General features: G+C 46.8%; 2 protein-coding genes across 3 annotated transcripts; one reads left to right on the forward strand and one right to left on the reverse strand.

Moving 5' to 3' along the window:
* Nucleotides 1–9,247: 9,247 nt before the first annotated feature.
* On the reverse strand, nt 9,248–11,923 carry LOC131922333 (carbonyl reductase [NADPH] 1). The gene is made up of 3 exons (XM_059277114.1): nt 11,488–11,923; nt 10,863–10,970; nt 9,248–9,922 (listed from the first exon to the last, which is right to left on the reverse strand). Exons 1-3 carry the CDS (start codon nt 11,774–11,776, stop codon nt 9,486–9,488), a joined length of 834 nt encoding a protein of 277 aa, XP_059133097.1. The 5' UTR covers nt 11,777–11,923; the 3' UTR covers nt 9,248–9,485.
* Nucleotides 11,924–16,618: 4,695 nt separating this feature from the next.
* Nucleotides 16,619–53,260, forward strand: Setd4 (SET domain containing 4). 2 transcript variants are annotated; one of them, XM_059277380.1, is made up of 10 exons: nt 16,619–16,719; nt 28,921–29,016; nt 31,966–32,003; nt 39,865–39,953; nt 41,541–41,970; nt 44,407–44,581; nt 45,930–46,011; nt 47,170–47,250; nt 51,714–51,837; nt 53,038–53,260. In XM_059277380.1, the coding sequence occupies exons 1-10, from the start codon at nt 16,653–16,655 to the stop codon at nt 53,170–53,172; spliced, it is 1,317 nt and encodes a 438-aa protein (XP_059133363.1). In that variant the 5' UTR covers nt 16,619–16,652; the 3' UTR covers nt 53,173–53,260. The 2 variants fall into 2 exon arrangements, with proteins under 2 accessions (XP_059133363.1, XP_059133364.1); XM_059277381.1 differs by lacking the exons at nt 16,619–16,719; nt 31,966–32,003 and having other exon boundaries at nt 28,918–29,016.
* Nucleotides 53,261–70,822: the final 17,562 nt, after the last annotated feature.

Here is a 70,822-nt window from a genome sequence, read left to right on the forward strand (position 1 = left end):
AAGAAAGTTGAGGTCATCAGTTATAGTGATTAGTTTAGGGAACTGAAGGAGTGACTTCATGAGGTAGTTAGCTCTGGAGACTGTGATTGTCAACCCATGTGATTCCTTCCTCTCTCTCTCTGTGCTTGGCGTGGCGGTTACTTATTAAGCTCATTCAAGAGAGATGACGGTTTTCCAGGACGATTTCTACCATTGGGCTTTGGCCTCATTCATTCTGTTTGCAACTGCTCTGAACTGTAAGGACTGACAGACATGTAAATGCTGTCCCTACTTAAGAAGGGGTTGAGTGACTCCTCTACACCATGGAGACACTGGCTTTTGTCTCCATTTATGCTTAATTCAGGGTGCCTTTATTCCACGTAAACCTGAACACTTTAATCTTTACTTTTGGACCCACTGCCACATTTACCAACTTGGCCTCTTCAGGAGGTAAACGTTCAACTGTTAGGAATTGGGACATTATCTCGAGTGAAACAAAGTGCAAGATGGCTTGAATGTATAGGTCCAGAAGGACAGAAAGGAAAATTAAAACCATATATGGCTAACATAGCTATGAACCTGTGGGGTCGAGATTTGTTACAACAATGGAATACTCAGATTAATATCCCTCCAATCTCAGAAACAAATCATAAATTAGTACATGTTTCTGAGAGAAATATTAAAAGATATTATTCTAATGAGTGCTCACCAGCCATCCATGTCATACAAGAACAGGGCACAACTGATAATTTTCCAAAAACACCAACAGCTCTACCTTTAAAATGGTCAACAGATAAGCCTGTATGGGTTCAGCAATGGCCTTTAACAACAGAGAAACTCCAGGCTTTACAAGAGCTGGTGGAAGAACAGTTAAATGCTCATCATATTGAAGAATCAACCAGCCCTTGGAATTCTCCTGTATTTGTTGTTAAAAAGAAATCTGGTAAATGGAGAATGGTAACAGACCTTAGAGCAATTAACAAAGTAATTCAGCCAATGGGCTCTTTACAATCTGGAATTCCTTTGCCTACTCTGTTACCAAAAGGATGGCCTCTCATAGTTATTGATTTAAAAGACTGTTTCTTTTCAATACCGTTACAAGAAAAAGACAGAGAAAGATTTGCTTTCACAGTGCCTACTTATAATAATTCTCAACCGGTTAAAAGATTTCAATGGAGGGTTCTCCCACAGGGAATGTTGAATAGCCCAACTTTGTGCCAATATTTTGTAAAACAGCCATTAGAAGTGATACGTAAAAAATTTCCTAAATCTATAATTTATCATTATATGGATGATATTTTATTAGCTGACTCAAATGCAGATACTTTAGAAAGAATGTTTGAAGAAGTAAAGAAAATTTTGCCTTGCTGGGGTTTACAAATTGCCCCCGAAAAGATACAAAGAGGAGATTCTATTAATTATTTAGGATATAAAATAGAACTTCAAAAAATTAGACCTCAAAAAGTGCAAATTAGGAGAGATAGACTACAGACTCTTAATGACTTTCAAAGATTATTTGGAGACATTTCTCATCTACGAACTACTGTTGGGGTAAAAAATGATGAACTGAATAATTTGTTTAAAACCTTAGAAGGTGATAAGGACTTGAACAGTCCAAGAGAATTATCACCTGAAGCTGAAAAAGAATTGGCCTTGGTAGAAAAGAAAGTACATGAAGGGCACGTAGATCGTATTGATCCAAAGCTGGATTGCATTTTGGTTATTTTACCTTCTAGGCATTCTCCAACAGGAATATTAATGCAAAGGGAAGATATTATATTAGAATGGATATTTTTACCAAATAAACCAAATAAAAAATTAAAAACTTATGTAGAAAAAATCTCTGACTTGATTTGGAAAGGAAAATTGAGACTTCGTCAGTTAGCAGGAATAGACCCAGCAGAAATTGTTGTACCTTTAACTAAGGAGGATATTGAAAAATTATGGATAGAAAATGAAGCTTGGCAAAAAGCTTGTAGTAATTTTTTGGGAGAAATTAACAGCAAATATCCCAAAAGCAATAGAATTGATCTTATAAAGAGAGCTGATTGGATCTTGCCTCGAATTGTGAGGAAAAAACCCATATCTGGAGTTCGTACATTTTATACAGATGCCAACAAACAAGGAAAGGCAGGTTACAAATCAGAAAATTTAAGTAAAGTGGTTCAAAGTCCTTATAATTCAGTTCAAAAATCAGAATTGTATGCTATTCTGTTGGTATTAATGGATTTTTCAGAACCTCTCAATGTAGTAACTGACTCTCAGTATGCTGAAAGAGTAGTATTACATATTGAGACTGCAGAATTTATCCCTGATGCTTCAGAATTAACTACATTATTTATTCAACTACAAGATACAATCAGAAAAAGGAGTCATCCTTTATATATAACTCACATTCGATCCCATACTGGTCTGCCAGGCCCTCTAGCACAAGGCAATGATGAGATTGATAAATTATTGATAGGAAATGTGTTGGAGGCCTCAGAATTTCATAAAAAACATCATGTAAATAGTAAAGGTTTAAAAAAGGATTTTTCCATAACCTGGCAACAAGCCAAAGAAATAGTAAAGAAATGTCCTACTTGTTCCTTCTACAATCAAACGCCATTACCAGCAGGATGTAACCCAAAGGGTACTCAGAGGAATGAAATCTGGCAGATGGATGTGTTTCACTTTGCAGAATTTGGAAAATTGAAATATGTACACCACACTATTGATACTTATTCAGGATTTCAATGGGCAACTGCTTTGAGTTCTGAAAAAGCTGATTCTGTAATCACTCATTTGCTAGAAGTTATGGCCATTATGGGTATACCTGCACAAATCAAAACTGATAATGCTCCATCATATGTCTCTGTTAAAATGAAACAGTTTTTTGCTTATTATAATATAAACCATATTACAGGCATACCACATAATCCTACAGGTCAAGCAGTTACAGAAAGATCAAACAGAACTCTAAAGGATATGCTAAATAAACAGAAAGGAGTAACAAAAACCCCCAGAAATAGACTACATAATGCTCTATTAACTTTGAATTTTCTCAGTGCCAATGAGAAAGGAACAACAGCTGCAGAGAGACATTGGATAATAGAAAAAACTACAGAATTAAATCAACCTATATACTTTAAGGATGTGCTGACCTCAGAATGGAAACCAGGATATGTATTACATTGGGGACGAGGTTTTGCTTTTATTTCTACAGGAGAAGATAAGCTGTGGGTACCATCAAAATTGATAAAGGTTTGATTTGAACAAGAGAGACCTCTTAATTAGAGGAGGTGATAGTTCATCAACTATCATGAACATCCAATTTAAACTAACTTACACCAGTAACATATATCTTTTCATTTAATCAGATAGTAACTTGCCAAAAAGGAACATCCCCAAAATTAGTCTTGGGGAAAGGTTTTTGTTTTTGTCTTTTAGGAGAATGAAGGTTAAGGAACAGAACACTGGACAAATGAGACAACTGAAGAAAAGGGACAAATTGTCTATCTTAAGAAACAGAGTGAAATGGCGTATGGGTATGTTATCTAAAAAATTTTATGTCTTCCTAAATGTTTGTTTCTGCTTTTCTTTAAAGATTTAACACTATTTAACTTCTAATAGTCCCAGTTCAATTAAAATTTAAAGCTGACTTTGGAGTTGGAGAATGGCTCGTTCCTTCTTTAAACTCAAGCATGTTGTTAAAAGGAAAATACAGACTCTCTGTATCATGCCAGAGGAAAAGAGCCATCTTCTGCTATGGGACAGGAGAAAAGCCAAATTAATTAAGGGACTATTCTATTACTAATCTCAACTCTTTGATTCTATTCTGATTCTTTAAACTTTTCTTAAATGTGAAATTTATATCAAAATTTACAAGATTAATATATATAGATATATACATTTTAAACTTTGTTAAGATATAAATGGTCATATAGAGTACTAACTAATTCTCAAAAGCCGCATATATAGTCTTTGTGTTCGAGTCTCTTATCAGTTTTTTGCAGGAAATCACGGTCAGGCCTAACATCAACTGAAGTCTCCAGGAAGAAGATGGGGCCCCACAACAACAACAATTACACATGGACAATAATAACATCACTAAGTTGACAAACATCATCTACAGATCAGCTTTGAACTACAAAGTGCTCAGAGCAATTTTGAGAGCGCTAGCTGAGATGATCCAGTCTCAAAGACTACTTGAATAAGGATTTGAGATAAACCCTGAACTTTGGCATTATACACAGACTGGATAACGAAGGATATAGTTACCTTTCCTAGAATTTGACAATTAACCTAAAATTTTTCTTTCAGGATAAAGATAACTTCGCCCATACCCAGCAGGAAGCAATTTCAAGAATACGACGCCCACATTCCTAAAGAGGTGGTGTGGGGTGGTTGGTTTTTTTGGTCTTTTAGGTCTTTTAATGGGTTTTGGGTCTGGGATAATTTTCATTGATTAGGGGGGTTGGTTATAAGTTGTTGTAAAGGGTGAGGAAAAGGGCTAAGCAAAGGAGATTAGATTTAAGGTTCTTATTAAAAAAAAAAGAGAGAAAGAAAGAAAGAAAAAAAATGTAAATACTTTACATTGGATTGGATTGTTTTATAGTGTATATAAATTATATATATTGAAATTGATATTATTAGAAAATGCTATATGTATATTTCTAATTGTACCATTCATTTAACAATGTAATGCAATTTTCTAATCCTTGAATGTTGTTATTACCAACTATTAGGATATAAAGAAATGAAAGTTAGTAGTTAGACATTATAATAGAACTTGTAGTTATATTAGGTATGTTTTTAAGATTGAGTAGATATATTTTAGATAGACAGGTTATCTTCAAACCCTTCAGAGATCTACAGAATATGGCATTTAAAATGTTTTAATAACTTAGAAAAATTTTCTTTTTTGTTATGACTATGAGACATGTCGGCTCCTGACAGTACCAATCTACTTCAGAGAAAATATGGGCATTGAAAAAACTGTAATTGGAGTTAACTTTCATTGTAGCAAAAGTTAGCCACTGGACAACAAAGTATCCTCGAATCAACTGCTGACGAACAGGACAGACAAGACACGAAACAAAGGACTACTGATTCTTGTCAAAACAAGTGTGGTTATGGCTTTATTAAAAGGCATCTTCTGAGGCCAGGACAATATGGCACCATCCCTGAAGTGGCCTTCGTAATCTGGGAAAGGTACAGTGCCCTTTTCTTCGAAGGCAGCTGAACAGGCAGTGGGCCGATGGCTTCTGATGTGTAATGGGGAGGTAGCTGAAACAGTTATTCTTGAAGAGTAATTAAGCTCACACCTCTCAACAGAAGAATGGCATTTAATAGAGGGATGTGGAGAAGAACGGGATGCTGAAATGAAGCCACATACACACATAGCCAAGAAGAATGGACAGCTGAATTCAAAAAACATCAACAATTTCCAGAATTTAAAATCCTGAATCATGACATGAAACTAGTGGAATTCAGGTATTTCTGGTATATAGACTGCTCTCACCCAATGTGAGGTTGAACTGTTGACCTTGTGTACATTCTACTTCACAAATGAGTCTGTCAGATACGTTAAGCCTATAGGCTGAAGATGATGCCCCAAAACTGCGGAGAAACCTCAGATGATTGTCCAGGCAGCTGGCTGTTTCTGTCAACTCACAAGTTTTTGGAAGTTGCTTGCATATACTTCCTGTTTTTATTTTTTTGTTAGCTAATACTATTTCCTTCTTGGGTCTCTGAGGGAGTTGAAGATTAGTTAGTTATAGTTGACGATTAATTAGGATAGAAAGTGAATTAGATACAATAGAATAGATAATGGAATTATTTTCTCTGAATTTGTCAAATACAAATGAACTAGACATTGTTTAGGTATTTATTACTTGTATATATTGTATATAGTTATTGTACTTTTGTATATAGTTTTTCTTATGTTAGTTATAAGCTTTTTCTTTTTTCCTTTTTATTAAAATAGAAAAGGGGAAATATGGTGATATTTTATTTGTATTAAAATGTTATTTGTATGTTAATAAATAAAGTTGCCCGGGGGTCAGAGCTATTAGCAAGCCATAGGAAAGCAGGGCAGTGGTGGTGTATACTTGTAATCCTAGCACTTGGTATGCAGAGCTGGGTAAGTCTCTGTGTGTTCAGGGATACAGCCATTATTGGACACACATGCCTTTAATCTCAATACCAAGCAAGGAAAACCTGGAGGCCTATACAGACAGGCCGTGACGAGGCAGTCATGTGGTTGGGTTTACAACCAATGAGAAGGCAGAACAGGAACACTATATAAAGACATTAACACAGGGGTAGTGAGTTCTGAGAGGTAGGACCACTGCAGGAGGAAGGGTAAGGTTTTAGCTCTTAGCTCTGACCTCTTGGCTTTCTTCTTTGCATTGGTTCTGTGTTTCTTATTTAATAAGAAGGTTGGTTACATCTACAAGGAAGGACATAATTGGCACAAGAGCAAGAAGGAGAAAGAACAGGAGAGGGGGAAGGGATGTTTGCCTTGAGGGGCAAAGGACGAGAGAGCAGACAGACGTGGCCCACAGGCACGTGACAGTTTATAAAGGAAAAAGGAGAAACCTGTGTTAAAATGAGTTGATTTGTTTGATTGGGCGTGTTAATTAGGTGAGCCAAAAGGGGCCTTTGATTGGTGGACTTCAATACTTCGATAGCTGGACCTTGGTCGTCAGCCTCAGGAGGAAGAAGTGGCCAAATAAGAGAACAGAACTTGGGGGCTAGCTTCAGGAATGTAATCTAACAGTTTAGCAAGGCAGCAGGAATGGGGGAAGGGCCAGGCCTGCCAGAGCCATGCTTGCCATGCTCAGGCCTAACAGAGCCCTCTACCTGGATCCCTCTTAGCACACGAACACTCATATTTGTATTTAGTAGAAGCTTAATCTCATATCTATGAGAGTCACAATTCAGCCTTTTCTGAAACTTCCACTTTAGTGTTGTGTGCCTTATCCTTCAGCCTAGGAAACAAATTTTTAGAAATAGTGAATAAGTGTGCTCCCAGATGCCATGGTTAATCAAGGATTTCCACTTGGGGTACACTCTTTAAAGCCCTTCCAATGCTAGCTGTTGTTACGGTATTGAGGAAAAACACCTCTGGATTCGAGTACACATTTCCACTCTAGCACTTGGAACACTATAGCCATGATTTTTGATCTTGATCTTCTGGCTTCTGTTTAAAAAAACAAAATGAGTAGGAGGAAGTGAACAGCCCTGTTGGAAGGTGATACTTGTAAAGTGAACCCTAAGAGACCTCGCTTTGTCTCCAGGGGTGCCCACTCCTTCTGCCAGCCTGGGAATCACGGGTCCATGGTGAGATTATGATAGAGGCCTTGAGCAGTATGTAGTGTTCCTGAGGGAAAGAGGGTCATGGGTGGTTCTTGATGCTCCCTGGAGCTCCCTGGGGCAATGGACAATGAACATGTGCTTCCCTTAATTTCTGGGATGTGCAGTGTGGGTGGATGTGTATACTATGTATGTCCATACACCTGGCATGGTTTCTGCACCTAAATGACAACTTGTATTCGATTATCATCCTCACCTGACAGCTAATGGGATCAAGGCACAGCAAGACATAGTCGTCCTGTTTCAGTTCAAGTACTAAGTAGGTAAAGCCCTGACTTCCTTCATGTTCCTCTTTGTTCCAGGGAATCAAACTCAGGGCCTCAGGCATGTTGGCATGCACTTTATGGCTGAGCTACTCCCTAGCCTCTCCCTGCGGCTGGAAATCTTTCAACAGATAAAAAAGGTGAAAGAAAAAAAAAAATGTCTAGAACACATCATTCAGACCGAGGAGTGAGCGGGCTCAGTCAGTGAAGTGTTTGTTTACAAGCTTGAGGCCTGGAGTCAGAGCCCCAGGATCCAAGGCACACACACACTGAGGAGACAGAGATGGCAGATCCTGGAGCTCCTTGGCCAGCTAATCTAGCAAGCGCTTCATCTTCAAAACAAAATGAAAAATCTACAATCAACCAAGACAGTGACAGCACCTGAGGAATGACCCCTGAGGCTGTCATACATGTGCCCACGAAAATGCACATACGCCGGGCAGTGGTGGCACACGCCTTTAATCCCAGCACTCGGGAGGCAGAGGTTTGAGGCCAGCCTGGTCTACATAGCGAGTACCAGGAAAGGCGCAAAGCTGCACAGAGAGACCCTGTCTCGAAACCCCCCTCCCCCAAAAAAAAGAAAAGAGAATGCACATACATCACACAAAAGAAGTTACCCCCTCAACCCCCGCCTCCACACACTGTGTGTGTTTTCTTTAAGGGCCCATTTGTGAATACTCATTGTGTGGCTGTTTGTTGTGAACCAAAGTTCCTGAAGAGAAGCTGTGTCTGCTATGAACAGAACTCCAGGGAGGAGTCTCTGTCTGCAGAGACTGGTGGACTGATGGGAGTTTCAGTGGAGACACTACAATTGTGCAGGTTCAAAGGCTAATTACTTTATCTTGGGCTGGTTTTAGCTTCCAAAATGGACTTGCTCCACTATGATCTAACACCTCATGATGATGATGACTCTCAGAAGCTTTTAATTCAGCAGAACACTAGCTTCCACTAATCCAAGAGCTGAGAATGTCTTCAGACATCATCCTGGGATTATAAAATGCTCCCCCATCTCATTGTACCCGTTTCTCTGGTCTACCTACCAATGTATTTTAAAGTTGCCTTGATTTATGACTTTCTTTATAGAACAAAGAAAGATATAAAACCTTTATGAAACTGCTTTTACGTTTGGGGTAACCTAACTCTGTGTTCCTAGGACAGGGTCACTCAATGGCTCCAGAATAAATGATCTATTCCTTTTGAGAGCTGAGGGTTTTGGTTTGAACCGTAGACACTGTCCTTGACTCAGGCTTCTCAGTGTGTCCTGCTTGTCACCCAAGGACACACCTGTAAGGACCAGAGAGGACTGCAGGGTCCACGGAGCCACCTGTAATCTGCCCCGGCTCTTTAGATGCTCACTGTCTGGGGCTGCACCGTGCCTTCCCTTGGTCTGACTTTGGCTTTAATTAAACTCTTATGGAGCCGAAGCCAGTTTTGCACGGGAAGAAGCTGCAGAGGGCAGGAGTGAGGGCTCCGCAGTGAGGAGCACTTGCTGCTCCTGTGGAGACCTCACAACCGTCTTTAACTCCAGCTCTAGGGGAGCCAGTCCCTCTTCTGGTCCCCACAGGCACTTTAGGTGTGTAGTACGCTTCCATATACCTAGGCAAGACACTCATAAAGGAAAACCCCACAAGAATTAACAGAAAACATTATGCTGAAAGAACTAGTTATTTTTATTTTTTTTTCTTCTCCAGAATTTACTCTTTCTCACCCTGCATCACAGAGGGGATCATAAAGAACGTCATGGAATACAAGGCCACACCATGAGTCAACTAGTTAATGAGTGTCAAGTTACTGTGTTAGCACTGTTAAGAATGTACCCTGGCCCTCACCATGACAGGATACAAAGCAGGGAGGGGATGCTGTGGGAAGAGGTGAGAGTTGAGTTCACCACGGCTCAACTTTTTTCTCCTGAACAAACTGTCCGTGGGGTCCCTCTGCATCTGGCGGCAAAAGGGCCAAGTACACGGGAGTCTCTGCTCCTTCTTCGGGGCTCTTGGTGGCTTTTGGTCCCGCCATGTCGGTTCTCACCCACCCGGGGCAACAGGCATTGAGGAGGATCTTGTCCCCTCTCCTCTGCTCGCTGAGTTTCCGGGCGTGGATTCTGGACAGGACTGTCACCCCGATCTTGGTCACTCCATAAGCACTGTTCGGCCAGCCTTCTTTATTATGCACTCCTTTCTTCGTGTCTTCCACAAACTTGTTCATGAGCCCCACCAGCTCCTCCTCTGTGATGGTGTCACTGCGAAACTTCTGCTGCAGCTCTGGGCTGCAGTTTTTCAGGGCCCTGAGGCTCACCATGCTCGACACGTTCACCACTCTGCCTAAAACACACCACAAATTGCTATGTAGAGAGGCGTATGCAAGAACGGCATTTTACATCTGGTGAGATTTTACATCAGAAAGTTTCCATCTGAGAAAAGGATTCACAGAACAGGACTGAGGAAGCGTAAGAAACTGCATTCTTTCCTTCAAGGTTTGGTTGGGTAGAGAAGCCAGGTGACCATGGAAACAGCTCCCCTTTGAGGTTCTAGAGATCCAGAGGACCGGAAGGGAGAGAGAGAGGACATTAGTTTAGAGTGAGCTATACTTACTGAACTCTAAACTAGAACCTCAAATTCCTAAAGTGGTTCACTTGTCATTGCTGGTATGTATTGAATGAGCAGTGGCCCCCAGGCTATCCAAATGACACGGGTATTAGTAGTTTATGATAAAAGGATTGTAATAGTTTGTTTTGCAGAACATGGAACATGTTGATGGAGAGCTAACAGCCTGGAGGAAAGATGGGTCAGATTATAGAGTCCTGTGAACCATGCCAAAGGCTTGGGCCCTCTCCTGAAGGACCTTTGGGAGGGGAGGAGCTGGGCAGACAGGGTGTAGAAACCCAGGAAAGGAGCATGCTCAAGAAAGGAGGCCTCCTGGGTGGGTTGGCAGCAGTGCGGTTTGACAGCTGAGACCTGCTGTGGAGGTGAGCTGAGGGAGGCACTCAGTGGGCATAATCTGAGGTTTTGTGGGGACAGGGCATTGTGACCTGCAGGGGGCCAGTTGGCCTGCCAAATGTTTGAGAGAGGAATGGAAATCTAAAAGCCCCTAGAGTGTGAGGATGTGGACATTTAAAGAGGAGTCAGACATGCAAAGAGAGAATCTGCGGATACAGAAGAATTGAGACCAAAAGCACAGCCACACCTCCTGTGGCAGAGAGGCGGGCGCCAGTCCGGGCACAGAGCGGGAGAAGCAGGCCTGGGGACCTCCCACCAGACTCACCTTGGGGTTTTATTAGAGGCAGGAGTTCAGTGCAGACATCTCGGGTACCAAAAAAGTTCGTTTTCATGGTCACTTCGGCTTGAACGTGGAAGGGAGTTGGGTCAGCAACTTTCGGGGGGAGAAAGAGAATGGAATTGACTGGATGAAGCTGTATAGAACCTGACCCAGAGCGTTAGAAATCCACTTCCAAGTGTTTAGTCGGAGCCCACTGTCAATCTGAGAATGTTCTATTGTTTGTGAAAGACAGCAGCACCCCCGGGGGGAGGCTGGGGGAGGGCTGTGTATCAGGATCTTAATGTAACACCTCTCCTCCGCTCTCCTCTTTCTCTCCCCTCAATTTCCTGTTTATTTCACAATCAGATGAGAAGTTCCACTCAAGCATCCCCAAGCCCAATTACTCAACAACTGGGAACGATGTCGACTAGTCCTAGTTAGATAAACACAAGGGCCACGGAGCTCTCTCTGCCTGCAGCCCTCACCCTGCCCGGTTTCTCCCAGGGGACCTGATCTAGACTCCCACGCCAGAGCGCCCCTGCCCGAGCAGTGCTCCCCAGAGAGGCAGAACCCACCCTGGCACCAGGCTCTGGGGAAGCCGCCTCCCCTCTCTCCGCACCCCACGGCTTACCCTTGAAGGCGATGCCCGCGTTGTTGACCAGCACGTCCAGTCCCCCATACTCCTTGCGCAGAAAGTCGCGCAGGGCGCGGATGCTCTGCGGGTCATCGATGTCCAGTTGGTGGAAGCGCGGGCTCAGGCCCTCCGCCTGCAGCTGCTGCACCGCAGCCTTGCCCCGCGCCTCGTCCCGCGCCGTGAGCACCACGTCCCCCGAGAACTTCCGACAGAGGTCACGCGTGATGGCGAAGCCGATGCCCTTGTTACCCCCGGTCACCAGCGCCACGCGGCTGCAGGACGACATGCTGCGTGGGCGTAGGGAGGCGGTCGGGGCGAAGCGATCCTGGGACAAACGGCAGCGGGAGGTAGCCTTACAGTCACTTGGAACTGTATTTCTAGAGGCCTCGGGCTGGAGAGGCCTTTGATGGGCCCACTGCGCAGGCCCACTTCAGGCCCCGCCCCCAGGAGGGCGTGGCGTGGCGGGAGCCTGGTGATTGTTCTGGGATGGTTTATACGTTTTGACTTCTTGGTTGTGTGTTTACAGGGTGGTGGCTCAATTTCGCAGCATCGGGTTAAGTTGTATAAAAGTTTACAACGAAAGGAACGTGCCAGGTCCTTTGCTAGCTCAGAGCATGTAGGGTGTTGTTGGGGAGGTGAAAACCAGCCAGAAAATCGACTGGGTCAACTCTTGGGCATCTCAGGCTTTTTTCTTAAGGCCTTTTGGAAGCCAGCAGCCAGGAAAGACTGACTGCAGGAGAAGGCCAGAGAGTTGCGGCTGTAGCTGTCCACCTGGCAGTCAGACATTTGGCTTGCCCATGCGACTGAATCTTCCTCCGTGCTTGTATGAATTTTGCACTGTATTCCACAACTTGCAAACTGGACCTCTGTACACAGTCTCAATGGTGTTTAGAAAAATAACGCCCTGCCCCTTAAGTCGCAGAACTAGAGTTGTAGGATGAACTGGTAGAGAATGATGAGGAATCGAAATTTGTGTTGAATTTCCCACTGAGAATACTGAAGCAAAGCTGTTGGTGAATCCATGGGCAGGAAATGTTCCTTACTAACCGCATGGGTATCTCTTTACATACCTCTAAGTGCTTTGCCTTGCCTGGATGTGAGGACTGAGGTATACAGAGGCGAGGGCCATCAGGGAAGGCTGCTCTTCTGTGCTCAAAATAGCACCACGATGCACCCCTTATATTCCCCTTGTTAAGATGACAGGATGCTCTATGCTCATAACGTTTACAGTTGGTTTGTAGAGGGGAACAAATCCTCACTGTTTGCTAACACCCTGGAAATAAGGAAATAGGGATCTCAAGGTCAAGTTTCATTTCCTGACTGTTCAGTAGGTTGCTAGTAGCCACAAGTGACCATTTAAATTAAAGTGAGACATTTGAGTTGCACTGATCACAGTATGTGTGAGGGCGGTTGTATTGGGAAAACGGTGAAATACAGGAAACAGATATGAGACATATCCATGACAAAAGATTCTGTTGTAATTCGCCATTTCAAGGCAGGCTTCTAGTCAGTCGCTTCCTGAGCGTTTGTAATCAGAAAAAGGACTGGCAAGGATGGGGTCACTGATGGAGCCAGACAGAAGCCTCTCCCTATCCTTTATAAAAAGGCTCTGAACCCTGCCCCACCCCCAAAAGCCAAGTCCCTGAAATTTAACTCAGTTACTCGGAGATTGCACACACACACACACACACACACACACACACACACACACACACACACACAAAGCAGCTGATACCCACTCCAGTCACCCAGCTGTTACAAAAAGAGAAACAGACCCTGCAGTGTCAAAATGGTTAAGATCCTCATTCTGTCCTTAGCAAGCTCCCTCCACATCCTTAGCTACAAAACCCCGGCGGAAAGCATGTGATGTGCCTTCTCGGGATCTCTGGTCTTTGGTTGAGTCCTGTGCCCTGATCATGGCGCGCATGGCCAGAACTAGAAGCACTCCTTCTCTGGCATTGAATAAAGCTTGCTCCTCGCTGCTTGAGGACGTCTAAATTCTCATGTTTTATTTCTCCCTACAAGCTTAATTCTCACTTTTCCTTATCTTTTGACCCTAACAACTCCAGTAAGCCTTGGGACAAGACAAATGCATACACAGGAGTGGATGAGGGAATAGGCAGGGACAGGCTGTCTGGGAAAATGGTATGCCCGGGTCCTGGCAGATGGAGGGCAGGGCAAGGTGGGAACCAGGTAAGCCAGCCTGGTGGAGGGGGCAGGAGGTCTGAGGAAGAAAGGACGAGGTGAGGAAAGACTCTCCGCTGGCAGCCACGGTTCCATGTGTGCACGTGCGCGTGCTTGTGGGTGTGTGCTGGGGAACTGCGCGTGCGCACAGCCGAGGCGCAGGCTCAGCACGCAGCCGCTTCCGCCACACTTTGGCGTGCAGTCCACATCTCCGCACCCGCCGCGCGTGGTTCCCCAGGTGAGAGGAAGGACTTCCGGGTTGGCTTGGCGTTGCCTGGGTAACGGCAGCGGGGAGGGAACTTGGACTTGTCGAGTTCTGTGCGGATCCCGACCCCAATTCCTGTGCCTGCCTGCAACCTCTCCCTGGCCGGAAGTCAGGCCAGGGCCGAACGCGGAGGTCTTCTGCCCACCCCGGTCTGTTTGCTTGTGTAGGTGACGGGCGTGATTGATGGGGTGGGCAGGGACCGTGCTCCGGGGCACTGGTGGGAAACAGGAGGAAAGGGCTTCGGTGGGGCTGCACACATCTGGGCACCCACATCTGGGCACCCGCGGGGACCCGGCCTGCGTGTCGAGTGCTCCCGCCGAGGTAGATAATTAACGCTGCCTGCGCGGCTTAGCTGGAGGTCCATGTCTGTCCTGGCCTTTTTTTTTTTTTTTTCTTTTTAAGAAGTAGATTTTCAGATCATTTACGTTGGTATAGTACATGCTGAAAGGACCAAGCAGATGCCATAACTGGCTGCTCAGTCTTCTCTCAGAGATCAGGCCTCAATTTCAGTTTCCTGAGACTTGAGCAAGCAGTTTCTGGGAGGGCCATGAACAAAAGACATAGTCCTTGCAGTAGCTCCCTTTCTGCATGCACTCTGACTGCTCAAAGTTCAGCCAGATGTTTACTTTCTGGGGCCCCTCACCAACTTAGAGTTATGTGCAGTACGTGCTTGGCCAGCCAGCCCCCATGGTGGCTCAAGGGCAAAGCCTGGGACTTGTGCTGGACTGCCCCCAAAGCAATAAATTGTAACCACCAACCAGTGAAAGAGAACAGAGATAGAAATAAACCAATCCGAGTTGCACCCGTGCAAAACTCCCCCACCCCCCCTGAAGGGCTTGTGGATTTTGCCTTTAAAAAGCTAGCCACACAAAGAAAAAGCAAGTTCCTCCTGGCCTCACCACTATGAGTGAGTGCTTTGGATTTAGCTTCCCTGTCCGCGGCTTGTAAACAAACAGAAATAAACCATGCTGTTGCATTCTGAACCTAAGGTCTGTGGTGAAGTCTTTGGGGTCCCTATCTGGGCATAACACATGCCAAGTGTGTGTAAATCACTTAAGTTACGTCACGTTAGTGTTCACCGCTATGGTACAGGGTAGGATGTGAACTAGAAAAGGCTCTCTTTAGAATGCTTTCAGATAATGTTCTTTAGGTCGGAGGCAGGCCCCAAAGGGATCTATTTTACCTTATGTGTGTAGGTGTTTTACCTACCTATGTGTGTGCACCGCATGCGTGCAGTGCGTAGGGAGCCCAGAAGAGGACATCGGCTATCGGATCCCCTGGGACTGCAGTGACACATGTGGGCCCTAGGGACTGCACCCTGCTCTGCTGCGGAAGCAGCATGGGCTCTGAAGCCACTGAGCCATCTCTCCAGCTGCCCCCATATCCCAGGGATCTTTTCATTTAGAATTTTCTTCAACTTTACTTTTACTCCCTATTTCTTGTATAGTTTTACATCTTAGTGTGTATCTTCCAAAAGTGGTTGCATCTATTTGTTAATCCCTACAGTTGGTCCCCACTCTGTTGTCTGTGGTCCCTGGATTGTCCCCTTTTGACTTTTTGAGGGACTAATGTAGAAAGCAGTAGTCATTTTTTTGTCCTCTGGTCATCTCTGGCTTGTGTTCTGTCTTGGTTTTCTTTTTTTCTTTTTCTTTCTTTGCCAGAGGGAAGATAGTTTTATTTAATAATTTACCTTAAGATGGTAATTAATATACAAAGCAAAATATGCAAAGGGTATTGGAAAGGTAGCCTACATTCCACTCTCTGCTGTCTCTCAACCAGCAAAGTGTCCTTTGTGAGATGAGGCCCCCAAGAGCTGTCACTAAACCTATAGTTCCCAAAGTGTCACAGGGACCCAGAGACTGTCTTGGTTTTCATTTTCTCTCTAATCTACTGCAAACGCCCCTTTAATTATAGTTGCTTCTAGAACCTAGTGTCTAAAAATCCAGTTTACACTGATGGGGCTTTATTTATTTTTTCTAAGATGTCTGAGCCGATGGGCGCCTCATAATGACTGTGTATTCTTTTTTGTATTTATTTCCTTTTATGTGTATGGATGTTTTGCCCTCACATACGTCTGTGCATTACATGTGTGCTGTGTATGCACTGACGTACTGAGTCATGTCTCCTGTCCTTCTGTTCTTAGGAACCGTTAAGTGGTGTTGTAAGTGTTGACTAGCACTGAACTGTGAAAGTCACCAAAGGCTGTGTCTAGGAAGTCAGCTGTGAGAATTTAGTCAATAGGGCTTCCAAATGGTTTTGTTTGCTTTTTTTAGAGCAGTGGTTCTCAACCTTCCTAATGCTGCTGCCTTTATTCCTCATGTTGTGGTGACCCCCCCCCAGCCATAAAATTATTCACTGCTACGTCGTAACCATAATTTTGCTGCTGTTATGAATTGTACTGTAAATATCTGGTATGCAGGATATGAGATATGGGACCTCTATGGGGTTGTGACCCACAGGTTGAAAACCACTGTTTTAGAGGCCCCATTATGAGTATTTGTTACTGCAGGGATCCCGATTTAGCACTTGGTAAAAAGTTTTGGCGTACAAAGCTTTTAAGAGAAGGATTTTTTAAAAAAAATGAAAACATTCACCAAAATATGTATTTGTATATTCAGAGATACCAAGGTTTTTAATTTGCATCCAACTAGATAGTAAGGCCGAGACTCTCCTTATTTTAGGTTGAACACGACACAGAGGCTCTGGTTTTAATATGCAGAAGCGAAGAGGAAGGACAGGGAGAGTCAGAAGGCAAAGGCGAAGTTCCGACGCAAGAGGAGGTACATACAGGGCTGGGAAGAAGCCCTCTGTGTGTGTGTGTGTGTGTGTGTGTGTGTGTGTGTGTGTGTGTGTGTGTATGTGTGTGTAGGAGGGTCTGTTCACAGTGTTCCTCATGGGAAGAAACCCTGGGTGGAGGAGGGTCTGTTCACACAGTGTTCCTCATGGGAAGAAACCCTGTGTGCGTGTGTGGAGGGTCTGTTCACAGTGTTCCTCATGGGAAGAAACCCTGTGTGTGTGTGTGTGTGTGTGTGTGTGTGTGTGTGTGTGTGTGTGTGTGTGTTATAGGGTCTGTTCACAGTGTTCCTCATGGGAAGAAACCGTTTGTATTTGTGTGTGTGTGTGTGTGTGTGTGTGTGTGTGTGTGTGGTATAGGGTCTGTTCACAGTGTTCCTCATGGAGAGAAACCCTGGGTGGAGGAGGGTCTGTTCACAGTGTTCCTCATGGGAAGAAACCCTGTTGTGTGGAGGAGGGTCTGTTCACACAATGTTCCTCATGGGAAGAAGCCCTGAGTGGAGGAGGGTCTATTGGTAGCTGGAGGGCCAGCCTTTGGCTACCCAGGGTATGAAAAAAAAATTCCAGGAATGCAGTGAAAAAGTCTTTATCTACCTAAAGGCTAGACTTTTTCTGTCTGAGGGGAAAAGTAAGGAAACACACATGCTTTCTGAGGGTAACTTTCTCCTTTACTTCCTCTAGAAAAAAAATCTCTTCTGAAAATCTCTCTGTCTTCACAGAGTTACAGTCCACACTGTCACCTTCTCCATACATTCTCCACACCACATACCTCTTTTGCACAGTTACATCTCTTTTCTATACGCTTCATTTCCCTTGTCTCCTCACAGTTCCAAGTCTCCACACGGCCACAGCTGTGTCTCATTTATGTAGCTCTCTCACCACACAGCCACATCTCTCCCTGCACAGACGTAGATTTCTATACACAGCTACATCTCTTCACATAGCTCCACACTTCTCTTCATACACATTTCTGCTCTCCACCTGCACGTTCCTTCACACGCTACTAGATCACTCACTCAGTCTTTACTCATTCCCTCACTCCCTCACTCATTCACTCTCCTCTATGCACACATCTCTCCCCTACATCTCTTTTCTGTATAGCTACTCAAGCTCTCTCTTCTACAAAGCTATTCATCTACTCATGTGTACTTCTCTGCACATTGTCCTGCTCTCTCAGCACACACACACACACACACACACACACACACACACTCTTTCACCTCTGCCCAGCTCTTTACACAGACATACATCTTAGAATCTCTTTCTGAAAATGTCTCTTGCTCTCTCTCCTGTCTAGCTGCTCATCCTCTCTCCTCATCTCACTCTGCACCCCTCCCCCCCACTAACACACGCTCACTGCTACGTCTTTACACAGCTCCGCTACATAGCAGTAGCTCCTTTACACAGCTCCCCTCACAGCCAAACTCTGCCCACATATGAGTTACATTTTCAGGGTCACAACGCATTTCTTGAATAAACAATCAGAGACAGAGCCAAACTGATACACCTAAGAAATCACACGGTTTCTTTCAGGCTAGGAAGGTCACATTGACCGGCCAGTGAGTAACACTTGGCCACACAAGTAGCTCTAAGTTGGTGAGGGTTCCCAGACTGAAAGTAAACAGTTGGCTGAATCTTGAGCCTGTAATACAAACTGAGGCTGGGACATGCAAAAAGTCAATTACCGTGAAGGGTTAAGCCTACCAAAGTTGCCTCATGTCTAACCTTGATTCAGCAACAAACAATACCTGGGAATTCATCTTTGTGTATTTGTCTCCAGGGGCAACAGTTTGCTTTGAATATGTTCTGAAGTCTAAAATTAACTGTCTTTATGACTGAAAATTCTATTACTTTCCTGTATCAGTTATGAAAAATATTTTAATATTATTAGAATTATACAGATTAAGCAGAAATCATCTTCCTGACCATCTACAGCAGTATGTGTGTCCAAAGATGGAATATTTTCTTGAGATAAACACACAAGCAGTGGGGAAAATACCCACAGCTGTTGTTAGGGAAGAAATGAAGTGGCACATGAGAGAAATTACAGACAGGAGCAACCGGTCATTTGCAGTCAGTGACTCCACAGTTCTGCCAGGTGGGGCTCCCCATCAGGTGGGTCTGGTGGGTGACCTGTTAAATACTAGTTGTCATCTGCTGGATACTCCCAGGGCCTCCTGCAAGGTCTGTTCACACAGTGTTCTTCAGAACATTGTTCAAAGAGAATAGTCTGTAAAGAACATGTTTTAATGGTGTTCTTACACCAGTATGAGAGGATGGATGTATTTTACTCATTGTTTCTACGTTTTTCTCTCTGGCTCTTCCCTGGGTTTCTGATTCTGTTTGTCCTTTTGCTCTGGTCTCTCTCTCTGAATATAAAGCATCTCCGATTGATGGTGTGATATACTTTAGTCTTGTCCTTAACCAGCCTGGTGGGTGCTGCCTCTTGATGGATTTCTTACATCTGCCATGTTTCATTTTGTTTTCTCTGTGTCTAGTGTCTGGTTTTTGTTCTTCTATTTCTCCTTTAGTGGTTTCTATTATATTAAATTGGTATTTTAATTCCTAATTATCTTTTCACTATATATATGTCTTAGTTAGGTTTTCTATTGCTGTGAATAGACACCATGACCACTGCAACTCCTATAATGGAAAACATTCAGCCAGGTGGTGGTGGTGCACACCTTAATCCCAGCCTCAGGAGGCAGAGCCAGGCGGATCTCTGTGAGTTCAAGGCCAGCCTGGTCTACAGAGCAAGATCCAGGACAGGCACCAAAACTACACAGAGAAACCTTGTCTTGAAAAACAAACAACAAAAAAACAAAAACAAAAAAAGCAAAAAATTAAGGAAAACATTTAATTGAGGTGGCAGCTTACAGTTGAGAGGTTCAGTCCATCATCATCATGGCAGGGAGCATGGCAGCACACAGGCAGACATGGTGTTGGCTACATCTTGATCAGAAAGCAACAGGAAGTGAACTCAGACACTGGGTGGTATCTTGATCATAGGAAACCTTAAAGCCTGCCCCCACAGTGACACACTTCCTCCAATGAGGCCGTATCCACTCCAACAAAGCCACATTTCCTAATAGAGCCACTCCCTATGAGATTATGTGGCGCCAATTACATTCAAACTACCACACTCCACTCCCTGGCCCCATTAGCTTGTAATAATATCATAATGCAAAATGCATTTAGTCCAACTTCAAAAGTCCCTATAGTCTATCACAGAATCAACAATGTTTTAAAGGCCAAAGTTCAAAGTCTCTTCTGAGATTCATACAGTATCTTAACTGTAATCCCCTGTAAATCAAAATCAAACAGTAGATCACATACTTCCAACATATAATGGCACAGGATATACATTACTGTTCCAAAACATAGGGAAGGGAGTATAGTGAGGAAATACTGGACCAAAGCAAGACCAAAAACCAGCTGGGAAAACTCTGAACTCTGCATCTCCATGTCTGATGTCAAAATACTCTTCAAATCTCCAACTCCTTTCATCTTTGTTGACTGCAACACACTTCTTTCTCTTGGACTGGTTCCACTCTGTGTTAGCAGCTTTCCTTGCAGGTATCCCATGGCTCTGGCATCATCTGGTCTCCAAGGCAATCCAGGCTTCAACTCTACAGCTTCATGCAATGGCCTCTCTAGGCCTCCATTCAAGGACACCCCTTGACACTCAGTGGCTTTTCTTAGTCTCAGAGGCAGATTCCATAGCCCTTTCTTCTATCCTTAACTCCAGTACCATGTGGCAGAAGCTGGAGGTTCTGTTGCTTGCTGGGGCTGGAACATGGTCCCCTTGTTCAATTACATCTTTACCAGCTTTCTTTCACTGCCTAACCTTGGCTGTCCTGAAACTGGATCTAGACCAGGCTGGCCTCAAACTCAGAAACCCTCCAGCCTCTACCTTCAGAGTTCTGAGATTAAAGGCATGCACCACTACACCTGGTTCTAAACTTTTCTTTAGTTCCTTTTCACAAGTTGGAAATTTAGCTGGGTGGGATCTTGCTCTGAGGTCACCACTTTCTTTATTCCATTTCTTAATTTGTTTATCTCATTGAACACAGCATTTCATTCCTTTTCTCCTAAAAGCTTACATTTTCTTGCTCCTTTTCATTATAAATCATCATTAGAGTTACCACTAATTACCACACAACAGAGGTTGTACTACGTTGTTTTGAGATCTCCTCTGCCAACAGAATTAATCCAGAACTCTTCACTTTAGCCTCAGGCAGACTCTTCAGACAAGGTAAAAAAGCAGTCACATTTTTCACCAAGATATCACAACAATGATCTCTAGGCAACATACTAAAATTTGTCTCTTCTGAAATCCCTGACAGTTCAAATAGCTCTTGGTACCAAAGTCTTCCATGCTTGTACTAGCATGGCCTTTTAAGCAGTGCTTAAAGTATTCCATTGCTTTCCTAACACAAAGTACCAAAGTCCAAATTCCTGCAAACAAAAACATGGTCAGGCCTATCACAGCAACTAGTACCAACTTCTGGCTTAGTTAGGGTTTCTGTTGCTGTGAAGAGACACCATGACCATGGGAACTCTTATAAAGGAAAACATTTAATTGAGGTGGCGACTTACAGTTCAGAGGTTCAGTCTGTTATCATCATGGCAGAGAGTGTGGCAGCATACAGGCAGACATGTGGGTGCTGACTACATCTTGATCAGAAAGCAACAGGAAGTGAACTCAGACACTGGGCGGTATTTTGAGCATAGGGAATCTCAAAGCCCGCCCCCACAGTGACACACTTCTGTAGATGTAACCGTCTTGTTATGTCGCGTCCGCCTCGACCAGCAAGGATGACGCGACGCCAGACTCTTCTCTAAGCAGTTTATTCAGGAACCTTGAACAATCTTCTGACCCCGAGGAAAGTCTTTTTCTTCTTCTCTCTCTCTCTCTCTCACTCTCACTCTCTCACTCTCCTCTCTCACTCTCACAGTCACCCCCACAGTCACTCTCCCAGTCACTCTCACAATCACCTACTGGGAAAGTCAGCCCACGCCCTTTATAGCCACTGGGCAAATCAACCCCGTGGTGCCACGTGGGCAATGCCGCTGGGTCAGACATATGCAAGCAAACCAGATTAGGTCCAGGTGTGCAGAAGCAAGCCAGATCCTAGCCTTAGCCAAATAAGAAGCACCTGCCATCGGGAAGGCAGAAACCAGACGCTGCGCCATCTTTGAGGCACGGCCTTGCACGGCTCTCTACAGCTCCCCCTTTATTGTTTTAAGCAGCAGGCAAGAGCGGAGGTCTAATCTCTGCCAAAAAACAACTTGGACATTGTACTGGTGTTAGTCCAGGTGTCATCCACCCAGAGAACACTTGACCCGTCCGATACCCTTTTTTGCAGAGGTGGGAATTAGGGCATCAACCCACATGCAATTAGACTTGCTCTTCTTGGGTTTTGCAATACAGCTAGACCCAAGTGCAGTGCACTAGCCTCGCATCCTGCGCGATCAAGCTTTTAATGCGGCCAGCCAGGCCTGGGGAGACTGTGCAGCTTCTATGGCTATAAAGGCTTGGATAATCATGGCTGCATTGCGTTGCTGAGAAACCCTTAAACGAACAATGCACCACAGGCACATCAGGGAGACAAGTACCAGTAGGCCTGCCAGGGCACCTAGTCCCACCCACTTCTTTAGAATTGATGTTATGGGCAAAGGGTATAGCCAGGCTTTTATAAGAGCCCAGAGTAGTCAGCTGCTCCCGCTGGCACGCTTGTCAGAATCAGGGCTATCAGGATCAGGCACATCAGCTTCCGGGGTGTCATCCCGTCTCTCCGTCTGAGGGGCCCGTCGCACCAATCGTTCAGGTACCCAGATAGGGTCTAGCCGGTCCTGTGGGAAAACACAAACAGAACCTCCCGCCCATGTCAGCACGGGATCGGGGCCATGCCGGCTACCCGTGAGAATATCTTTCCACTTCACCATGCCCTTCATAGGGCTGTGTGGATTATGATCTCTTATGGTGGTGGAGGATCTTCCTATCAATAAACCCACCGTGCCTGGCTTCAATCGCTGTTAGCTCAGGTTTTTCTGTGTTGCATTGATTTTCCACAGATCTCAGCTGCGGATGCCTTGTTGTACTGGTTCTGGCATCCACCATTCTTAGTTTCTCTTATTACTAAGCTGCATAACTGCAGCCGCAAGGCCTGCATTAGTTAGAGGTCCCCCTAATTCTCTGCATACTTTCATCCATACTTCTAGACCTTTGTTCTTATAAGGGGTGATCGCAGCCTTGCATTCTTTGGTACACTGCTCATAAACTAGCTGCTTTATAAACGGCATCGCGGTATCTGGGTCCCCAAAGATTCTGCCTGCAGCCTCGACCATGTGGGCCACAAAATCTGAAAAAGGTTCCATAGGTCCCTGAAGGATCTTAGTAAGGTTACCGCTCACTTCCCCTTTATTAGGTAGTGATTTCCATGCCCTTGTTGCTAATTGATTTATCTGGTCATAAACCTGTTGTGGATATCCATTTTGTTGATTGGCAAATCGGCCTTGTCCCAGCAGCATGTCTACATCCCAAGCTGCTTGACCTCCACCTGCAGCCCTGTTAATCGCAGCTTGCTCACTGGCAAATTCTATCAAAAATGCCTTCCAGTCTAAATACTGTCCTGTGCTGAGACATGCTCGAGTAAGATTCATCCAATCGGATGGAGTCATGCAAAATCTGTGCAGAGCCTCCACTTGAGCAACAGTGTATGAGGCTGTGATGCCATAAGTCCGGACAGATTCCGCTAGAGACTTGATGACCTTAAAATCCAAAGGTTCATGGTATCTCTGCTGAGTCTGAGCACTGAGAAACACTGGGCAAGTTAACTGCATTTCAGTTCTAACCTGTCTCCAAACCTCCGGGTTAAAAGAATTCCCCACAGAGACAACTCTAGACATGGAGGCAGATTCCAGATACAGTGGAGGAGCTGAGGGAACGGCTCCACACTCAGACTCACATCCTTTAATTCTTTCTCTTTCTCCCTTATTTCTACCCCTTTTCTTTCTTATTCTCACGCTCTGCAAGGTTTCACATAATGACTCTACACCATCAGAATCAGGGGAAGAGATAGGGGACTCGGAATGCTCTAAGTCCGAAAGGTCAGGATATAACCTTGTTTTTTCTTTCCCCTTTTTTGTTTTACTTCTGGTAGACGCTGTTCTAGCAGACATGGCTTTTTCTGATCTTTCCTCCTGCAACATTTCTAAGGCTGCCTGTCCATTCTCTACCGCACTGCTGCAGCGCTGGTCTTTGAGACACCCTCTCACTAATTTCCAAACTGGTCTAACTCCATGTTTAAGCGTCCCTTGTTCTGCAGCGAAGTCTAGATCACGGCCCAACTTTTCCCAGGAAGCTACCGTGAGGCTTCCAGAGACTGCAAACCAGGGTGCCACGACATCACATTCCTCTAGAAATCTTTCCAAAGTACCCTTCTTAATCTCTAATTTCTTTGAAAGGAGCAGCTCGTTAAGAGCCAGAAAAATTGGGTGCGAAGAGGTTGCGCCCATGATACTAGCAGCACCTTTTCCTTCACCTGCTTTCACTTTAATTTCCCTGCCCGCTTTTGTCGCCGTTCCACTTAACCTTCCTGTCCGCTTTAGCCGCGGCTCCACTTAATTCTCCTGTCCGCTTTTGTCGCGGCTCTACGTTTCCCGCTTTTATCGCGGATCCCCACCTTCCTTTTCCTGTCCGCTTTTGGTCGCGGCTCTACGTTTACCTGGGGACTTACCAGTGCACTGCCCTGACTGCGAAGAGTTCTGAGCCTTGAAGGGTTCCCCATACGGGCCACCACCTGTCGCGTCCGCCTCGACCAGCAAGGATGACGCGACGCCAGACTCTTCTCTAAGCAGTTTATTCAGGAACCTTGAACAATCTTCTGACCCCGGGGATAGTCTTTTTCTTCTTCTCTCTCTCTCTCTCTCACTCTCACTCTCACTCTCACTCTCTCACAGTCACCCCCACAGTCACTCTCCCAGTCACTCTCCCAGTCACTCTCACAATCACTCCACTGGGAAAGTCAGCCCACACCCTTTATAGCCACTGGGCAAATCAACCCCGTGGTGCCACGTGGACAATGCCGCTAGGGTCAGACATGTGCAAGCAAGCCAGATTAGGTCCAGGTGTACAGAAGCAAGCCAGATCCTAGCCTTAGCCAAATAAGGAGCACCTGCCATCGGGAAGGCAGAAACCAGACGCTGCGCCATCTTTGAGGCACGGCCGTGCATGGCTCTCTACATTGTTAAGTAAGAAATACAGAGCCAATTGCAAAGTTAAAAGTCTAAGAGGTCAGAGCAAAAGCTAAGAGCTAAAAACCTTATCCTTCACTGCTGCTGCTGTCCTCAGCAAGAGTGCTACTTCCTGTGTATCTGTCTTTTATATAGACTTTCTGTTCTGCCTTCTCATTGGTTGTAAACCCAACCACACTGCCCATCTATACAGACCTCCAGGTCTTTTATGGTTGGTATTGAGATTAAAGGTGTGTGTCTCCATGCTGTCTGTATCCTTGAACACACAGAAATCTGCCTAGCTCTGCCTCCCAAGTGCTGGGATTAAAGGCGTGCACCACCACCACCCAGTTTCTGCTATGGCTTGCTATTAGCTCTGACCCCCAGGCAACTTTATTTATTAACATACAAATAAAATCACATTTCAGTACAAATAAAATATCACCATACACTTCCTTCAGTGAGGCCATACTCATTCTAACAAGGCCACACCTCCTAATAGTGCCACTCCCTATGAGCTTATGGGGGCCAATTACATTCAAACTACCACAATATGTATATTTTTCTCTCTCTTTTTTTTCTTTTGAGACTGAGTAACTTAAGCAGAATAAGTTGTAGTAGAGGCTGGGAAATCTAACATCTAGGTTCTGGATAGCTTGGTTCCTAGAAAGGCCCGTCTGCCTGCCTTGTGGCCAGCTTGGTTCTCACCTTGTCCTCACGTGGTGAGGACATCTGTGTTCTTCCCACTTTTGTTGGAGAGGGGTGCTGGCATGAGATCTGTGGCCTCATACATAATAAGCACATGCCGTACCACTGAGATACATCCTCAGTTCCCTCTCTCATTAGGCCATCATCATGAAGGTCCCCCCTATAACTTCTACCCCTGGTTATTCACTTTAGAGTGCATTTCCAAATATCACGAGAGCTTCAGCATATAACTAAAAGAAACATACAATCTGAAAGTCATGTTTATTATGTACCTTTTACATGTTTTCAGCAGTATTTTATAGCTTTTGATGTGTGAGTCATGTATACATATATACATACATATATATTTGGATCTACTAAGAATTTCTTGTTTTGCCAGGTGATGGTGGTGCACTCCTTTAATCCCAGCACTCGGGAGGCAGAGGCTGGTGGATCTCTGAGTTTGAGCCTAGTCTATAGAGTGAGTTCTGGGACGGGCACCAAAACTACACGGAGAAACCTAAGGAAAGCTATTGGAGTCCTACTGTTGGTTTTAATGCGGTGATGCTGCAGCTGTGTTATTCATTAAGCGGTGCTGTTACCGTGTAAAAAGCCACAAGGCACAACAAAACCTATTATCAGAGCAGAGTTTTATTAGAATGCAGGGGGAGAGACAGAAGAGAGTGTGGCCAGGCCTGTGGAAGAGACACATACAGATTGAGAGAGAGATTGGGGAGGAGAAGGAAGAAGAGGAAGGGGAGGGGTCTGTGTCCGCTTCTTATGGATTACCCTGCACATGTGCATATGGGTTTATGGAGCTACACCATGCATGCGCAGATTACGTGATCACGCAGCACACAGATTTATGTAGGACGTAAGGCCCCTTACTTGGCTACTTAACTGCGCATGTATGGTCATGCAGCTGGAGGAGTGGCTAGGAATCTGAACACCTACCCAGTGATAGCTCTCACCAGAGTTCTGGAAGAGACGCTGCCAGTGGTGGATTAATCCGAGGGGTTCACTAACAAATCTACGCACACGAAACTCTTTAATCTGTACACTTTATTCTTCTGAATCAGTTCTCTCTCTACACAGCTGCTTTTCTGCTCTCATACTTAGTTCCTTTCTTGCCTGATTCTCTCCACATCTTTCTGCTCTTGCCTATAAGTGCTATCTTGATTCCTTCGTCTTAGTTCTGCCCCATCTTGGTCTTTCTCATCTCATTCTTACCCACCCAGTTCTTCCCCATCAGGCTCTTCCTCATCTCCCATCTCCTCCTTGTAGTTCTCCATCCAGTTCTCCAATCTAGTCCCCCAAGTCTCTGAGGTTTACAGTTATACACCCATGCAATAGCAGTGCTCTGGCTAAGGCAAGGTCACCAGGCTTGAATTCTTACAGGGTCATAAAGGCAGATAAGAGTTTTCCTCAGGCAGTGACCATCAGGCTTTCTTCTACAACCCAAAAGGGGAGTGGTTAAGGGAGGAGGTCAACTAAGAGCTAAAATTGGTTACTATATCAGAAGAAGGGAATTTATGTGCTCAGACTACATTCCTAGAAGGGGTTAGGTAAAATTTTAGGGGTCTATCATAAATGTGCTCAAACTACAATCTTACAGGTGGTTAGGTAAAAGAGTCTATAAGTCACTTAAAAACTTTCTCTATTTTCCTATGACACCATATACTGTCAGGGCGGGTAACTCTGCTCAGAGCTAGGAAACCTGTCTCAAAACTACACTGCACCTGGTATGCAAAAAGCTCTTTTTGTTCTGAGTCAGTTGCTCTGGAATGCCACTTGGGCTGTGAGAGAAAGGAAGGTCTGAGCTTCCTTTGCACAAGAAACTAAGCTATGCACCTAAGTTAGGCAGTGTCTCTGTAAGGGTGTTTACCTTAATTCAGGAGACTCAGCGATTGGTCTGAAATGCTTTGTCCTGTCTGCCTTTTGCTTTGGATGCTAGAGAAAGTATATCAGATCAAATACACTGTTAGAAGTTATTGGGAAAGTATGAGAACACACAAGAAATTCATAGCAAGAAACAGCTGATATACTAAAAGCTGAATAACACCAAATACTCCTTGAGATTTAGTTTAATCCTTTGGAAGTCCTTAGCTTCTTCCAGGTATTAGCTTTGTCATAATCAGCTGAATTCCTCCTACATTCCTGTGGCTCATAGCAGAAACCCTGTCTCAGAAAAACCAACCCCCCAAAAAACCTCAAATTTGTATTTTAATAGCATTTTTGGAATTTGACTTTTTTGGTTATTACTAATATATTTAATATAAGTAATTTTTTGGTGTTGATTTGTATCTTCCAACTTTGCTAAACTCATTTGTTGTTTTGATATTCCTCTTAGATATTTCATGATTATGCATATGTATTCTGAAATTTTGTTTTTTCCCCCCAATTTGACTCTTTTATTTATTTTCCCTTGTTACACTGGTTAAATAGCTTTTGTATTTTTGAGGAAAAGTGAGAGAAGTTTATTTTTTCCCTGTTCTGGATCTTAGAGGAGGTCACTTAGCTTTTCACTGTTGTGGGATATTTGTACACTGTATGAAGATATATGTGATTGGTTTAATAAAGAGCTGAACAGCCAATAGCTAGGCAGGCGGTATAGGTGGGACTTCAGGGCAGAGAGAGGAAGTAGGAGGTAGGGAGGCACAGGGAGAGGCCAACAAGATGTGGAGGGAGTTGGACATACAGAATGAAAGAAAGGTAAAAAGCCACATGGTAAAACAGATGAATAGAAATGGGTTAATTTAAGTTACAAGAGCTAGTTAGGAACAAGCCTAAGCTATAGGCCAACCTTTCATAATTAATAAGTCTCCGTGTTATTATTTGGGACCTGGCTGGGGGGACAGAGAAAGACTCGTTACATTTCACTGTTAACGTAGCATCTTGTGGCAGTGCTGGGAATGGAACATAGGACAACGGATGTGAGGCGGACATTCTACCCCTGGGCTATAGCCCCTGCCCTGTTCACTGGCCCCCTCTCCGCTTGTGGGTTTTTTTTTGTTTGTTTGTTTGTTTATCTGGGTGTGGAAATTTCCTTCTGTCTTATTAGCTGATGATTTTTTACAGACTGATGTTACCAGATGTTTTTGTGCATGCATTGAAATAATCGTACAGCAAATGGCTTTTCTGTTGAGCGTATATCATCCTCATTTCTAGTCTGTCTGGTCTGCTTCGTCAGATTTATACCTCTGGAATGCTGGCCCACCGACACGGTGATGTTAATTGTGGTGTGTTCTTGTCTCTCCTGACAGTGAACGAGAGCTACAGACCTGAATTTATAGAGCTGAGAAAATGGCTGAAAGATAGAAAGTTTGAAGACACAGGCTTAGTACCCGCCTGCTTTCCAGGTGAGAGTCAAGGGGGAGGCGGGTGCAGTTGGGGTTGGGGGGCCGGGGGGTGCTTCCTGCAGTGGCTATCATTTCTGGAAACATATCTGGTGCTGTATATATTGGAATTCGCCGTTTGTTTGTGTTTTACCTTCCTTTCCTATGGAAAGGAACGACAGATGAGGAAAAAATTACATTTGAAGGAGAATAATAAAAGTAAGGTGAAGCCATGAGGCCAGCTGTGGCAGCACATGCCTTTAATCCCAGCAGCACTCAGGAGGTGGAGGCTCCTGATACAGATTTTAATATAGATTAAAAAAAAAAAGAAAAGAAAAGCAGATGTAGCCATGAATAAGGATAACACTTGAAAGACAGAAAGTCTTACGCACTCGTGGAAGAGTTGCATTTGACTTGTGTGTAAAGAGCCCACACGGCTAACAGGACCTGAGGGGCCTGTAAACAAACCTCAGATTGTGGGCATCTTCCTTAGCATTTGAACAACTTTGAGATTCCATCTTACCCCAGTCAGAATGGCTCACATCTAAACACCTGGCAACAAAGGCCGTGAGCTTGTGGAGAAACAGATTCTCTCACTCACTGCTGGTAGGAAGGCAAATTGATCTGCTCTGGATATCAGCATGGAGAATCCTCAGAAAAACTACAACGTGAATCTACCATATATGACTGAGCTAGATCCACTCCTTGGCATATGTCCAAAGACTCAACAGATACTCAGCCATGTCCACTGCTGCTCTGTTCACAATCGCCAGGAAATGGAAAGAACCTAAATGTCCTTTAACTGATGAATGGGTAATGAAAATGTGGTATATGTACACAATGGAGTTCTATTCAGCTGTACAGAAAAATGAAATCATGAAATTTTCAGGTAAGTGCATGGACCTAGAAAAGATCATATTGAGTGAGGTAACCCAGGACCAGAAAGATAGACAGTGCACGTCCTTCTCATCTGTGGTACCCCCATCTCCAAATCCTCAGCCAGAAGTGTAGAGCTACCACCACTCATGGCAGAAGCCTCTCTAGAGCAGACCATCACAGTGGACAGTCCACACCTGGACGCAATGCTGAGATCAGCAGATCATGGGAACCCAGCCCCAGCAGACACGTCTACATCACAGCGTCTGCATCTGTGGCTCAGGAACGTCTCTGAAGAAGAAATCGTGTAAGGGCCAGAACACCAGGAAGTCCACTGTGAAACAGTCTTTCCCGGAAATGACTGTGTACACAAGACCAGGACAATGCCAATACCAATGGACGTGATAATGTGGAAGGGGGAGCATTTTGTGGTCCCACCCCTCGACAACTGATGACTGCTGGGAGGAGACTGCCTCTCCCGGGGATGAGCTTCCTGGTGAGCCAGCACAAAGTGGTCAGCTTTGGGATTAAAACCTGACACTGTCAAGTTAGAAGTTTGGGTATTCCTCAGCCTGAAGGAAAGGCCTAGGCTGAGTCCTTACAAGGTACAGCACCTGGTACTGAGCGGGGAGTGCTCAGCTCTGTCCCTTGAGGTTTGGTAGGATTTTGGAAATGATGCCTGCTGATGGGATTGTCTCAGGCCCCGTAAGTGAGTAGTTTTCTGAGGGTGAGGCATGTTCCAGCTAACCACTTGAGGTACTTGTCTTGTATCATGGTGTGGCTCCAGGAGAGGAGCCTTTGGTGGGGCCAAGCAAATCCTGTCCCTCAGGCAGTTTGGATCTGTTTCTCTTTTGTTTCGGCCTTCCAAGTCATCTGAACTGAGGCAAGTCAACATTTTCCTCTGGAGTTTGATAGCAGCTTCCTGTGGAGGCTAAATTGACATTAGTTTGGAGTCAATGTCCTACAGTCATGGGTGGAAGGCAGCGACAGAGCGGACCAACGTGCTGTTCAGAAGGAATTGGGTCTGGTGTAGCAGAGATAGTTTTGCAGTTAGGACCCTGAGGTCTTCACACCAGGGCATGCTTCCGATCCCACAGGGCCTACTGCATAGGATCATAGCGCTAAGAGCATATGCTATTGGACTTTCCCTCTGGCCACTAGTTAGCTTAATTTGGAATAAATTAACTTCTTATATCTCCCAAGGTAAATGATTTCCCATGTGGGTCCCCAGCTGAGAGAGATGATCGGCACGAGGGTACTTCCTGTGGGTCCATTACACATGGTGACTCTGGAATAAAATGCTTGACTTGAGCTGTGAATCTAAATATCAGTGGAGGTTAATTGTTACTTGCAGGTTACAGAGCTGAATGTTTTGCCATAGTGAACTATGGATGCATTCAGGGAGGCAAAGGGTTTAAAGGTAAAATGGAAGGGTTACATAATTGCTTTGAAACAATTATCCACAGCCAGAGAATCACAAGGTCAGGGTGAGTCTAGTGTCGGACAGATGACTGCTGGGCAGGCATCCTCACATGACTGTTTATGTAAAGTTACAATTTTAGCAGAATATTTTGTGCTAGTTCCTATTGTGAGACAGTTAAGTGTGAAGCGTCTCCCTTTTTGACTCTATGGCTTCATTTGTCAGGGTTTGACATAAGTGCTTCCATTTTGTTCCTGACAATATTCAGAGGACCCTGTGCAGTCAAGGTCTCTGCTGGTTATGAGTGTGGGCTGCTTTGTCAGCCAAGGACAGGATAGTTAACTTTGTGTTTTTGTGTGTCAAGGACTGGTCAGTAAGTTCCTTTCTTGGGTTGTGGCATGTGGAGTTCTTCTCCAGCTCATCCCAAGAAAGGTGTCTATATTGTCCTTGTTAAGGTCCTTGGATCTTGACTCAGAACTCAGCTTTGCTGTTCAGGGAATGTAAACCCACAGAGAGGTCAGGTCGTATTCCAGAACAGCTTCCTGACCCCATCCTCCCTGGGAGGGAAGGGCCAAGAGACCCACATGCAGCACTGCATGCTTGCGACCTGTTTTTAGTCCTGAAGGCCCCCAGGTCTCCAAGATGCAGTAGGACTTACCTCCATGTTTTGGTTCCAGGAACAGGAAGAGGGCTGATGAGCAAAACGTCACTGCAGGTGAGAACTTCTCTTTTATCCTTGAGGCTCAAGATAGATCCTGCTGTGGGCATATGTGCATGCGTGTGTGCATGTGTGCATGCGTGTGTGCCTGTGTGTGTGTGTGTGTGTGTGTGTGCATGAGTGTGCGTGCGTGTGTGTTTGTGTGCCTGTGTATGCCTGTGTGTGTGTGTGTGTGTGTGTGTGTGTGTGTGTGTGTGTTCAAATGTGCTTCTCTGTGTAGCCATTTCTCTTACGTACCAAGTGGATAGATTTGGTTAGGATTATGCCAAGGAGGCTTGAGTTTGCTGTGTGAATACAGACATCGAAGTCCTCCTGCTGACCCAGCACTGAAATATATTTGTTGTCATTTAAACAAGCAGAGGGGACAGATGATCTGTCCATAGAGGACCCGAGTCCTTCCATCTCCTTGTCACTCCTAAGCCTCTGAGTTTGAGTTATAGATGGCCCAACCCCAGGGGCTGCAAAGGCAGGAAGGTGGCTGTCTTTTTGTAGATGAATTTCTAAACGGTCTTATTAAATAAAAAACACGGAGCCAAATATAGGGGTGAAAGCCTTAGATCAGGGAAATAGGGGAAGCCACTAGCCAACCTCACCTCACCAACTCTTCAGCTTCCAAAAGCTGTGACTTCCTGTCTACCCACACATATATGCCTTGCTGTTCTGCCATCTGATTTGCTCTCTCCGTTCAGCTACATCACTTCCTCTTCCTGCCCAGCTCTGTCACTTCCTGTCTGTACCGACCTCCAGACCTCCATGGTTAACTAGTTTTGGAATTTAAGGTGTGTGCCACCACACCTGGCTCTGTTTCCAGTGTGGCCTTGAACACAGAGATCCTGTCTGCCAAGTGATAGGATTAAGGGCGTGTGCTACCGTTGCCGATTTCTTTGTTTACTTAAAATGGCTTGCTGTTTCCTCTGATCTCCAGGCAAGTTTTACTTATTAAAGCACAAATAAAATATCTCCACAGTCTTTTCCCTGGCCCTGTGCGGTCTGAGTGGAACTCTGAGGAGGAAGGAGACAGCCTGAGTAGGCCGCAGAGTGTGCCTCAGCACCTTAGAGCTGTGGTGGTGTCTGTGATGGCGGTGGTGGATGGCGGTGGTGCTGGGCTGGAGAGCAGGGACGCAGAGCAGGGAGTGGCCCTGGAGCCCCCTCCACAGCATGCTCCGGACCTGCATCTGTTTCCTTACCTGGAAAATGACAGTCGCAACGTGGGTCAGCTCCATGGTCCTCCCTTTTTTTTTTTCTATGCTATTTAAAAATATTATCTACTGTGTAACTTTCTCAATAGTTACACATCAATTTCTTTATTTTAAAAATCACATAAGTTTATTTATCAAAATGTTTTTGTGTTGGTGTTTGTACCTGGGGTCTTACCTAGGCTAAGTACACATTCCACCACAAAGCAACAGCCCAGCCCCTAAGTTTATTTTTAAATTCCTTAATTTGTTTAAACTTAGTCCTGTATGTATGTTCTGTCAAAAGAATGTACATTTCTTTGCTGTAATTTTATAATAATGCTGTTGTTTTTATTTATTGTTTTTACTCTTTTTAAGTGTGTAGTTCAGTGCTAGTGAGTTGAGTCACACTAGTGTGCAGTATTTCTACTTTTTATTATAAATAAAAAATGATTAGTGTGTGTTTTTGTGATGTGCATGTGTGAAACCGAGGACAGCTCTGAGTTCATCTCCCTTCCTCCTTTGCATTGGCTCTGGGATTGAGCTCAGGTCGCCAGGCTCGTGGGGCAAGGGCTTTCCGCCTGAGTGTTTCTGTTTTTGAGGCTGTCACAGCAATTCTGTACAAAGCAGCACTTGGAAGGAGAGCCACAGCTGGCATGCACACAGCAGCGTTATGGGGGACCGTGCTCACACAGCAGTGTTATGGGGGGACCGTGCTCACACAGCAGTGTTATGGGGGACCGTGCTCACACATCAGTGTTATGGGGGACCGTGCTCACACAGTAGTGTTATGGGGGACTGTGCTCACACAGTAGTGTTATGGGGGACCGTGCTCACACAGTAGTGTTATGGGGGGACCGTGCTCACACAGCAGTGTTATGGGGGACTGTGCTCACACAGCAGTGTTATGGGGGGACCGTGCTCACACAGCAGTGTTATGGGGGACTGTGCTCACACAGCAGTGTTATGGGGGGCGTGCTCACAGAGCAGTGTTATGGGGGACTGTGCTCACACATCATTGTTATGGGGGGACCGTGCTCACACATCAGTGTTATGGGGGACTGTGCTCACACATCAGTGTTATGGGGGACTGTGCTCACACAGTAGTGTTATGGGGGACCGTGCTCACACAGTAGTGTTATGGGGGGACCGTGCTCACACAGCAGTGTTATGGGGGACCGTGCTCACACAGCAGTGTTATGGGGGACCATGCTCACACAGCAGTGTTATGGGGGACTGTGCTCCACAGCAGTGTTATGGGGGACCGTGCTCACACAGCAGTGTTATGGGGGGACCGTGCTCACACAGCAGTGTTATGGGGGACCGTGCTCACACACTAGTGTTATGGGGGGGCGCGTGCTTAGACCATGAAGTGGGCAGCGACACTGGCTTTTCTCCTTCCTCGACTTCCTTCCAATTTTGAGATAGCCCAGCCTGGCCTGGAATTCAGCATGTAGCTCAGGCTAGCCTCAAATACTCCATCTTTCTGCTCCCACCTTTGCAGTGCTGGGGTTACAGGTGTGTGCCGTGACACCTGGCCATGTGCACTCAGAAATGTGTGTGTGTGAAACTTTGAAAATAGAGATGTATGTTGTATGCAGTGAGATGTACAGATCTTAAATGTATATTTGATGTATTATATATTATATATATATTATAATGAGTCTGCTCAAGTGTTTCTCTGTTGTGATAAAACACTGACCCAAAGCATCCTGAAGAGGAATGAGTTAATAGTAGTACATCCCAGAGGGAAGTCCGGGTGGGAGCTTTTGGCTGGAACCTGGAGGCAGGGACTGACAGAGACCGCGGAGGAACGCTGCTTCCCGCCTTGCTTGCATGGCTTGCTCAGCCTGCTTCCTTGCACAGTACAGGCCCAGGGGTGGCATCACCCACAGTAGGGTGTGCCCTCGTACATCAGTCATTAAGAAAATGCCCGCAGATATGCCCACAGGCCAGCCCACAGCACATTCAGGCTCTCTCTCACAGCCTTGGAGAAAATCCAACGCTTTAAAAGTTCAAGGTCTAGTTAAAATCCGCTGCTGGGCATGCTGCCTTCCTCCTCCCCCAGCTGCCTCTGGGCCTCGGCGGCTCTCCTTCATGGGCTGATTTCTCTCTGAGTGCAGGGACTCTGGCCCAGGTGTTCAGCCTCTACTCTGGGCCTGAAGACTCTCTCCAGAGATGTCACCTCTAGATTCTGGTGGCCCTTGCCCTGTAGAGTCTTGGCTGGACCCGGAGTTGATGGTGACCCTCATCCACTGTGGCACTCTGGCACCCCACGGTGAAGCAGGTCCACAAGCTGAGGCAGCTGCCGAGGCAGGAGTGGGCTGGGCACAACGCTGTGGTAAGAGGACTGGATGGATGGACGGCTGGCAGAGAAGGACAGCAGGATCTTGTCACAGCTGGCACTGAGCCAGCCAGGCTGCCCTCCTCCCAGACCTCTTCAGCTGCGGGAGTCATGGCCTGCTGTGGCTCCACCTCCAAACACCTCTGCCTTGTAGCTCTGCCTCGTCTTGGGGCTGCTGTCCTCCCGTGTCACAGGGAGTGTGGCCCCCCAAGAAGGAATGACAAACCAGTGAGGTTCTTTGGCCACTGTGAGGAGATTTTAACTGAAGTGAGAGGGAGCACTCCAGCTCTTTATCAGCTGCAGGCCTTTATGACTGATCTGTAATGCAGCGCATTTCATTAAATGGAGCTGCTTTCCTCATGCCGTAGACAATTGAAATGAGATTTAACTCAGGCAGCTTTTTGAGTGGCTATTAGACCTGACAGATAAAGGTGTCTGGTCTCGCTGCTGTGCTGTTTTGACACAGACATTGCAGAGGTACGGGGATATTTATGTGATATGAAGCAATATTGGAAAAGAAGCTACGGTACATTGTTACCAGCCCATCCAGCTGCTCCCTGTTTCAGGACACCTTGCAGCCCTTGGACATAGCATGGGACACACCGTCACCAGCCCACCCAGCTGCTTCCTGCTACAGTCCTTGGACACAGCAGCCGAGCAGAAGCAAAGGCTTCTCCAGTCATCCTCCCATTTGGTCAGGCGCAGATCCCTCTCTCTTGGGCAAAGACAAGGGGCCTGGCAGCTTGTAAGTGTGAGTGGCAAGTTCCTCAGAACTCCCCAGTCGTCATGGACCTTATGCCTCAGCCCTAATGCTGTGCAGATGCTAACACACCTGAAGAATTCCACGTACAGATGCTGTGAAATGAAGAAGTGTTATCCTCACTCACAGCAGCTGTTGCTTTGTATGAGGATGTGAAGAATTGCTCGAAGAACGTTCTTTAGAGTATACACCAGCGGAGAACACAGCCTGCCAAAGGGGAACACCCATCCCACGAGCTCTGAGGAGCTGAGAACATGCTTACTTCAACTCTGCTTTTCTGTGGGGGCGATGATAGTGTTTGTAATGGCAAATTCAGGAAGCTTCAGGGTCAGCATGGTGGCTCACACCTTCATGGAGGCAGAGGCAGGCAAATCTCTGAATTCAGGGCCAGCCTGGTCTACATAGTGAGTTTCAGGCCAGCCAGGGCTAGCTACATAGAAAGACCCAGTCAAAAAAATAAGTAAGTAAATAAATAGATAAATAAATCTTCCAGGTTATTTGGTATTTCTGTCTTTTCACAGAAAGTAATCAGGTTTCTTTTGGGGCCTGGACATGCTAGGCAAGGCGTGACTCTTCATTGGAGCAGCTCTCTTCAGGAAAAAAAAAATCCATCCAAAGAAATAACCTGATACAAGTGTTTGCAGAGGTGAAAATTTCTAATGTACATAAGAAACATCACTGAAGTAGAATATAATTTGAAAATGATGCGTGAAAAGAGGTGGACTACCAAAATACAGGCCAGTGATGGCGTGTGATTTGAATTAGTGAGTTGGACTTTGCCCACCATGCTAAATTTCTTCTTTTCCTTTGGGTAATACTTCCACCGTAAATCATACCGTGGTAAAGTGTGAGTGTGACTTCAGGGTGTTGTTTGGATCTTAGATGGTCTTTTAATGGAAAACCTAGAGCCAGATATCAGGGTGAAAGCTGAAAGATCAGAGAAGCAGAGCAGCCAGCCACTAGTTCTTACCTCTACGAACTCCTCAGCCTAAAGAGAGTGAGTTCCTGTCTCCTCACACCTTATGTACCTTTCTCCGCCCTGCTATCACTTCCTGGGATTAAAGGTGTGTGTGCTTCCCAGTACTGGGATTAAAGGTGTGTGGCATCACTGCCTGGCTCTTTTTCCAGTGTGGCCTTGAACTCACAGAGATCCAGATGGACCTCTGCCTCCCGAGTGATAGGATTAAAGGTGTGTGTGTCACCACTGTCTGGCCATTATGTCTAATCTAGTGGCTGTCTCTGTCCTCTGATCCCCAGATAAGTTTATTAGGGTTCACAATATATCACCACATCAGGGAAAGCTACATATATCCATTTGCAGAATTGGATGCAGTATTTAAGAAAGAGGCTGAAGCAAGACCAAGTATAGTGGGATATTTTTGTTAATATTATTTATAAAATAGTTAAACATTTTCAGTAGTTTTCTTTCTTTCTTTCTTTCTTTCTTTTTTTTTTTTTTTTGTTTTTTCGAGACAGGTTTTCTCTGTGCAGTTTTGGTGCTTGTCCTGGATTTTGCTCTGTAGACCAGGCTGGCCTCGAACTCACAGAGATCCACCTGCCTCTGCCTCCGAGTGCTGGGATTAAAGGCGTGTGCCACCACCGCCCAGCTTTAGTAATTTTCTTTAAAAAATTCATCCGAGGAAATAACTTGACACAAGTGTTTTGCAGAGGTAAAAATTTTTAATGTTCGTAAGAAACATCACTTAAGTAGAATATAATTTGAAATTGATGCTAAGTAAGTCTTCCAAGACTATTCTAATCTTATCAGACTTGTTTTAGGTGTGTAGTAATGAACAGAGAAGTCACATGGACAGAGCCGGAAGTTCTTACATGTTACCTAGTTGTGGTTTTCAGTTGGCTTCCATTTTTATATTTTGTTTGTTACTCTATAATAAACAAAAGTGTGCCTTGTGGTGGTTTGGATTCCTTTCTTTTTAAAAATACTTTATTCTGGTTGATTTAATTTTATAGATTTGAATTTGTTTCAAAGAAGTTCTGAGTCCTGTTGAATGCCATGGAAATATTTGTTACAATAAACAAAATTCTTGGGACTTAGAAAAAGAAAGTTAAATACATTTTTAGTCCCAGAGGGAAGAACCAAAGCATAAAAACAGCCATGCTCAATCAAAGCCCAGCAGTACATCCCTGGATCTTGTAGCTCGTTGTCTGGCTTCTGGAGCTCACGTACGATCTTCTGGGCTCTGCCGTCCATAACAGCTTGTCTTGTAGGTGAGGCCAGCCCCACTCTACCTGCTGCTGTCCTGTGTAGATGTAACTAACCGTCTTATTAAATAAGAAGCACAGAGCCGATTCAGAGAAGAAAGCCAAGAGGTCAGAACTAAGAGCCTTACCCTTCCTGCTTCAGCTATCCTGCTTCAGCCAAGAGAGCTCTCCGAAAAAAAAAGAGCCTACTTCCTGTGTGTATGCCTTTTTATAGTCTAGATGTTCTGCCTTCTCATTGGTTGTAAACTAAACATGTGACTGCCTTGTCATTGCCTGTATGTACCGCCCTCCAGGTCCTTAAAGGCGTGCGCCACCACCGCCATGCACTTGCTATGGCTCTATAACTCTGACCCCCAGGCAACTTTATTTATTAACATACAATTAAAATCACATTTCAGTACAAGTAAAATACCACCACATTTCCCCTTTTCTATTTTAATAAAAAGAAAAAAAAAGAAAAAGGTTATAACTAACAAAAGAAAAACTATATACAAAAGTACAATAACTATATACAATATATGCAAATAATAAATGTCTAAACAATGTCTAGTCCATTTGTATTTGACAAATTCAGAGATGATAATTTCATTATCCTATTTTGTTAAGTCCAAAATGTATCTAATTCACTTTCTATCCTAATTAATCTTCAACTAACTAACCTTCAACTATAACTAACTAAGGGGCTGGAGAGATGGCTCAGAGGTTAAGAGCACTGCCTGTTCTTCCAGAGGTCCTGAGTTCAGTCCTGGGTGCTCACCTCGTGGTCCTGGCATCTCCAGAATTCTGGAGTCTCCACTCAAGTTGAGGCTGTATCCACCAGTGGCCTCTCCTGGCTCTGACATTGCCACACCTCAGCTTGCCTTCATGGCCTCTTCAGCCCTGGGGTTTCCATTGCCACAGAGGCTGCACCTTCACCAGTGGCCTCTTATGGATCTCACAGTACCAAGCCTCAGCTCTTCATGATCCCTTCATGATCCCTTCACGCCTTCACACCAGTGCTTGTGAAAGGCTTACACACTGTTTACCAAGCCCTGCTGCCAGCCCTACGTGGAGCCCTCCTCCCTGCTGGGCCGCAGCTTCTACGTGCCGATCCTGAGGAAGATTTTATTTCAGCTGCTGCTCTCTTGTTAATCACAGCCAAGCTAATTATCATTGATTGTCCTGGTGAAGCAAAGTTTTACTCCCACAGATTGTTAATTATTAAAGTCTGTCGTATGAACGGCCCTCATACCTCTGTGCTTCTCTCTTTGTAGGCCAGGCCTGTGTTGTCTGCTCTGGGGGGCTCTTGATATGTAATGATGGGATTCAGTGTCTGCAAAGCTGAGGTGTCCTAAACTGTGCTTTCTCTTCGGCAAGGAGGGACAGATGATTATCTCATTGCCTGCGAGCTGTCTGCTCACCACGGACACTGTGATTCGAAGCTCCTTAGGGCCCTACATTAAGAAGTAAGTGACCACACCTGCACACCTGGTGCCAGTGCTGTTCCTTGAAAGTGTCTGCCATTGGCAGATGTGTCATGGCTGACAGGGCGTGAGGACCCAGCTCTTGTCTGGCCGAGAAATACTGGGTGCTATTTGAAAGGTTTATCTTCTTCTAGGCTTGTTCTGAATTCACTGTGAACTGTATTTCTAAGGTCTTCAGTAGGCTGCCTGGGATGTGGGTGTGAACCCTGTTCCTTAGGGAGTGAGCATGAGATGGGATGGTGTACATGGTGAAAGTCTTACAGATGCTACTTCCCTGTCTTGGTTCACTCTATTGTACCTGCTTGACTTCTTCAGCTGTGAATGGATTTGGCATGAGGGAGGAGTTGGATTTAGTTAGGGATGAAGGAGAGCAGGCAGTGCAGGATTTGGTGTTAGGAAGGAGTTGGATTTAGTTAGGGATGAAGGCAGTGTAGGCTGAGAGCCTTGTTCTGTGCACATGATGGAGAGTCTTGGTTTTGGAGTATCCTGAGGGCAGTGAGTGAGAGTCTCAGCAGAAGTGATTTCTACATTTTGAGGGTTAAATCAAAGATTGTGTTTTTTCATAACCCAAGCACTCCCTTAACTCCCACATACACACATTCTTTATGGGCCTGTGTAGAGGCATGGATGCTCTGAATCCTTATTTTCTGAATCATTCAGAAATTGCAAGTAGAATGCGTGGTACCATGGGAATTTGAATTTTAAAAGATGATGATAACATCGCTAAGTCTGTTTATACCGTAGGGGCTGATATGTGAGTAATTATTCAGAATGCAACTATGTAATTTGTGTTAGAACCCAGAAGTTTAAGAACAAAAGCTCGAAGATTCCATCAGTGTATAATGAGCAGACACAGTTCCTGTCTCAGTAGAACTTCCAGCAATGGTGGAGGTGCTTTGTTTTGCATTATCCAAGATGTGAATCACAAATGCCCGTTGAGTAACTGGAATGTGACTTGTTTTTACTAAAGAATGACTCTTAAGCACTGCTTAACTATAACTAATTTAAATTGAAATAGTTCTGTGAGCCATAATTCACTGGGTTGGATGTTGCATCTCTGAATCTTTCTACCCCTCTGGACTCCCCATAGTTCAACTTTGCAAGATGAAATCCAGGAGCTTATAGAAAAAGCTTTTAGCTGGGTGGTGGTGGCGGTGGCGGTGGCGCATGCCTTTAATCCTAGCACCTGGGAGGCAGAGACAGGCAAATCTCTCAGTTTGAGGCCAGCCTGGTCTATAGAGTTCCAGGACAGCCAGAGCTGCTACACAGAAACCCTGTCTCAGAAAACAAAGTGGGGCAGAAGGAGAAAGAAAAGCTTCAGCAGGAGAACCAGGCTGGAAACAAGATCTTTTTTGTTGCAAAGCAAATTTTACCTACTAGCCATGGACATGGCTTTGGTGGGAGAGAGAACATAGACCGTGTTGGGCGTGCTCTGGAGAGGCTCAGCCGTGGGAAGATGCCTGTCTTGGGTGGAGTGTCGACAGCTTGAGCACTGTCCCTCTGAAGCAAACCAAACTGTTTGGCTGAGTCTACACTTTGATTCCTTCAATCTGTCTTTTCATTTACAAGGTGGAAGCCTCCTCCATCTCCTCTGCTGGCCCTGTGCGCATTTCTAATCTCAGAGAAGCATGCAGGCGGTCAGTCCCTCTGGAAGTCCTACCTGGACATTTTACCCAAGTCGTACACCTGCCCGGTCTGCTTGGAGCCGGAAGTGGTAGATCTTCTGCCTGAACTTTTAAAGGCGAAGGCGGAAGAGCAGAGAGCCCACGTGCAGGACTTGTTTGCCTCCTCCAGAGCCTTCTTCTCCACCCTGCAGCCTTTGTTTGTAGAGTCTGTGGAGAACATTTTCAGCTACAGCGCCTTCCTGTGGGCCTGGTGCACCGTGAACACCAGAGCTGTGTACCTGAGGTCCAGGAGGCAGGAATGCCTTTCCGCAGAGCCAGACACGTGTGCTCTTGCTCCGTACCTGGATCTGCTGAATCACAGCCCACACGTCCAGGTGAGAAGCTGGCATGGACATGTGTCCTGTTGGTATAGAATTGCAACATGTAGAAACAAGGATTTTGAATGAAGAATGAGACAGTGGAGGTGTAACCTGCTCCAGGTAAACGTGTTAGACCAATCTGCCGTCAGCTGCCTGGATGTCATTCTAACAAGAGTCTACTTTGCCTTTGTACTGCTCTCTGGTCTGCAGGGCCCTGTGCAGAGACCCTGGGCCTTTCACCAACCCAGACGGAGTCTTTCCTTCCTGTTCTTCAGGGCTGGGGTGCTGGCCAGCTTTCCTTCCTGCCCTTCAGGGCTGGTGTGCCTAGCTAGCTTTCCTTCCTGTTCTTCAGGGCTGGGGTGCCTGGCCAGCTTTCCTTCCTGTCCCATCCCTTTCATGTTATATTACACGTGCTGGCGGGAGGTCCTGGCGGGTAGAGCCAAGGTGCCCCACGGTGGGTGAGAGACAGAGATGTCATGCATACAGTGCTCAGTGAAGAGTTTTATTCAGTGGTGGGTGAGGAGAGGGGTGAGGGGTTTGAGAGGTGCCAAGGAAAGTGGAAGAGAAAAGAGCAAGCGAGAAAATGGGCAGAGTTTCCCTTTAAGAATAGGCTTCTACGCCAGGGCATAGGGTGGCACCAAAGGGCAGGATCCGAACATTAACATTTCACACTTGGTGTAGCTGTCTGCACGTGTGTCTTTGTCCTGACTGGGGGTTGTCTGTGCCTCCTCGGTGAACCCAGGTCTTGAGGCTTTCTGCTGTTCCTCTTGGAAGCCTCAGTGCCCAGGGCAAGGCTTGATTATGGAACAGACGAGAACCTGTGTGACCAGGAGTCTGGGGGTCAGGGAAGAGGAAGTCAGGGATCAAGTCAGGTTTATTCACAGGTGAGATCAATACGGTACACTCGTGATGCAGAACAAAGGTGTGTCACAGCTGCTGCCGCTCCTCATCCCGGTCCCAAGGGACAGTGGGAAGGTCACCAAGCCGTGCCTTCAGCAAGCCCTCCACAGTCCAAGAGAGAGCACTCCCTTCTAACTGGTCATGTCTCTTTAGAGAAGACCACGCCCATTGGGCCAGGCTGCTACCTACTGTTGGCTAGCGGGCCGGAGTCAATAATTCCCACAAGTCACGATGCCCCCCTCAGCCCTTCCCCCATTCCACTGGCTCACACTGGAGATACATGTGTTTGCATGGCATGCTGGGAAAAAGACGAGGTGAGAAAGGCCAGGCTTGGAGGGCAGAGAGGAAGCACTCTGTCAGCTCACCTGAAACCTATTTAGGGTGCACTGGGTTGGGATCTGCACCTTTGCTGTCCACTAAGAGACATGCCACCAGAAGACATCAGTGTCACCTTGTCACCTCACAGGGCAGTGGGAGGACCCAGGGAGGTCCTGCTTGTCCTGGGATGACCCCAGCCTGGGTATTTCCCACAGTCTCCAGAGTGTGAGTGCAGTGCTAGGTGAAAGGTCATAGCACAGTGTAGATGTAACCAACCATCTTATTAAATAAGAAACACAGAGCCAATGCAAAGACGAAAGCCAAGAGATCAGAGCTAAGAGCCTTACCCTGCAGCTAGCCTTTTAAGCCAAGAGACCTCTCCGAAAGAGACCTACTTCCTGTCTGTTTGTCTTTATATAGTCTTTCTGTTCTGCTTTCCAATTGGTTGTAAAACCAACCACATGACTGCCTCGTCACTGCCTGTCTGTACAGACCTCCAGGTCTTCTATGGTTGGTATTGAGATTAAAGGCGTGTGTCTCCAATGCTGTCTGTATCCTTGAACACACAGAGATCTACCTAGTTCTGCCTACCAAGTGCTGGGATTAAAGGCGTGCACCATCAACGCCCAGCTTTTGCTATGGCTCTAATAGCTCTGACCCCCAGGCAACTTTATTTATTAACATACAATTAAATCACATTTCAGTACAAATAAAATACCACCATAGCACAGTCTCCAGTGTGTGAGTCCAGTGCTAGGTGAAAGGTCATAGGATGTTGGGCACAGGGACTCAGTCCCCAGCAGCCTCACTTTGGAGTGTTTGTGGATGTCTGTACTTCAGTGATTTTATAGACTACCCTAGAAGAACACAGCCACAGCTGGTTGATGGGAGCCTGAGGGCCCGAGCTGCAGAAGACCCCTATAAGCTCAGGGACTGTACACAAATGAAACTTGGGAGTTGGGGAAGCCTTTGCAGCTTCTTAGTACTAACGGGTCTCAGTGCCACCATATTTTCTTCCCTGGGCTGTTTGTGACAGATCCACTCCTGACCAGAGTCAGATGTCATATTTTGGGTCATTTTCAGAGTCTGGTTGGACCTCCTCTCTCAATAGGTAAAGGTGAGATGAAGGAGGACCATTCGCCACCTGTGACTGACTTTGTCGTCCGACAATTGATGTGATAACTTGGTGAGCCTTTTAGATTTGTGCTGAAAAGAGAGGTCTTTCCCCTGTAGGTAAAAGCAGCGTTCAACGAGAAAACCGGCTGCTATGAGATTAGAACGGCCTCCGGCTGCAGGAAGCACCAGGAAGTGTTCATCTGCTACGGCCCCCATGATAACCAGCGGCTGCTCCTGGAGTACGGCTTCGTCTCCTTCTGCAATCCTCACGCCTGTGTTCCTGTCCCAGGAGGTTAGTGTTGCTCTCTGAGGCAGTGCTGTCCCCTGTTGTAGAGAGAGGCCGTGCATGCAGCGCTCACTTGTCTCGGGCGAGCTAGCCTGGCCTTCGCTGATCCGAATCTCTGGGTTGCAGTCAAGCCTGCAAACTGACTGATACTGAGGGCGGGATGACCTGAGGGTCGAGTAGGGGGAAAGCTGGTGGGGAGTGAGTGACAGTCACGGCTGGAGGGGCGGGTCTTTGTACTGAGCAGAAACTCAGTGAGCACTTAGCAGAAGCAGCTCTAAGCCACGGGCAAGTGGCCGGAGGTTTCCCAGCGTATATTCGAGGTATTTATGTGTAGGCTCGGATGAACCCGGTGGGCGGAACAACAATTACGTTTCTTAGATTAAAGAGAGAAGAGCCAGAACTGGGCCAGAGATGGGTCAGTGGGTAAAGGGCCTTGCCACAAAGCCTGATGACTCGAGTTCAATCCTCAGGACCCACGGGGTGGAAGGAGAGAACTAACTTCTGCAAATTGTCCTCTGGCCTTCACACGTGTGTGTGGTACACACACACAACACATAAAATAAATACATGTAATAATTTAAAGAAAAATGAGAGCGGGGCGTGTGAAGTGAGTTAGGGCAGTTTGAGATTGTCTCATTCAGGGTCCTTGCAGTTACCATACGGCGGGTCTAACCGTGGACAGTTGCCAGGTAAGCCCATTGAACGACTGCGTTCAGTTATTTGTACATTTAAAAATGGAGTAAGGCCCGAGGATCCGCTCAGTGGCAGGAGAGCGGCCTGGTATGTGCAAGGCCTTCACCGAAGGAAAGGGAGGGCTAGCTTTAGTCAGAATTATACCCCAAAGCCCTGCTTTGTTTTTGTTGTTTTTTAATAAAATGCAGAACTGAAGCCTATCATCACCTCAGAAACAAAACAGAAATCCTTTGCTTTCTTTCTCCTTCAAAAACGTTTGTCAGTTTTCACGAATTCCCTCTGTGGCTACAGTCACGGATGTGTGCACTGCTTTGCATCTGGCTTGTGAACAGTATTACTGTCCTTCCTCCCTGCATTCCTGGGCAGCCTGTTCCTGGCCGTGTCTCCCAGCCATGGCTCTAGGGTCTTCGCCTGTTACACCGTGGATGAACTTAGTGGGGATGTGAGCCTTGCTTCTCCCTATTCTGACCTCAGCCTTGACAACCGTAACAGCCTTTCGGGGACCGAGATTTCTGCGAGTTGCCCTGAGGAGAACACTTAGTGTGAACTAGGAAACACTCTTGGTTGTACAGGGTGGTAATGGGAGGGAACGTGGGCTGGAGAAGAGGGGCATGTACTTTGAAGAGTATCCTACTCTGACATTGATTTTTGTTTCATGTAGAGATGCTGGTTAAGTACCTCCCACCAGCGGATAAGCAGGTGCACAAGAAGGTGTCCATTCTGAAGGATCATGGTTTTACAGAGTGAGTGTCCTTCTACCTGGAAATGACCCCTTGAGGACGTTCCCCTGAAAATCGTGAGGGTTCTGGTTTGTGCCTCTGTGTTAGTGGACAGGTGGCGTCCATTAGGTCTTACTGTGTAGTACAGTTGTGCTCGGTGTTGTAGACACTCAAGGAGCGGAAGACTGCTGCTTGGGAATGTGAGAGCCAAGCTTGACACAGTCCTGTGCATGTCGTTAGGTGGGTCAGGTTCAGGTGGGATAGCCCTGGGTTATCACAAGCCAGGCTGACCCCTAGCAGAACCCACCGCTGGCATTGGTACAGATCGGGGCCAGTGAGAGACAAGACATCTTCTCTTCTGTATAAATCAGGGGTTTCATGTGTAGCAACAGTGTGAGGCTGCTGGCTGGGGTAGCTGTGTGTTTGCTCTCCAGGATGACCTAAGGCCTCCCCAGTTCATCTCACTGTAAACTATGTGGTGTAGTTAGTTACCAGGCCTCTTGCTGTGGTCCCCTAAACCAAGTTCAATGTCTTACTAAAACTGATTGGAAAATGGCTTTTCACCCTTGTCTTAGGGTTACTATTGCTGTGATAAAACACCATGACCAAAAGCAAGTTGAGGAGGGAAGGGTTTATTTGGTCTACACTTCCACATCACCGAAGGAAGTCAGGGCAGGAACTCAAACAGGGCAGGAACCTGGAGGCAGGAGCTGGTGCAGAGGATGTGGAGGAGAGCTGCTTACTGACTTGCTCCCCATGGCTTGCTCAGCCTGCTTTCTTACAGAACCCAGGACCACCAGCCCAGGGATGGCACCACCCACAGTGGGCTGGGCCCTCCCCCACAATCACTAATTAAGAGTCCTGTAGGCCTGCCTGTAGCTTGATCTTATTGAGGAGTTCTCTCAGTCGAAGCCCCCTCCTCTCCACTGACTCTAGCTTGGGTCAAGTTGACAGAACTACCCAGCGTGGCCTGGAACGGTCAGAACACAAACTCCGTTTGTGTGGATGAAGCACAGGCTGTTCTGTACCCAGCCTCCTTCACAGTATCCACATCGCACTTCCTCACGCCTTCTGACCTTGTGTGGAGGTGACCTGGCGAGTGTGCCCATTCACAGCCACTGCTGGGTTCCTTCTGTGTTCGTCTGAGTGACAGATCTAGTGCTGCCTGCCTTTCTCTCGTAGAAATTTGACATTCGGATGGGATGGACCGTCTTGGAGGTTACTCACAGCTCTTAAGTTGTTGTGTCTGGAAGCTGAGAAATTGTAAGTTTCCCCACATCACTTTTTTTTTTTCTTGGTTTTTTTTTTTTTTTTTTTTTTTTTTTTTTTTTTTTTTTTTTTTTGAGACAGGGTTTCTCTGTGTAGCTCTGGCTGTCCGGGAACTCACTGTAGACCAGGCTGGCCTTGAACTCAGAGATCTGCCTGCTCTGTCTCTCAGTACCGGGATTAAAGGTGTGTGCCACCATCGCCAGGCTCCTGCATTGATTTAATCTGTGTCTGCTTCTTGGTGAAAATTGAAGGGGTTTGTTTGGGAAGCTTGCATGTCGAGGGACAAAGAGAAGACTGTGCCCTGGAGCTGCTGCTTTGTCTGTCCTGCCCAACCTTTGAGAGTACATGGCTCTGAGAACTTAGCACTCTATGTTCAGGTATTCTCCCCGCCCCCCCCCCCCAACCTGGTGCTTACTGTCTGAGTAGGTGACTGGGGGCTGTCAGCCCTGACATGTCAGAGGCACGTCTCTGAGGAGGTGGGTTTTCCTATGGCAAGCAAGCTCCTAACTCTGCCCTATCTGGTCCCATGTTTCTCCCACCCAGTTCTACCCTGGGGTTGATCTAGAAGTCCTGCTGAAGGGCTTTTCCATGAGAGGAGCCCCAGTGTAGACATGCATTCTGGTTAGCTCCTTAATATTCCTAAGGGACTGTCAGTCACGTCCCAGAGCCGTCAGTCCTCATGGTGTGCTCTGGTCATCACAGGGCCTCCTCCCGGCCCAGGACCGATGAGGACAGCAGCTGCCTTGCTGCTGCCCAGTATGCTGGACAAGTGTCCAGCAGTGGGTAGGAAGAGCCCCAGCACGGCTCTATCGTCCTTAGCATTTTTACTCTTTCTTTTGGGGACTCAGAAGTCAGGTTTCTCCCTGGTCTTAGTACCAGAAATGGAGTCGATCATGGACAGCACAGGTTTGCACTGGGCAGATTCACTTACGTGGGAATTAATTTTTTAAAAAATGATTGCACATAGAAGTATTGAAAAATTTAAGAAAAAGCTAATTCCAGATAAAGAAAAATAGAAAAACATGTACACATAGTTGTCTATTTTATCATTTACCACTGTATGTAGGCAAATGTATCGTAAAAAGTTAGTTTTCAAAACTGCTGCATAGCCTATAGACTGTAGATGGTGCTTGTCTTGGTCAGTTGCTGTGAAGAGACCACCATGACCATGGCAAACTCTCCTCAAAGAAAGCATTTACCTGGGGCTTGCTTACATTTTTAGAGGGTATGGTGGTTTGAATAAGAATGGCCCCATGGACTCATGTGTTTGAACGCTTGGTCCATATGGAGTGGCACTGTTAGGAGGTGTGGCCTTGTTGGAGGAAGTGTGTCACTGTGGAGCCGGCTTTGAGGTCTCAGATGCTCAAGCTAGGCCCAGTGTGACACACAGTCTCCTTCTGCTGCCTGCAGGTCAAGATGTAGAACTCTCAGCTCCTTCTCCAGCACCACGTCTGCCTGCATGCCACCATATTTCCCACCGTGATGACAGTGGACTAAACCTCTGAACTGTAAGCCAGCCCCAATTAAATGTTCTCATTTATAAGAGTTGCTGTGGTCATGGTGTCTCTTCACAGAAATAGAAACCCTAAAAAAGTCAGAGGTTTAGTCCATTTTCATCATGGCGGGGAGCATGGTGACATGCAGGCAGACGTGGTGCTGGAGAGGTGGTTGAGCGTTCTACAGCTGGATCTGTAGGCAGCGGAAGGAGAGAGCCACTGGGCTTGGCTTGGGCTTTTGAAACCTCAAAGCCCACCCCAGTCACACAGTTCTTCCACCAAGACCACACCCACCCCAACAAGGCCATACTGATGACCAAGCATTCAAATATACGAGCCACGGAGGCCATTCGACCCCCACAGCGCTGTTTCCAGTCAAGAGGACACACAGATGTAAAGATGAAATAGTAATTCATAACTGCATTCAGTCAGCCTCCGGAGTGACGGGGCATTGCCTGGTTATTGCCTGGTGACTCAGCAGCTACAGTGAGTTCCAGCTCCTGGAGTCTCCATGCAGCTCCTCATCTTTGCCGGTCCTAGTTTGATAAACCACACGATTAAGTGAAGTTTGGGAAGGAAAGAGTTTATTCTGTCTTACAGCTCCTGGGTGGGAAGTTGGTGCAGGAACTCAAGGCAGGCACCTGGAGGCAGGATTGAAACAGGAACGAGACTCACTGGCTTGCTCTTCAGGCTCACATTCAGCTACCTTTCTTTTGCTTCCCAGGACTGTCTGCCTAGGGAGAGCACCACCCACGGTGGGCTGGAGCCCTCTCATCGGTCATTCATCAAGACAGTGCTTCATAGGCTTGCCTACACACCAAGCCAATGGAGGTGCCTTCTCAGTAAGGCTCCCTCTTCCCAGATGACTCTAGCTTGTCAGACTGACAGAAGCCAGCTAGCACCCAATGAGTTTCTGTCCACTGAATTAGCATTACAGGAAAAAGTGATCTCTGTATTCTTTCTTTTTTCTCCTTCTGTAGTGTGTATAACCTATGTATGTGTTGATTCCCATTGGTGAGTTGCTAAGGCATCTCCTAGTCCACAGCATGCTACTGCTGTGGTTCTGTAAAAGGCGGAAGATTTATACAACCGGAAGAGAGACCAGTGGATAGTCGCTGCATATGGGTGGGGAGTCGGATCTCATATACGGAGTGCCGACTGTGTGCCCCACCCCCTCGTTCAGGTGTCCGCTCTAGTGTTGTCACTTTTAGTGGATGCTGTGTTTTACCTTAAGAGAGTGAGCTCTGCGCCTGGGGTCTCTCCTTCCTTGTGTTGTTCCCTAGGCAGATGTGTAGTCAGCCCAGCGCACAGTGTGAGCACAGGAAGGGCGTGGCGGGCCACTGCTCCTGTCTGCACAGGAAGGGCTTGGCTGGCCACTGCTCCTGTCTGCACAGGAAGGGCTTGGCTGGCCACTGCTCCTGTCTGGCTGTCTCGTCTTGTCTTTCCTCCTCTCACTTGCCCTTGTCCTGTGCCCCCTGTCCATTCACTGATCATTTCTTTTGATCTTGTGTGGACCCTGTGGGAACAAGGTGTGTGTGCATCCTTTTAGGGCCGAAGCAGCAACTGTTTGCAGAGGTCATTCCCAGATTCATTTTCTCCCTTTGGGTCTCTTATATGCGGCATGGTCGGGGTTCTGGCTGGGTGTTTGCAGGCCATCTCTCCTCTCCGATTTGCCTTGTGAGGGAGGGCCTCCACCTTTCCCAGTTTTCTTTCTTTGACTCTAAAAGGGATGGTATGTTATATTTGTAGGGAATTATGAAGATTAAGCTAGATAATCATTACAGAGAGGACACTCAGGTACCCGGTAATTCTTGGCTCTCTTGTGTAGTAAGTCATCATAAGCTGACGTCCATCTGTTACCTGGGCTGTCTTGTCAGAGGTTGGGAGTGTCTGTCTGCAGTGCACACTCTGATTTGCGGATTCAGCCACTGTCTTACCTTCTTCTAAGTCACTCCCACAGGCCCCTCTGTCCTTTCCCTGACCGCTGCTTCTTCCAAGCAGAGAGACTTGGCTTTGACCTCTTCTGGCTTCGAGACCTCTGGCTCCTTGGTTGCTGTCTTCACAGACCTAAGGTCTTGTGATCACAGAACATTGGCCTCATCTTCCCTCACAGCCTCACTCCTGCAAGCCGAGGCAGCGTCAGTGACTGACCTGCTGCAGACGCCCGTATGGAGGGCATTTGGCAGTGAAATGTGTTCTTGGTTGTCACTGTTCAGGAGAAACTGTCACTTACAGCCAGCGGGCAGACAGTGCCTCCGCCGCTGAGTCTTCGGCCGTCCGGTGCCCAGCCTGGCCTTCCTGCCGTCTCTTCTCTGCCGCTGTGCCCTGGAGCTGGTGGCCGTGGCTCCAGTTACTGTTACACCAGACACAGGATTGCCGTGGAAATGTGATTCAGTCACAGCTGGTGACGTGCACGGACCTAGTGGCCCCTTTGGCTACTCTTTCTTCCTCTGTTTCTTATGTGTCTTAGGGTTTCCCTCGCTGTGAAGAGACACCATGACCATGGCAACTCTAGTAAGGAAAACATTTAATTGGGGTGGCTTGCTTGTAGTTTCAGAGGTTCAGTCCGTTATCATCATGATGGGGAGCATGGTGGTGTGCAGGCAGACATGGTGCTGGCTGCATCTTGATCAGAAGGTAACAGGAAGTGGACTGTGTTACACTGAGCAAAGCTTGAGCAAAAGAGACCTCAGACCCTGCCCCCCCCAGTGACACACTTCCCCCAACAAGGCCACACCTCCTAATAGTGCCATTCTCTAACTTATGGGGGCCAATTACATTCAAACTACCACACTGTGGCTTCCATTCAGGAACTGCAATGATATTACAGGTTTAGGGGATGAGCCTCATTGTGCTCAGGAAGAACAGGGACATGGCTTGTGTGTCATGCTGCAGGGTGAATGCTGTCTCCAGTAACTGGGGGACCTGCTGAAATGATCTTATTGGACATTCTGGTTCTAGTACATCCTGGAAAAAAGTACTCCTTGGAGAAGTCATCTCAGATACAAATGAGAAGACAAGCTTGGACATGGCACAGAGAGTATGCTCTGACTTCATCGAAGAGACTCATGCTGTGCTGCGTAAGGTGTGTGCCCCGATGCTACGTGGACACAAGGTTCCAGTCCTGAGGCTGCTTGTCATGCATGCTGTTAGGAAAGTCTTGAGAATCTCCGATGAGCAAATGTTTTGTCATCTCTATATCTGTGTTAACAGAGTTTAAAGTTATGTGTATGGTGCCAGGGAGACATCGTGAAAGTTGGGTGTGGCAGCATGTGTGCCTGTACTCAGTGCTGGGGTGTGGGGTAGGTCGATTTAGTGGAAACAGGAGAATCCTGAAGGCTCACTGGCAGCCAGCCTAGTCCAGTGAGCTCCAGATTAGGTGAGAGACCAAGACTCACTACAGGCGGACAGCAGTAGAGGCTGGGACTCAGTGTCAGCCTCTGGCGTCTGCGTGTGCAGGCGTGGGCCAGTCTGGAAGGTTTACAGACAGTGTGCGATGCACGACGATGCTTCGCTGCACACTCACCTTATGGAACTGCTTGGTCAGACCATTTAACGGCGTTATCCACGCGGGGGCTCCTAGTCTGTTCCTTGATGTGCGTTGTGTGTCTAGTTCCTAACCAAGGTCACAGGTTGTACAGGGAACTCTGGGGTCTGTTTCTCTTCTCTAGCCAAACTCTGTTTTGTGACATTCAACCCGATGTCCTCCAGACCAATAGGGTCTCCTGTTCTCCCCCCTTTTTGTGACCCTGGGGATGGGGCACACAGTCTAAACCCGAGCCGTCACCGTCACCTCCCTCCTGTTTAAGACGATACCGTTGTGTAAGTTATTAACATTTTCTTTACTCAGTCATCTCCGGGCACTTAGGATGAGTCTCAACTTTTGCCTCGTGTTTTATCAGTGCTTGACTTCCTAGTGATAGTGTTTCAAATGTTTTTTTCCTATGTGTGTCTTAATTTAATAAATTTTTTGTTTTAATGAGAAATCAGTTCATTTATGAGACTTGACTATTAAAATTAAAAAATTTAGTGCATTTTGAAGATTTTATGCTCAATGAAACTACAAAAGGACACATACTGTCCACTTACAGGGGTTCCCAGGCCAGGCAGATTCACAGGGCCTGGGGGAGGGGAGCTGGCTTACTCATTCATCCTTAGAGGAGTTTTGTTTGGGAAGAGAAAGTGATCTGGGGGACTTGCGGCCACTGACCGTCTGTCTCAAAGCAGTTAAATCGGTGAATTCTATAACGCATTTCTATTATAATGAAAAGTTAATAACTTGCAGGTTTCTGACATGAAGGAGAGGGAAGTGTTGCTGATAAATCAACTCACTTTGGTGGAAGCATTGCGGATGGAAGAGCTGAGGATTCTCCAGGCTTCCGCTGAGATTGTGAGCAGTTTACAAGCCTCCTTTTTGTGACAGCACAGGACACATGGGATTCCCTCCTGTGGAGGGTGTACTTTCTGCATTTTTACTGAGGTTGGAATAAATAGACTTGTATATGAAATTATTGCAGTCTTTGGATGGTTTCTATTAAGCAGTAATGTGTTTAATATTTCCCCCTCTGCTTTCCTTATAATTAGTGAACTTTGAAGAGCATCTTCGTGGGATGGAATGGTGGCTGCCCCCGCACTGGGAAGGCTATCTGCAGGGAGCAGAGGAGGGTTCTAGGCATTGGGTAGCTGAGGACAGATGTACGGCTGAGTTACACTTGTCATTCAGTGGGAAGGAACAGGGTGGAGCGATGAAGGGCAGAGTGGGAAGCTGTAAGGCTGGGCAGCCCATGGCATCTTCCACGTCAGTCACTCACTGGCTGTTAATGGTCAAGAAGGGAACCGCTAAGACTCTCAGGTACTCTTGGCTTAAGGGACAAGTTGGGGCACAAGTTGGCTCTGGTGGTGTTGTGAGGGTTGACAGTGTTGGGCCTTCCCCATGTAGACTCACTGAGGGAAGTGAGCTAGGAGCCTTCTTGTCTTCCTGAGGACAGCATGCCGAGGGCCTCTCGCAAGCCGCAGGCAGGGAAGGACTGAGTCACACAGATCTTTTGGCCCTGTCCTGACACTTTCCCTGTGGCGTGGTGCCTCTTGTTCCCAGAAGGCTCTGGGAGGAGAAATGGCAGAAGGCACAGGGGCAGATGTTAGGACCAGTGCACGCGCGCGCGGGGTATGTGTGTGTGTGTGTGTGTGCGCGCCCACGCACAGGGACCTGTAAAATACCCGAGCCAGCCTCCACTGAGCCAGCTCCCCCCCCCCCCCCATGTACGAAACAGTCTTTTCTCTGCAGCTTGCTCTCCTGTCTTCCCGGGTTGTTCAGTTCTGTGTTCACGCCACGGAGTGAACTTGGCAGTCCCCTAGGTGACGGCGGACGCCCCGTCCCAGTGACAGTTCAGTCCAGGACAGCTAAAGACACTACGACATTTTGTCCTGTGTCTGTTCTGAGTTTTGTCTTTTCTCTCCTGAGACCCAGGGCACAGAAAAGGGGCAGACATTTTGTCAGTCTGACCTGACCGCCAAACGGGGTTTCTCAGGCAGCCATGGCTGCTGCCCGGAGTCCTGTTCTCTCTGTGGAGCCCAGCAGGATGCCGTGAGTGCAAACGAGCGTTCACAGCTGTGTTTGAACACTTCCCTTGCACATCATTCATACAAGTGTGCACATACACTTGTGTGTGTTGGCTTTTTAAAAACACATTTGTGTGTGCCCATGGGTTTGTGTGTGTATTTGTATGTGTGTTCATCTGTGTGTGTACCCACGTGTGTTTGTATGTGTGAGTATATGTGTGTGTGTTCATGTGTGTGTGTGTGCCCGTGTGTGTATGTGTGTGTGTGTGTGTGTCTCTGTGTGTGTGTGTATGTGTGTGTGTGCCTGTGTGTGTGTGTGTGTGTGTCTCTGTGTGTATGTGTGTGTGTGTGTGTGCCTGTGTGTGTGTGTGTCTCTCTGTGTGTGTGTGTATGTGTGTGTGTGTGTGTGTGTGTGTGTGTGTGTGTGTGTGTGCCCCTTATCCCCCGTGGTGTGCTTATGGAGGTCAGAGGACAACTGGTGGGAACTGGGTCTCTCCTTCCACCATGTGGATCCTGGAGACTGAACTCAGGACGTCAGGTTTGGTGGCGGGTGCCCTCACCCACCGAGCCTCTCAGCAACCCAGTTCTCTCTCTCTTTTCAAAAATGTCTGTGCCCATGGTATGTGCTTGGCGTGTTGTATGAGTATACTTATGCTTGTGGTGTGTAAATGGCGTGTTGTATGAGTACACGTGTGTGTGTGGGGTGTACTTGTGTGTTGCAGGCTGGAGGGCAACCTTGGGTCTTATTTCTCTGGAGTCATCTACCTTTTTTTTTTTTGAAATAGAGTCTCACTGGGGTCAGAGGTTCCCCAGGTGAGCTAGGCTGGCCGGCCAGACAGTCCTAGGGGTCCCCAACCTACCTCTGCGTGCTGGGATCACAAGGATGTGCTGACAGCCACCCCTACCTCCCAGCCCCTCCATGGATCAAACTCAGGTTCTCAAGTTTCCGTAGCAAACATTTGATTGACTCCCTAGCCTGTGGTTCTTTTTTTTTTTTAACAGCTATGATGTATCCCATGATGCACTAGGCCAGAGTTTGGCAAAATTTCTGTAGAGAGCCGAATATTAAATAGTTTAAGTTTCCTGGCTCTTAATGTGGTCTTTGTCCTGGTGTATTGCAGACAGAATCAAGGCCATGCGCAAGCAGGTCACATAGCTGTATTTCAACAAAACTTCGCTTACAAGGACAGGTGATTGGCCATAGAATTCCTTTATACCATTGGAAACGTAAATCCCCTTGAACATCGGAACTTCCATGGACAACACGTGGTTATTATTGTTTTACTTGTCCAGTGATTAGAAAAAAAAATGACACAGTAACACAGCATCCCCCACAGTTTCCTGGACACAGTTACATCTGTAGATGTAATTTTAAACGGTCCTATTAAATAAGAAACACACAGCCAAATAAAGAGTTAAAAGCACAAGAGGTCAGAGCACTAGCGAAGCCTTTAACTTACTGGTCACTGCCGTCCTTCCCCTGAGAGAGACCTTCTCCTCTGTGACCCATCTTTTACTGCTTTTCTGTTCTACCTTCTCATTGGCTTTAAACCCAACCACATGATTTCCTCATCACTGCCTGTCTGTACAGACCTCCAGGTCTCTAGGGTTCGTATTGAGATAAAAGGTTCGGGTCACCGCTTGGCTGTGTCCTTGAACACACAGACTCTGCCTGCCATATGATCGGATTAAGGGCGTGTGTCACCACCGCTGGACTTCTGCTAAATGGCTTGCTTTTAGCTCTGACTCTCAGGCAACTTTATTTATTAACATACAAATAAAATCACATTTCAGCATGAATATCACCTTATACATCGGTGGTATTTTATAGTCACACTTCGTCTGAGTTTATCTGAAGGACAGTTGGGTAGGACTGGTTTACAGACAGCCCTTGGCAAAAGTGCCGTACAGGTGACAGAAACCACGAACCCCGGGTAGAAGGTTTGGCTCCTGGCAGGGCCATCTGTGACCTCCAGGTAAGACCATTGTTTCTAGGTCACCCCATCTTGATGCATTCTTAAAAAACCAATGGTCACAGCCTCAGACCTGTCTCCCCCACCTCAGGGAGGCCCAGCCAGTGCTGTTTGTCTCCTGCATTTTGAGTACCCATCATGCCCCTGTACTCCACTCCTCACATACACCCACCTTCTGCTTTTCTCAGCTGGCCGCCTCACTCACCGGAGGTTTCTATTACATCACCCCTCCCCCATCTTGTTCCTGAGTTTGTGGGTGGTAAGCCTCCCTCTGGTGCCTTGGCCCCAGGGGATAGAGACCAAGGAGTTAAGTGATGTGATGCCTTCCTCCATCACCCTGCAGGTGAAAGCAGGCTGGCGGTGTCAGCCTTTCACGCTGGGGCTTTAAGTGCTTTTGCCCCAGGGTAGAAGCTATGGGTGACTGTTGAGAAGCTGTGGTTCTGAAAATGACCTCTGACCTCAGGGGAGCAGATGCCGACTTGAGGCTGGGGTTGTGGTCAGCAGCAGTCCTGTCCACAGGGCGGGTTAATGTTTGGTCACTTTGTCCCAAGAGGGACAGTAGAACACACACAGTTTGATTTCTTGGCTGGGACCTTTGTCAGGAATGCTACAGGTTGGGTCACTGGGGAGTGAACTTGCTTGTACAGAGCCAAGTGTGAGCTGAAGGGAACGTGAACCATGGGAGGGAAGAGGTGGCCTGTGAGCATCTGTGTGTGTGTGTGTGTGTGTGTGTGTGTGTGTGTGTGTGTGTGTTTGCGCTTCCACGTGTGTGCCCGTGTGAGTGTGCATTTGCATGTGTGAGGGTATGTGTGTGTGCCTGTGTGAGGGTATGTGTGTGTGCCCATGTGAGGGTACATGTGTGTGCCTGTGTGAGGATACACGGTGTGTGCATGTAGAGACTCGTGGTTGATGCTGGGCATCTTGGTTAATCTCCTGCTTCTTTGCCGAGGCAAGGCCTCTCAGATAACTCCAGAGCTCACCAATACTGCTAGTCTGGATGGCCACCTTGCTCCAGGTTCCCATCTCCGCTTGCACAATGGAATCACAAGCAGGCTGGTTTACCCACCTGGCATTCTTGTGGATCTGGGAGATCCACACTGAGGTCATCACACCTTGGCAAGCACTGTCACCACTTATCAGGGACTATGGGGGTCCAGCCCCTCGATAGTCCCCTCCCAGGGTCCAGGAAGAAACTACAACCAGCTGATAATTAATCTTTGGGGATAAGAAAGGAATCTATGTACACGAAACTCCTTAGTCCACATACTTTATTATTCTGTGTCAGTTACAAGCTTCTATTCTGCTCTCATATTTAGCTCCTTTCTTGCCTGATTTCTGTCTATACTTATCTGCTGTTCCCTCCAGTTTCTATCTTAATTCTTTCATCTAGTTCTGCCCCTTCTAGGTTCTCATCCATTTAGTTCTTTCCCATATCAGCTCCTCTCCCATCTCCTTCTCTCTCGTCTTGTTCTTCCTCATCTTGTTCTTCCCCATCTGGCTTTTCCTCATCTTCCATCTCATTCCTCTAGTAATCTCTTCTAGTCCTTCAATCTAGTTCTTCCCCATCTCAGTTTGTTCCTCTCAAGTTCTTACCCGTCTAGTTCTTCCATTCTCTTTTCTCTTCTCTGACCCCCATGTACCCTGGAAGTCCCGGTATATATACACTTACAGGCAGTATTCCCTTAGCAGTGCAAAGCCAGGCTTCCAGGGTCAAACAGAGGGGTGATAAGAATCACATAGAGGGGCAATAACTATTAATTATCATTTGCAACCCCAAAGGGAAGTGACCAATGGGGAAATGAATTAACTAAAGGCTAAATTCGGGTAATATCTAAGAAGAGGGATCTTATGTGCTCAACTATCGTCTTAAACGTGATTAGTAGAAAATGTTAAGAATCTATAAGTTGCTAGGTCAATGGGAGAAAATAAAACTGCCTTCTATTTTCCTGGGGTTCCTATCTGTCCCAGCTGTCTGCTGTTCATCTGCAGGGTGGGGGAAAGTGTGCTCAGTCGCTACGCAACCTGCGTACAGCTAGATGCCTCTGGTGATAGTTAAAGGGAGATCTGGAACTAGAGGTAAGATTTGGGAAAGGAGGAAGTTAAGCTTAATTGGCACATCCGCCAGGCCTTCTCAAATGGGTAGTCTGGATGCTTAAGTCTGTTCTTAGAGAGTACAGAGGTATCTCTGATAAGGTACTTTCCTCCGTCTGGGATGGACCTGGCCGGATGCTGCCAATGACAATAATTACAGGGAGGCTTGAACTGGGGTTCTGGCTGTGCACAGCTGTCAGCGCACAAGGTTATCTAAATATTCCTTTAGTAGAGGGGATAAGGTGCCCAATAAATGATGGAAAAGCTACAACAGAACACAAGAAACTCACAGCAAGAAACAGCTGATAATCAAAAGCCAAATATCACCAAGGCTCCTTGAGCCTCAGCTTGACCTCTGGAAGGCCCTTGGCTTCTTCCAGGTATTAGCTTTGTCATAATCAGCTGAAATCTTACTTTGTATATTTTTGCAGCTTGTAGTAACCTCTTAGCTGCCCTTTTCTTTTGAGACAAGGCCTGGCTATGTAGTTCAGGTGGGTCTTGAATTGGTGATATATTATGTACCCTAATAAAGCTTACCTGGGGATCAGAGGACAGGACCAGCCACTAAATTAGATATAGAGGTCAGGCAGTGGTGGTACACACCTTTAATCCTATCACTAGGGAGGCAGAGATCCATCTGGATCTCTGTGAGTTCAAGGCCATGCTGGGCTACATGAGATTGATCCAGTATAGGAGAGAAACAGAGCCAGGTAGTGGTGACACACACCTTTAATTCCAGGAAGTAATATGGCAGGACACAGAAAGGTATATAAGGCGCGAGGAAAAAGGAACTCGCTCTGCTGTGGGATGTTCTGTATGTCACATGTGTTGCTGATTAGTCAATCAATAAAACACTGATTGGCCATTGGCTAGGCAGGAAGTATAGGCGGGACAAGGAGGAGAATAAAGCTGGGAAGTGGAAGGCTGAGTCAGAGAGACACTGCCAGCCGCCATGATGACAAACAGCTTGTAAAGATGCCGGTAAGCCACGAGCCACGTGGCAAGGTATAGATTAATGGAAATGGATTAATTTAAGCTGTAAGAACAGTTAGCAAGAAGCCTGCCACGGCCATACAGTTTGTAACCAATATAAGTCTCTGTGTGTTTACTTGGTTGGGTCTGAGAGGTTGTGGGACTGGCAGGTGAGAGAGATTTGTCCTGACCCTGGGCCAGGCAGAAAAACTCTAGCTACATCGCTCTCTTGAGGCTGAGGATTTCGTAGAGGTTCTCACATAATAGGACAGCAGACTACATAGCATGCCAATCTTTATCCCTCACAGCCTCCTCACTGCACCCACGGCCATCTGCTGCCCCAGTCAGCTGCATTTTACAGAGGAGGACATATGTCCAGGGACTGTGCATGTAAGGGAAGAGCAGCAGGGCTGGTGTGGGAGGCTCCCCCGAAGGCTGCTGGAGTCTGTTGGGGTCATGTCCTCATCAGACCCTGGCACCCAAGTCAGGTTTTGGTTCAGGAATACAGAGTTCAAAGAAGCTCCTAGTCCATGCCGAAATTGAGGACCACTGATGTAGAATTCTGCAGGAGCCCTGGGTATCAGTGAGTCCTTTGACTCTTGGTAAGTACGTTAAGCAAACTTGACTTCAGATCCCTGTGTGATTTGAAGAGGGATCCAAGGTGAGTCTCAGGGCACTTAGCATCAGAGGATTGGGGCCAAATGGGACCTTGGGGTTGTCTTTCAGAGCCCCCACTTTGTGGTAGAAGCTTCAAGAGTTTGAGAAACATTCTGGGCTGCCATAGACTTAGGATCAGAATCCATGTCTTTGCCAGGTTTGATGGACTCCCCCCCCCTTTTCTGCCTCCTCCTCTCAGACTGTACGGTCCAGACACCCTTCCTCAGGGGTCCCTGGAACCACTTGGAGCCAGGAAGCTGGAACAGGGCTGTGGGAGGAGAAAGGGAAGTGGTAGCCTCCACCCAAGAAGAGAAGGGACTGTCAGTTGGGGTGTTATCCTGTCTGTCTTTCTCATTTTTCACATTAGTCTTAGGAAGTACCGATTGCATCTTCTACTAGTGAGAAGCCCAGACACCAAGAGTCCAGTGACCTGGGCCACATCACACCTGGGAGATCAAAACAGCTAAGTGCTGTCCAGTGTGAGCTCAAGTCTGGTCTGTCAGTGAGGCCCATTTCTGGCTTCAGTCATAGGTAGCCTAGGATATAGGACAGACACTACCACCTTAAAGCAGTTTGTGGGTTTTTATTGTTGTTTTTGTTTATTTTTGCATAGAGCCCACTTCTCAATTACTGGGACAGTTAACAATTTCAGTCTAACTTTGCCTTCATGACACCGGGAGACACCAAACTGCTTTAAGATCAAAGGGAGTTCAGAATTCGGCTGCAGACGCAGGTCAACCCTAAGGGGGGTGTTCTGGCCGCAGAGGCACCTTCCATCTGTCTCTGAGACCTGTTTTGTTATTTTGCCTCCCAGCACTTAGCTGTGCTTTGGATTCTCACTGGAAACCCGGAAGATGTGGATCAGTCCTGAAGAGGGGCGGACTCAATGGCTCTATAGTGTGCCAGGGCATTGGGATCCCCAGGGCTTCCCGGGCACAGCTGTCTGCAGTATCCTCTGGGATACTTTGCTGCAACTGTTCCCAGCTGGAATGTTCTGTTTTCAAAGACCTTCAGTTATGGTAGTTTTGGAAGGAAGAAAGAGAAGCTACTGCTATATAAATAATCTTTTAACTGGTAGCGTTGGTGTTAAATGAAAAGGCACCCAAGGGTCAAATGCTTTATTGTTTGGTGCAAGAAACACAGATATAAGCGCCCAGTGCATGACAAGTAATATACTTTATATTTTCTCACGAGGCTCCCTTAGAAAACGGGTTGATGCCTGAATGAAGCCTTTCAGGTGGACCTCTATTCAGGTGCAGGGACTTTGCAGTCTTGAGTCATTTCCATCTTTGTACACGAGGTGGCGCCAGAGGACTGCTGCGCTGAGGATGCTGATTTGGGCCTTAGGGCTCTATCACATCGAGCAACCCACGTTAGCGGGATCCCAGTAAGGCAAAAACAACTTTGTTTTGCTTTTGGGACAAAAGTCATATTTACATTCCTTTTGGGAAGCAGTGTCTATTTGAGGTGTGAGAAATGAGCGGATGGACGTCAATTCAAGGTCATCGATGATGAGCCGCTGGGGGCCTGGGCAGTGTGCCCGGGGTGGCTGAGTTCAGGGTGGAGGAGAGGTCAGAGTTTCTCTGCAGATGAGCAGTGAGGTAGGTCTTCAGCACCGCAGAGAAGGAGCAGGCAGCAGATGCTAACTTCCGTCTTAACTGAGAACTTAGCTGCTACCTGATAGACAGGCAAAGACCAGAGCCGCCTTTAAGGAGCGGAATGGACCAGCTACACAAAGTCCTCAGGGCCTCAGCGTGCCTCATCTGGTGATGTTTCTAGAAAGGTGCGTTTTGTGGAGGACGGGAAAGAATCTGTTTCTGCGGACAGATGGCCCAGCCTTAGTTAGGGGTGCCCCTAGATCTGAGCGCCAAGCTTCAACCCGCTCTTGGCTCCTCTGTGCACAGGCTGCTGACAGACTGCAGGCCCCCCGCACCCGCTGCGGGGCCGACTTATTCTCCCCACACACCACTTCACGACGGTGGCCTCGGAAACCGTCATGTCATGGCGTTTCCCTCTTTGTCCTCACCCCTTCCTGCTGATTTTGGTCCTTGGGTTGGTGTGGTTTGTTTTTGCACATTGATCTGGACACGACCCTTATCATAGCATTGGAATTTTACTTTGAAAAAAAAGTCCAACTAGATAAACATACATTATCTCTTCCCTGATTAGAGCTGCTTCACTTGTTCAGCTTGTTGCTTCAATAGCCTTCAGAATGGTGAAACAACTGAGTTTGATCGCTCTGGTTCCGTGTACTACGGAAGGCTTCTGTAGAAGAAGACAGACCTTGTTGTCAAAAAACGTTCCTGAGAAGTGAAGGCAATGTCTTTCATTGGTGTCATTTGCTTTACAGCCCCATTCTTCAAACAGTGTTCTGCAGATAGAAGCTGCAGCAGCCTGTGGGAGATGCAGGATGTTGGCCCTCCTTGACCCACCAAGACAAAATCTGCATCCACACAGCCTATGCACAGGAAAGCTAAAATGTCTGTGCCGCAGGGGTGTGGCTGGTTCCAGGGATGGAGTCAATTTGCTTGTGTGGCGGCGTATGCGGTACCTTTCTCTGTCTACGGGTTCTGCATCTGAGAGTCAATCATCCTTGCATCCAAACTGGTTCTGGTTAGCTTTCCGTTGCTGTGATAAAAACACTCTGACCAAAAGCAACTTGTTGAAGGCAAGGGTCTATTTCATCTCATCCCTTCAGGTCACAGCCTGCCATTGTCAGGGGTGTCAGGGCAGGAACCCAAGGCTTGCTTTTCCATAAAGCATTACCTCCAAACAGGGAACTCCCTCACAGGTCCAGCAGAAATCAGGGAGGCACGCTGCCGGATGGATCGCTCTGTGGCTCACACTGCTGGATGGATCGCTCTCTGGCTCACACTGCCGGATGGATCGCTTTCTAGCTCACGCTCTGTGCAACTTTCTTGTACAACTCAGAACGATCTGTCTAGGGATGGTATGGCCCGTGGTGGCCTGGGCCTTCCTACACCAACAATCAGTCTGCACAGACATGGCCTCAGGTCGGTCTGATCCAGGCAGTGCCTCAATCCGTGCTTTCCTCTCAGATGACTGGAAGCTGTGTCAACAGTGAACGAAAACCAGGTCAACAGTGTACCTATTTACATAGCGTTTACAGCGGATAAAGCTTCAAACAGTAAAGACGATCTGAAGTACACATAACGTGTGGGTGATTTGCAAATTGTATGCCATTTTGTGTGAGGGGCTTGGTGTTTGCAAGGGTGAATGCATGCATGAATGCTGAGGAATGCCTTATACCAGTCTTCTGGGCTGTTTCATGTGACCATCAGTAATCCATTCACTCTGTGGGGACACCTGCTCTCCACACATGGAGCCAGCAGGGATCACACTCCAAAGCGGGGAGGGGAGAGCTGTGCTTAGAGGATTCTCAGTGGTGACTGTAGTTTGTTCCTCCTCTTGGGGGCAGGACAGATCCCAAATCCTACTGGTGTGTGGGCGGGGCCTCTGGACCATCACCCAATCGTGTACTCAGGGCCTCTGGACCATCACTGACCGGGCAGTCTGACTGCAGATCCCCAGAATGTCTAACACAACATTTGGAGTTTCACTTCCACCACCCCACAGGGAAGGCCTGTCTGCCCAAAGCCATCGGCTGGAAGGAGACAGTGTGCTTCTTCATGCTCATTGAGTGTCTTCCATGGCTGCCCTCCGGTGCTTCTCAGCCCTTGAGGTCAAGTTTCATGAGAGTCTTTAAGAATGAGGGGCAGGGAAGATGATGAGAATATCCGGGGTGGGGCTGGCTTCGTCTTTGTTCTGTCTTAGGTACCCTGGCTTCTGGGAGGGAGGGAGAGAGAGAAGGACGGACGGACGGACGGAGGGAGGGAGGGAGGGAGGGAGGGAGGCAGGGAGGCCTTGAACACTCTGAGGAACCAGACAAGCTCACCCTGAACACTGCTGGGCCTCTTTACCTGGGCTCTGGTTCCCTCCGCAGGTTCCGACGTGCCTGTGGCTCACGCACAGTGGCCAGGGGAGCTATTGGCAGCTGCAGACTTGCCTGGCCGACCGGCTTCATGGTATTGTTTTCGCCTGTTAGCTCACTTAGCTCACGGTGCAGGATGGCAGTGAACAGGGCTGGGGGCCCTTCCTTTGCTTATGTGCATCTTTTTGCTTTGAGACAGGGGAAGAAAGACTCCCTTTTGAGAGACATGAAAACTGTCAAACTAAAGTCAGCGCAGAACTCCAGATCACATGGGGCCTGTCCCCGGCATGTGAATGTGTAACCTACAGGAAGTTCTCAGCAGACCAAAAACAAAAAACCCCAAACTCTTTCATCATGCTCCGTTTCTTAGCCTCCTACTATTTTATTTCATTTACAGCATCACTCAAGCCCAAATGGTATTTGTCAAGGGTAATCGGCCAACCCCGGAGGCTGTGTTCAAGGTTGCTTGGGTGGAACATCTCAAAGCAGTTGTCCCTGTTGAAAGAAAACATTACATTCGATCTTTCCTGAAAATGGTTTCTGCAGACACTCTGTGTGTCTGCATTCTTCAGCCTTCTAATCCCTTTCTACCTGGGGTGGGGGCGGGGCTGCAGGAAACAGCACTTCACAATACGTCTGGAGAAACCAGGACAGTGAGAAGTCATCTGAAACACGACCGAGGCTTATTTTTATTAGCTAGCTAATGAACCCGAACAGGTGTGCAGCCTGTTAGATGTTGAGCAATGAGCTCACACTTCACACGTTTCTTAGGTTGTGCCTAAGGATGGTGGCAGCCATTCATGAGATGGTATAATGCCTACATGTGGTCTCCCATGCAAGCAATGCACTTGTCTGGTGCAGGGCATAATACAGCCAGCCAGGTCGACTCATCTGATGCCACTGAGCCAAATGGGTGCTGGTTAGGGGAGGGTTTTTTATTTTATTTTTTTGTCAACTTGAAGCAAGATAGAGTCATTTTGGAAGAGGGAGCCTCAATCGAAGAATTGGCTGCCTCAGACTGGCCTGTAGGTAAGTTTGTGAGCATTTTCTTGATAAATGGATTGACGTGCAAGGTCTCCCCCCACCCCCTATGGCGGGCAGGCCATCCCTGGGCAGGTGGTCTTTGGTTGTGTAAGAAAGGCAGCTATTTGATCAAGCCAGGGGGAATAAATCAATAATTAGCGTCCCTCCATGGCTTCCATTTCAGTTCCTGATTGAGTTCCTGCCCTGAGACTGTAAGATGAAATAAACCCTTTCCTCCACACGTGGCCACGTTTCTATCACAGCGAGAGAAAGCAGGCAGACTGAGACAGTGACTGAGGCTATAGGGTGAGTGGGTGAGGCTATAGGGTGAGTGGGGACTGGGCCTCTGAAACCCGTGGTCACCATGATCCACTGGATAGCATATTTCCTCTGCTCAGGACCAGATTATGGGTCAAGTCACAAATCTGGAGGTGTAAGTTCACACAAGGCAGTGTAAACGTGCCATCCACACTATGGGCATGTGTGTGGGTGTGTTTGTTGTATATGTGCATGTGTGTTTACCTGAAGCTGAAACACAGTCCAGTGAGCATGATAGAGTCCAACATTTGCTGCCTTGTGTCTCCTATTCTTTGATATTAAGGAAAATTCTAGACCAGGGTTGGCAAACTATGGTTACTCCTCGTTTTTGTAAATAAAGCCACCCTAATGCAAGCATATTTTCCTGTGACAGAGCGTGCTCAGTATCAGTTGACCCTCTGAACATTTGAAACTGTACAGTTAGTGCAGTGAGTGTTTGCACAGTGGTGGACCACCGTTCTATCTGCTTCCAGTGTTTTCCTTCTCCAAGCAGAGGCTCTGCACCACTCACCAGGAACTCCATAGTCCCTTGTTCCCATGGCTGCTGGTACCCTCCGTTCACCAGTAACCCCCTAAGTCCCTTGTTCCCACGGCTGCTGGTACCTGTGGTGGTATTGTGTTCCCCAAAATATTGTGCACCCTAATAAACTTATCTGGGGTCAGAGAACAGGACAGCCACAATATTAAACATAGAGGACAGGCAGTGGTAGCACACACCTTTAATCCCAGGCAGAAATCCCTCTGGATCTCTGTGAGTTCAAGGCCACATTGGAAACAGCCAGGCATGGTGACACACACCTTTAATCCCAAGAAGTGAGCCTTTAATCCCAGGGAGTGGTGGTAGAAAGCAGAAAGGTTTATAAGGCGTGGAGACCAGAAACTAGAAGCATTTGGCTGGTTAAGCATTTGTCTGGTTAAGCTTTCAGGCTTCTAGCAGCAGTTCAGCTGAGATTCATTCTGGATGAGGACTCAGAGGCTTCCAGTCTGAGGAAACAGGGTCAGCTGAGGAACTGGCGAGGTGAGGTAGCTGTGGCTTGTTCTGCTTCTCTGATCTTCCAGCATTCACCCCAATAACTGGCTCCAGGTTTGTTCTCATTAATAAGACCTTCTAAGATTCCTGCTACAGGTACCCTCCACTATAATATCTATCTTTGTGATATCACATAAATATAGTTGTTGCTGAAGTTTGGGTCATAATCTGTACCCCAGGAAGCCAGGTTCAAACACTCATGCTTGAGAAGCCAGTTCAAACAGCCAAACTCATAGTAAAAAGCAGAAAAAGGAGAGTCATTCAATGTGGCCACTTTTGGAGGAGGGGCAAAGGTCCAATGACCTCCTCCAGTCTGTCTTTGGGGGTCCTGAGGTGAGACTGAAGTTTAAACAGGAGGCCAGGGATATGCACAGCTGGGTTTCTGGGCAAGTTCTGCCCATTGTGGGGCCCATCGCTGTCTGGACTCCAATGTCTCCAGCGAAACCGTCAGGCAAGTTGCCAGCACGTGTGAGTCCTCCCCAAGCTGGTGGCCGGCTTCAGCTTTTCCCTTCTAAGTTCCAGTGTGGGATTCTGTTTTCTTGGGGTCCATTGTCTCAGTAGCCTGGCAGTCAGTTTGAGGGGTACAAATGCGTCTTTAGAGTATGTTCATTGCTGTGTCTGTCCGTTATGTAATTTGTCCCTCCCTGCAGACTTCTTTGGCTCTTTCTTAGTGGATGATTATAAGGTTCACTGAGATGGCAAAATTTCACTAAAGCCGAGTAATATCCTAATTCATGGGCACACACAATATTTGTTCATTAACTGGAAGACGCTGGGGCGGCTTCTCCTCTCGGCCATTGTAACAACGCTGAGCAAACGTGGGCACACTAGTATCTGAGTCCTTGTAAATTGCTCCGTGTGTCCCCAGGATGATGGAAGGGGCGCCTGCCTGTTTGTCTGTTGCTTCATCTTGCAGTAGTTGACTAGTTGAGGCAGAGACAGGGTGGTTCACAAGGGGGGAACATTTTCCTCTGGCCCTTTACAGGGAGAGCTTGCTGGTCTCCGCTAGACTAATTACGTTAGCTATGAGTCCTCTTGCATGGCTTCCTTGGAGATTTCTTCATTTGGTCCCTGAGTTTGAGCCAGGCCTTGTTTTTTGCTATCTGTCACTCAGTACCTACCAGATGATCCCACTGGAGAATGCTCCAGCCACGGACAAACTCTTGGCCCCAGACGGAGATGACATCCATCAACTCTCTTAACCTAGAGCAAATATGTATTTTTTTCCAGCTAACGCACATGGACTTCCCAGTTTATTTGTGTATACCTTCCAGCTGCCTGGGGTGATGTGGTTATCTCAGATGATACTTCGGCTGCATGGCGGTCATCCAGAGCAGCGGAAATAGGAGCCTCAGCTGTGTTTCATGGAAAGGGATCAGAGAAGAAGATAAAGTAGATGGGGTCTTTCTTACGTGGAAGGTCACGGAACTGGTGTCAGCTCTGGGATTCTTTTGAGCTGTGGAGGACAGAAAGGAGGTGCCCAGAGCAAGGTCAAGGAGCCAACACCACTCCATCCTTAGAGCTGGGCTTTCTGGAGTGGTTGATTGAGAAATGGAGGATGGGAGAGGAGTGGCCCGTGACAAGGGTGTCCTAGGCAGGGAGTGGCCCATGACCCATTCCCTGTCTTGGCGTCTGTTGTAGTTTGAATGTGAAGGGCCTCTGTCTTAGTCAGGGTTTCTCTTGCTGTGATGAAACACCATGACCAAAAAGTTGGGGAGGAAAGGGTTTATTTGGCTTACAAGTCCAGATCATAGTCATCACTGGAGGAAGTCAGGACAGGAACTCATGCAGGGCAGGAACCTGGAGGCGGGAGCTGATGCAGAGGATGTAGAGGGGTGCTGCTTACTGGCTTGCTCCCCATGCTTGCTCAGCCTACTTCCTTATTGAACCCAGGACCACCAGCCCAGGGATAGCACCCATGATGTGTGGTAGTATTGTGTACCCTAAATATTGTGTACCCTAATAAACTTATCTGGGGTCAGAGAACAGAACAGCCACTAGATATAGAGGCCAGAAAATGGTGGCACACACACCTTTAATCCTATCACTTGGGAGGCAGAGATCCATCCAGATCTCTGTGAGTTTAAAGCTACACTGGAAACAGCTAGGCATGGTGACTCACACCTTTAATCCCAGAAAGTGAGCCTTTAATCCCAGGAAGTGATGGCAGAAAGCAGAAAGGTATATAAGGCGTGAAGACCAGGAACTAGACTGGTTAAGCTTTTAGGCTTTTGAGCAGCAGTTCAACTGAGATTCATTTTGAATAAGGACTCAGAGGCTTCCAGTCTGAGGAAACAGGATCAGCTGAGAAGTTGGCCAGGTGAGGTGGCTGTGGCTTGTTCTGCTTCTCTGATCTTCCAGCATTCACCCCAATACCCAGCTCCAGGTTTGTTTTTATTAATAAGATCTTCTAACAAATTCGTGCTACAATGATGGGCTGGGCCCTCCCCCATAGGTCACTAGTTAAGAAAATGCCCTCCAGGCTTGCTTGCCTGCAGCCTGATCTTACAGAGGCATTTTCTTAATTAAGGGTCCTTCCTTTCAGATGACTTAGCTTGTGTCAAGCTGACACAAAACTGTCCAGCACAGTCTCCTGTAGGATCATCTGTTTGAATACTTATTCCCCCAGCTGGTGGCACTGTTTTGGAAAGTTATGTAACCTTTAGGAGGCGGAGCTTCCTCAGAGGAGGTAGGTCATGGGGGTGGTTGCTGTGATTTTATAGTGTGCCCTGACTTCCTGTCTGCTCACTGCTTCTTGACTCAGGTCCAGTGTGATCAGAGCTCGCACTTCAGGGTGATCAGACCTCTTACTCCAGTGTGATCAGAGCTTGCACTCCAATGTGATCAGAGCTTACACTTCAGTGTGATCAGTGCTCGCACTCCAGTGTAATCAGAGCTCGCATTCCAGTGTGATCAGTGCTCGCACTCCAGTGTGATCAGAGCTCGCACTCCAGTGTGATCGGTGCTGGCACTCCCCCAGCCATGCCTTCCCCACCACGAAGGGCTGCATCCTGTTAAGCAGGAAGCCAGGATGAATGCTCCCTGCCTTCTGTTGCTTCTTGTCAGGTGGCTGCTCACCACAAGAAGAAGGAAACTAATACAGCCCCGTCTCAAGCACATCAACTTTCAAAATGTGTTTCCTCAAACATTATCTTACAAAAATTACAATCCAGATGGGAAGGAAGGACGTGAAGGAGCATGTGTGAGGAGCAGAGATTTTTATTATTTTACACTTCCTCCTCAAAGTTCTCTCTCTGCTGCTGCCTTTCAGTCATTTCATTTCATGGAGCTCGACCCCAGAGGTACTTGGGGATAGATGTATATTTGTGTCTCATTAAAACATGTCCAATTTGTGTTGCCTCAACTGTATAATTTGCCAGGGTACAAAGAAAAAAGGAAAGAGACGATTTGTCTCAATATGTTGGACAAACACAAAACCCATATATGACAAAAGGTATGAGGTGTGAAATGGGAGCCATGCTGTATGGATTCTGGAAATGCACAGACAAGATGAACTGTGCTCATGAGCTGGGTATAACCTGATGCCTTTCCTTGTGAATGAAGTTGATAGGACACAGCCACACTTACTCACTTGTACATTGTGAGCTTGTATTCGCAAAGGCAGCTGTGAGTGTCCATACAGAGACCATGTGGCTTGTCCCACACCCGGCTAAGGAGTGGATATTTTTACAAAACACATTCTGATGAAAAGAAATAAAAAAGAATTAACCCCCCTCAAAAGAAACCCAGAAAAAATTTGATGGTTCTAATTAAAATATTAAGATGAAGCCTGGCTTGGTGTTACAAGCTTGTAATCTCAGTTATTTAGAACACTGAGGCAGAAAGATCACAAGTTCAAGGCCTGCCTAGGGTATAGACTATGTTCCAGGCCAGCCTGGGCAACTGATGAGACCCTGTTTCAAATATAAAAAGTACTAAGCGGCTGGGATATAGCTTTTGATAGAGCATTTTCCTAGCATGATCATGGCCCTAGGTTCAGGCCTGAGTGCCCTTAAAAAAGATGGCGACTAAAAGTAGACTGTGAACTATGGATACAATCTAAACAATAACATCAACACAATGTAAACATGATCTTGTGTAACATTAGATTGTATTTGGGTTCCCCAACACCACCATACCACTTAAAAACACTGCTGGGACCCTTCTAGATGACAGTGAGAGCTAACTGGTAAACCCGCCCAAAGTGAATGGTAGTAACTAGATGGCCCACAGTGTTCAGCTTTACCGCACCCTTCCCCAGGAATCTGTTGATGTCCTAACGTTTGAGATCATATCCCGTATTTCTCTTTGCTCCCCAAACACTGGTACACTTTAATCTGTCCCTAAAATGTTAATAAATACTGACTAATGGATGTTTCCCACAGTTGCAATGTTTTGAAAGGCAATCAGTGATACATAATAATGAAGTCATTCATCAATTATGAAAGGCCCCTGCACACCAAGCCTGTGAATTCTCATCACAGATTCCGTGATT

The sequence above is a fragment of the Peromyscus eremicus genome, chromosome 12 (genome assembly GCF_949786415.1).
Source record: "Peromyscus eremicus chromosome 12, PerEre_H2_v1, whole genome shotgun sequence".
In the NCBI taxonomy this organism is placed as follows: domain Eukaryota; kingdom Metazoa; phylum Chordata; class Mammalia; order Rodentia; family Cricetidae; genus Peromyscus; species Peromyscus eremicus.

Coding starts and splice junctions, on each gene's coding strand:
- LOC131922333 (XM_059277114.1), bottom strand. CDS start 11,776: ATGTCGTCCTGCAGCCGCGTGGCGCTGGTGACCGGGGGTAACAAGGGC. Junction 10,971..11,487: donor CGCGGGCATCGCCTTCAAGG/GTAAGCCGTGGG, acceptor TCCCCCCGAAAG/TTGCTGACCCAACTCCCTTC. Junction 9,923..10,862: donor GCCTCTAATAAAACCCCAAG/GTGAGTCTGGTG, acceptor GGTGTGTTTTAG/GCAGAGTGGTGAACGTGTCG.
- Setd4 (XM_059277380.1), top strand. CDS start 16,653: ATGCAGAAGCGAAGAGGAAGGACAGGGAGAGTCAGAAGGCAAAGGCGA. Junction 32,004..39,864: donor TGAGCAAAACGTCACTGCAG/GTGAGAACTTCT, acceptor CTCTTCGGCAAG/GAGGGACAGATGATTATCTC. Junction 39,954..41,540: donor TTAGGGCCCTACATTAAGAA/GTAAGTGACCAC, acceptor TTCATTTACAAG/GTGGAAGCCTCCTCCATCTC.